The 72,089-nt window shown below is 33.9% G+C and overlaps 2 protein-coding genes and 1 long non-coding RNA gene across 4 annotated transcripts; 2 read left to right on the top strand and 1 right to left on the bottom strand.

Annotated features, from left to right (window-relative positions):
• Nucleotides 1–6,071: 6,071 nt before the first annotated feature.
• On the top strand, nt 6,072–9,197 carry LOC141714884 (uncharacterized). The gene is made up of 5 exons (XM_074518380.1): nt 6,072–6,828; nt 6,953–7,196; nt 8,067–8,351; nt 8,525–8,897; nt 8,952–9,197. Exons 1-5 carry the CDS (start codon nt 6,072–6,074, stop codon nt 9,195–9,197), a joined length of 1,905 nt encoding a protein of 634 aa, XP_074374481.1.
• A 43,220-nt stretch (nt 9,198–52,417) lies between these two features.
• LOC141711002 (uncharacterized) lies at nt 52,418–62,028 on the top strand. Of its 2 annotated transcripts, none has more exons than XR_012571179.1 (5): nt 52,418–52,520; nt 52,640–52,738; nt 52,846–52,943; nt 53,059–53,278; nt 61,715–62,028. It is a non-coding gene; the product is annotated as an uncharacterized LOC141711002 (long non-coding RNA). The 2 variants fall into 2 exon arrangements; XR_012571178.1 differs by having other exon boundaries at nt 52,435–52,525; nt 52,644–52,738.
• A 5,144-nt stretch (nt 62,029–67,172) lies between these two features.
• Nucleotides 67,173–68,680, bottom strand: LOC141711001 (uncharacterized). Its single transcript, XM_074513466.1, has 5 exons — nt 68,368–68,680; nt 68,112–68,256; nt 67,916–68,001; nt 67,715–67,809; nt 67,173–67,577 (listed from the first exon to the last, which is right to left on the bottom strand). Exons 1-5 carry the CDS (start codon nt 68,457–68,459, stop codon nt 67,279–67,281), a joined length of 717 nt encoding a protein of 238 aa, XP_074369567.1. The 5' UTR covers nt 68,460–68,680; the 3' UTR covers nt 67,173–67,278.
• Between the last annotated feature and the right edge of the window lie 3,409 nt (nt 68,681–72,089).

Raw genomic sequence — 72,089 nt, 5'->3', positions numbered from 1 at the left:
AAGGTCATCTAGTCTAGCTTGGACCAAATCACGAGCTTCTATTTCTAGTGCATTAATGGGATGTGGATTATTCAGCTTATTAAGCATCATCTAAAGATATTTGACTTTGGAGCACTTAGGAACAAGTTTAAACAACAGTGTAGATCTTTTTAACATTACAAAGATTGTTATCCTTTTAGGATGTCCTCGTACTCTTTTGGTGTCGTTGATCAATTCTTCTTCCACCATCTCATCAAGTATCTTTATGATTGGAATAAAAATAATCTTGTCCTTTTTACATGTGGAGAGTTTAACATCCATCAAGGTTTGATGTATTGCTTCTGAACCGCTTGTTCTGAAATCATTGATCTTGATCTTGCTTTATTAATCTCAAAGACTAGTTCCCCTTCACTATTAGTGCTGATGATTGGTTCACTATATTTTAGAAGATTAATCTCTGGATCCCCATTAATGAACACCATCTCATGATAAGCTCTTATAAGTTTCTTCATGTCCTTCTCTGAATCCCTGATCATTTTGTCATTGAGCCTATAAGCATATAGAACTTCAACAGCTTTAAGGTCTGCTTCTGATCTTTTAACTCCTGGTGCTTCTAGACTTTCTCTTTTCCTCCTGAGTTGACTTTCCAGGAAAGTGAGTTGTAGAAAACAAATGGGTCTTATGTGTTGATCAGACATGGTGATGTTCAGTATTCTGCCATCTGCAAATACTTTGATCATAAATGGAGAAAAGAATGCTTGAGAAGATACATCCATCATCATCTTTCAAATCTTGTCTCTGAAGTATTCATTCTCATTCAACTTCAACCAAGAGATTTTTTATGCTAAGAAAAACAGTTCCACTATATTTAGCTTCTTCAGCATACTAGTAGAGATCTTCATTTGGAGTCCATCTCTATGGTTGACAGTGATTTTCCATCCATTCTTTATAATATTCAGAGTGGTGCCAGTGATTATCCTATTGAACTGATCATAGAACTCATGGATAATTGGATAATCCACTTTGTACTTATTTACAGTGTTTAGTAGATTCCTATTGCCAGGGTCTAGTTTATGATAGCTTTCAGGTTTGTCCATTTTTCTTTTGATCTCATCCCATTCACTTCCTCTCCTGTTAGCCCGATGATATGATTCTCTTGCTTCTCTAGCTTCCCTTCTCAGTATTGCTCTCTGTACTCTAGCTCTTGTTCTTTCAATATCTCCTTGAATTTCTTGATAGGATCGATTGAGCTTTTCCGATAATCCATAGAATAAACAGTCATCCGAGAAAGCATCTTCATCTTCAAATTCTTCGTCCTCAGATTTAACCTTTCTTTCTTCCGTCATCACTTCTTCAACTCTGGGTTCAAAACCCTTTAAAACATCGCTCTCATCTATTTCTCCCTCATCGAGCTCAAACTCTGAGAATAGGGGCTTTGGAGCAAAAATCTCTGACAGAAGATCCCTTTAAGTTGTAATGACTTTGCTTAGGAGATCTTTTTTTAATGTTGATTGCTCCCCCTGAGTTGGAAACCTCTTCTCAGCAGCATTTTTGATCTTAAAAGCACTCTTTCGTCAATCCTCTCTTCTTCATCCTTTTTTTCCCGAATCTCATTTCCAAACTCATCACATTCAGAGTTAGCTGTTTGAAAAACATCCTGAATTAAGTTCACAGTTGCAGCTACATTTTCTTGCTCCACCCATTTCTCCCCCTCAGTTGTGTTATCCTTCAGAGCTGGGGTTGATTGAGCAGGCAAGATCAAGATAGGGATCTCTTGAGATGATAGTTCTGAAACGGACACTTGCTTGTTTACTGAGGTCTTTGGCCCAGTACTGGCAAGCGCTATTTTAGTGGAGACAGGGATTGGCGCTTGCTTGCTAACGGAGATCATTGGCTCAGTATTGGAAATTGCCTTTCCCTTTCCAGAATAAGAGAGATATTACTCCTCGAATTCCCTTAAACTAGCGAATGATGCCTATTGAAGTTCAAGTTGTTCGGAAAAACGTGCAATCTGATGATCCCTAACAGACAGTTCATTCTTGATATATTGATCCTTGAGAGCCAGTTTTTCTTTGAGATAGCTATCTTTAAATGCTAACTGCTCTTCAAGGTAAGATTTTATTACATACTGTGACATGTCTATAGGTGTTGTTTGGGAGGTAGGTGTCTCACGAATTTCTCGCAGTGTATCACTCAACACTCTGTCACTCGGTTTAGGGACTTGTGTTTAACTCACCCTCACGGATACACTCCGCTCATAGCTCCGACACTAGAAAATGTACATGCAAAAAACACTGGAGCCATCCTTGAGGAGCTCAGTAGTGGTGCAATGGGAATTCGTGAGTCCCGATCCTTGTTCAGGATAAGTTGCATGTCATCATGAGATGATTGGTCCAAAGTTAGAATCTCTGGGAGGATCACTGAGGTCGTCATATATGGCATCTGTTCCTCAGCTTCCTCTAGGTGTTGGTGAAGACACTTTCCTCATAGGATCACTAGTTGAATCTGGTTTATCACCAATGGGTTGCCGATCCGTACCTATGTCGGATCCCCTATCCGCGGATGCATCCAAGTTTATTAGTCCTTGGGAGGAAGTGTTGTGCTAGATGTGGCAGCAATTGCAGCACTCTCTCCTAACACCTGTGAAGGTAGTTGATCCGTTAAAGGACCTTGAAAAGGATATTCTAACAGTAATATGGTTAAATTCACTATTTCCGTCAATACTTCCACACCAAATAGTGCTCTTCTAATCGTATCATTTAAATCTTCAAGAGCTTGAATATTTGAGAGTTTGTTTGACTCATTACAGGATGCCGTGGCCGATGGGCGAATTTTAATAGACCCACCTTGTTGAGAAGATGGATCTAGTAAATGTTCATGTGCCTTTTCAGCCATTATATCCTTTTGGGAAGATACATGGGAGGTTACAGTTGTCTCAGGGGGGGTACTGCTTCGCTTCGCTGGGGATAGAGTTGTGGGTTCACTCCATGTACCTTCCTTATTTGCTACATTGTGTGCAGTTTCTCCCTCTACACTCACAGGATCACTAAGCTCCAAGGTTTGGTCTAAGAGATTTTGAGATGTGTGTATTGGCTCTAGAGGGTGGTTATTAATTTGCATTAAAAACACTCATTTCCTCCTGATAGTAATTGCTCTTGAGCAAGTTGTGTGTGAAATTCAGCAAGATTAAGTGAATCAATATCAATTAAATCATCAAAAGTAGTGCTCATTGAAGATTCATTCATACCTGTGAAGTCTGGCTTGTAAAAATTTGTTTCTGACTGATTTGGCTCAGCTTCTACTTGGTGTTTAGCAGCTTCAGGTTGGGAAAACTTTTCTCTCTGTTTAGCAACTACAAGTTCATGGTTAACATTCATTGATTGAGCATCAGAATTAGGCTGATGATCTACTTCATGTTCAGCCTCTGCTCCTGCAACATCCTCATTCACAACATCAAGGTCTTGATTCTTAGGGAATTGATCTTCTTCAGACTCAGAGACAGGTGCTTTCAACAATAGGATTCAAAGAATTATTACATGAAGTCTGTCACATAAATGGGGTTATTGTTAGAATAAGGAGTCTTTCTTATCAGGGCAGCCACCAGTTTAGAGGTCAATTCTGCATATGGTTCCATGTCTTCACTGAGAACTATTTTTTCTGAGCTTCTGTGAGCTTACCATTTAGAACAATTTGGAGAAACCTGACATAGAGAATGTGTTCTTGGTGTTGAGCCTGTTTCTCCATAATTTCTCTCATGAACATCCGCCTAAAGTTGATTCGAAGATTACTAGAAACAGCTACACCAACTACCATCATGAATTATGTTATTCCATGAAATCCAGTAGTCTTGGGAGATAGATAGAAGGATAGAATACTAAAGAATAAGTTCCAGGGGTTTGTAAGATGGCTCTTGTTGAAGTGTTTGGGAAATGTGTCATTTGACATGGTTCTGTGGATGTCTCTGAAGAAATTAATCAGTTCCCCTTCATCTGGTGACAGATCAAAATTATCTCGAGGAAGTTGTAGATGTTCATTAAGTTCATCCTCAGTGATTTGTATTATTTCATCACCAATGAGAAATGAGAATCCTACCCTGATGTCATCTAATATGTCTTATGCTATAGTAGTGAATGTGTCTGAGGAGCTCAACATTCAGTTGGACATTAGTAATCAAAGCATAATGCACAATCGAATGCTCGTTTAGAAAATGAATCCATTTCTCAAAATCACCTAACTGAGTTGGATCACGTTTTATAATCGAGATAAAATTTGTTTTTAAAATCTTAATATTATTTCCCTTTTTTAAAAAAAATGAGAGTAAAATTTTCGATTACAAAATAAATTGATCGTGCATGAAAATTAAAGCAATTAACTAATATCAATCACACAAAATAGTAGATCAATCTCTGACAACATCTTGATAGCACAGGAATTATTTCGGGGTTATGATCGAGAAACAGGGGTATCCCGTTGTGCACTCAAAATTGATCTTCATAAAGCTTTTGACTCCCTCAATTGGGACTTTATCACAACCACTTTAAAGAAGTTTGGTTTCTCTACTAAGGTGCTAGGTTGGATCCAACAGTGCATTATGACAACAAGGTTTTCTGTAAAGTTGAATGGTGTAGCACATGGTTATTTTAGAGGAAGCAAGGGTGTTCGCCAATGTGACCCTATATCCCCTATGTTTTTGCTTTATGCATGAATGTTCTCTCTAGTTTATTACTTAAAACGCCTCCTCAATTTAAACACCATTGGAAATACAAGGAACTTGGCTTGTCTCACCTATTTTTCGCAGATGATGTGCTTTTTTTGCTAGTGCGAACAAGGTCTCTATTGGTCATATTATGACAAGCATTGAGCAGTTTTCTAACACTACGTGAAAAACTGGAATAGACATCACACTTTTTACATCAATTACAAAAAAACCGATGTAAAAACAATTTTGGACAACAGTTGCTCTCAAACCGATGTGAAACAGCATTATTCACATCAGTTTCATGGCCGACCGTTGTATATAACTGCTTTTTAAAAAATTAAAAAAACACGGAACAAATTGTTCCGCCTTAACAACTAAAAAACACGGGGGAAAATTTTAGTTAAACAAAATTCATTTCCCCCCTTCTCTCTCACTACTCTCCCTCCCCGACCTCTCTCTCTCTCTCGGTACACTCTCCATCCCCGACTTCTCTCTCTCTCTCTGTCTCTATCTCCGTCTCCGTCTCTCACCTCTCAACTATCACTCTCCCCTCTCTTTCATCTCTACCCGTTACAAGCCCTAAAACAAAGTTAAACCCTCTAATTATAGATCGAGCAAGAAGGTTGACATGCAGCCCTGAGAAGTGTTCATATAACCCGAATCAAGCAAGTTTTACACAAATCGAGCTCTGTTTCACCGAAATCGAACCCTAATTTGTAAGTGTATTTTCAATTAAATTTGATTTTTTGGGACTTTTGATTGGTGTGTGTGTGTCTTATAGTCAGATTATTACTGAATTTGTGTATCTTTGTGAATTGATGTGTATGCATTGTTTTTACTTGTGTGAAATGGGCCTTTGTTGATATATTTGTGCCAATGTTATTTAAAATGATTGTAAGCCTCTTTCTTTTCTGATTGTATGTTTTGAAATGTGTATGTATTTTAGTAATCCTCTTTCTATTTTGATTGTCTGTTTATGCTGATATGGGGCTTTACAATTTTTTTTATTTATATGAACTGTGCAATTTATGGAAGGCAATTGTAACCATGATAATTTAATAACTGCCATTATCCGAATAAAATTATACGTAGTTATTATATACTCAAGAAAATGATTAGGTGTTAGTTAATTATGAATTTTTATTTAATATTTGAAATTATGGTCAGGTAGGTTATATGGATAAGTCATGGATATCTGCAGATAGGGATTCATTAGACTATGAAATTGGGGTTGAAAAGTTTTTGATATTTGCTGAAGAAAACTATAAGGATCCTAAGATGATACCCTGTCCATGTGCACGTTGCTGCAATTTTAAGAAATTCTCGGTAAAAATCATTAGGGGGCATCTATATGAAAAGGGTTTTAGTTTAGGGTACATCGATTGGATTTGGTATGGAGCTAAAGCTAGCTGTAGGTCATCGGCTGGTAGCACTAATGCCACCTCCGTGTTCGGAAAATATTGAACAGAACGTTGAAGAAAATTTTGCTGCATCACAGGTCGGTGATATCGGTGAAGCAGCATATAATAACCGGGGTAATTTGGGTGATGATTGTGATAAGGATTCAGAGGAGTTTAAGAGGTTTTTGGCCGATGCCGAGCAACCTTTGTTTGAATGCAGCGATTCTAGTAAATTAGATTCGATGCTCAAGTTACATAACTGGAAAGCAAGATTTGGTATTAGTGAAAGTGCATTTACGTATTTACTTTCTTCCGTTGGCTCCTTACTTCCTAAAGATCACGTCTTGCCAAGTAATGCATACACGGCTAAGAAAACCCTATCCGATTTAGGTCTTGAATATATTAAGATCCATGCATGTCTGAACGAATGTATTCTATATAGAGGTGTAAATTCTGATTTTGTCGAGTGTCCCAAGTGCCACATATCTCGCTGGAAGTTAGGCAAGGATGGTAAAGTGAGAGTTAATGTCCCGGCTAAAGTTATGTGGTATTTTCCAATCATTCCAAGATTTAAATGGATGTTTAAGTTGAATTCTACCGTTGAGCTTCTGACTTGGCATGCTAACCAAAGAATTCAAGAAGGGCAGATGCGTCATCCAGCCGACTCTCCTTCATGGCGGAATGTCGATTATAAATGGCCAGAATTTGGTAATGAGCCGAGAAATCTTCGATTAGCCATGGTGGCGGGTGGTATAAACCCCCATAACAATGGCATGAACAATAGGTATAGCTGTTGGCCAGTAGTGTTGACTAACATATAACCTTCCTCCGTGGTTGTGTATGAAAAGAAAGTTCTTGATGTTAACAATATTAGTGTCTGGTCCGCAAGAGCCAGGTAATAACATTGACATCTTTTTGCAACCACTTATTGATGATCTCAAAAAGTTCTGGAAAGAAGGTGAACCAGATGTGTACGACGCTCATACTAAATCTTCTTTCACTTTGAGGGCAATATTAATGTGGACAATAAATGATTTTCCCGCTTATGGGAACTTGTCTGGTTGTGTCAACAAGGATTATATGTGTTGTCCAGTTTGTGGCGATAATACCGTAGCCAAGTATTTACCTCATACCAATAAAATGTGTTTTCAAGGCCATCGTCGATATTTACCTAGGAATCATCCTTATAGGAGGAAAAATACGGCTTTTAATGGTGAGCAAGAGTTAGGAAATGCTCAACAAATCCTTTCTGGAGAAGAGGTGTTAAGGCAGTAGGAGCGGATTAAATTTGCTTTCGAGAATGCAGTAAAGAAGTCCAAAAAGGTCGACTTTCCATGGAAGAAAAAGTCAGTTTTCTTTGAGTTAGAATATTGGAAGTTTCATCATGTTCGTCACTGTCTCGATATTATGCACGTCGAGAAGAATGTGTGTGACAATCTTATTGGGACACTCCTAAATATGAAATTTAAAACTAAAAACAGCGAGGCCTCCTGACTTGATATGGTTGAAATGGGCATTATGACAGATTTGGCTCCACAAAAAGTAGGAGCACGGAGAACGTAACTGCCCCCTGCTGCTTATACTCTTTCAAAGGAAGAAAAAAGAAAACTGTTAAAGTCATTGTCATCAATGAAACTTCCCTATGGACATTCATCAAACATTAAAAATTGTGTCTCAATGCCTGATATGAAGTTATTTGGGCTAAAGTCTCACGACTATCACATACTACTTCAACAGCTGCTCCCAGTTGCAATTCATGGAATTCTCCCAAAAAATGTCCGGGTTAGCATCATTAGGCTGTGTTTCTTTTTCAATTCTTTGTGCACTAAAGTTGTCGAGGTATCAAAATTGGATAAATTACAGTCAGATATAATATTAACCTTGAGCGAGCTGGAGAAAATATTCCCTCCCTCTTTTTTCGATGTAATGATACATATTACGGTTCACTTGGTTAGAGAATTGCGTTTGTGTGGTCCAGTTTTTTACAGATGGATGTATCCATTTGAACGGTTCAATAAGGTGCTGAAAAGTTATGTGCGAAACTGTTTATATCCGGAAGGTTGTATAGCTGACAGCTATATCGGAGAAGATTCTGTAGAATTTTGCAGCAAGTTTGTTCGGCAGAGTTGCACAACTGCAGGTCTTCCGAAGGACAAAGCCAAACTTGATGGTCCGTTATCTCCTGTAATAATAAAGTCAGTCGAAGAAAAAGAGCGAGATGAGGCACACCTACATGTTCTTCAAAACAACTCGGAAGTGTATCCATACATCACGTAAGTTAAATTAATTAACCCTTGTCTCAATCTTCTTTTAGCGAGTATTTATGGTATTTCCTTATCAATACTTTTATTTCTAGGATGCACAAGGAATTATTAGAAGAAACCTATCGAGGGAAAAAAAAGACCGTGTAATGGCTAATCGGAGAGCACAATCGGTTATTTTCTAGTTGGTTTGAAAAAAAGGTCAGTGAAATGATAAGGAATGGAGAAGATGTTCCTGAAACGATAAGATGGCTTGCAGGCAAACCGTCTTTTTTTGTATTGACTTATGAAGGCTTTCTCATTGATGGGGTTCAATATTTCACAAAAGACCGAGATAATGCGCGGGTGGTCCAAAACAGTGGCGCGTCTTTAGTTGCTAAGACTGTCCAAGTGAGTAGTGCCAAGGATTTAAATCTCGTGGAGAGCGATATGACATTTTATGGCGTTATTGAAGAAATTTGGGAGTTGGATTACCGTGCATTTAAGGCTCCGTTGTTCTTGTGCAGATGGGCAGATAGCGATAGAGGTGTCAAGTTCGACGATCTCGGCTTCACACTTGTGGACCTTAGTCGATAAGGTCACAAAAATGATAAGTACGTATCGGTTGACCAGGTCAAGCAAGTTTTCTATGTCGACGATCCAGTCGATATTACCTGGTCAGTTGTATTAACTTCCACGAATCGAGATTACCATGAGGTGTATAATGACGACGATTTAGGGGACACAACACTGGAAAATCCTCCATTATGCTCTCAAATCCTTAAAGTAGATGTCCTAGTAGATGTAGATGATGATGCAGATGAGCCTAGTCTTGGAAATCAACGAGAGGATGTCGAGGGAATTTGGATTAGAAAATGATTACATTTTGAATTTGGATGTCGATGTATTTATAATTAATTTCGATATTTGTATTATTGTGAGAGACAGAAGTATGCTTTTGGGACATGTTTAAAATTGTACTTTTGCTAAACCCTGGATAATTTGTGTTTGATTTTTAGTTGTTTCATAGTTACAATGCATTTTACATTTGTTACATTCGCGTTATTTCTAAATAATTTTCTGCTCTGTATTTTATTTATTTTTTTATGTTTTACTATAATGTATTTAGAACGCTTATTCCCACTGTTGATTATTATATATAGCTAATTATGTACACCATGTATTTCAGGAATTGCAAGCACAAGAATGGGGAAGAAGAAACCCAGAACACTGATATCTAAAAAAGCAGTGACAGAGGAGGGCGGTGAGAAAAATGAAGAAAAGCAACTGGAACTGAAGCAATTGACACCTGAAAAGCAAACTGATGTGAAGCAATTGACACCAGAAAAGCAACTGGATGCCGCACAGCCTACAGATGACCCTGGAGAAAATGGAAAAAAGGCAGACTCTGATGTTCCACAAGAGACGGTTACAAGTACAAAATCTAGGAAAAGAAAAACTGGAGCAACACGTGGTGTTTGTGTTATGCACAAGGTCGTGACGAAGAAAGCTCAAGGGCAAAAGTTTAAAATCAGATACAACATAATTGGAATTCCTATTGGTGACACAAGGCACACCTTGCAGTCTTATATTGGCATGCTGGCGAGGACGATGGTGCCAATTGATCTTGAAAATTGGATAACAGTGGATGAGGAGTTAAAAGTGAAGATATGGAGGGATGTGCAGGTAAAATAAATCATGTTTATTTTACCTAAATATTGTAACTTGTTTAGTATATGAGTTTTTACCTTGTACATGGTTATTTTTTCCTCTCAGGATACTTTCGAAGTAGCTCCGGAAAGTGAGGGGTTGGTCTTAATGTCAGCGGGTACGAAGTGGAGACAATTCAAGTCTGAATTAACCAGAAAATTTGTGAAGCTTTATATTGGAAAGAAGAAGAAGCTAAGCTAGCCCCCTCCAAAATATGCGTATATTGGCAAGGACTGTTGGAGAAGATTTGTGGCTGTGAGGACCGGTAAAAGCTGGGAGGTATATCTTTCATATTTATATCTTTCACATTTATCGTGGTATATTTGAATTAGTGTTGAATTTAATATATCTTGTGAGCAGGAGATTAGTAAAGTGCAAAGCGAGCGAGTTAGCGAGCGAAAATATCCACACAGAACCTCAAGGAAAGGATATATTGGTTTGAAGGAAGATGAAGTACGGGTTTCTTGCTATCTCTGAAATTTAGTATAGTATTGCACTTATTTTTTAAACATTTTTATTTCTTCATTTTTTAACAGATCAAAGCAGGGCGGCTGGCCCCCTGAAGAATTACCTGATCGAGCAATTTTCTGGAAAAAAGCTCGTACGCCACCAGATGGAGTTATTGATGAAGAGTTGGCTAAGACATTTGAAAAAATTGTAAGTTCCATATTTAATTGAACTTCTTTTAATTTTAGTTGCACCGTTTTTCAATTTAATTGCATTTTTAAATTCATATGCAGTTTTAAATTTAATTGTACTACCTTTCAATTTAATTGCATTTTTAATTGCATCTATTTTCAATTTAATTGTATTTAAAAATTTAGTTACAAATTTCAATTTTAATTGCACTTCTTTTTAATTTTATGTGCACTTCTTTTTAATTTTAATTGCACTTCTTTTTAATTTACTTGCACTACTTTTTAATTTACTTGCTTTAATTTTAATTGTACATGTTTCCAATTTAATTGCATTTTTAAATTTAGTTTTAATTGCACTCCTGTTTAATTTGTTAAATTTTAACATGATGAACTACTTGAAAAGAAACACAAGGGTGAGTTTGTACCGTCTGGAAGCGAGGATGTGCTTTCTGTTGCACTGGAAACTCCTGAACATTCTGGTAGAGTTCGAGGAGTTGGAAGCTTTGTAAATCCATCGACATACTTTAGTTTACCGAAAGGGAAATCCAAGAAGAGCAGAGTGAGCAAAGCAGAGTTTGAACAAATAAAGAATGACTTTGAGAAAAGAAATGAGGATCTTATGTTGCAGATTGCTGAGCTGAAGAATGCGATGAAGGAAATGGCTAGTACAGCCAAACTCCACTCGCCGATGTTGTCTGATAAGGCAAGTTGTCGAGTAGAAGAAAAAGAAGGAGTTGCTGAAATGAAGCAAAAGTTTGGTCTTACTGTTGTACGTGAATTGATGGTTGAAAACAATAATGGTAATGGTGATGACTGTGTGGACATTAATCATTTTGACCCTCCGCCTGGGAAAAAGGTAAAAAAGTATTGTACGTATATCTCTCAATATTTTTACAATTGTTGGCAGACTTATTATTTGACAATGCTTATAAATATAATTTAGGATCCGCGAAAGTGCGAGCTAGCAGTGGATGTAATTGAAAACAAGGTAGCTTTTGGTATGGTATTTTCTGAGGATGGAATGTCTACGTTAGTACATGGAGTGCCTCTTGAGCCCAGATATGCTCGTGTCCAGGTAGACGGAACCATCAAGGAAGACGTCTTAGTTCCGGTACCAATAGATGGTGAAATAGAGATAGCCCGCAAGTGGTTGGCTCCCTTGTAGCATGGCCTAAAAATTTGATCATCTTCAGTCCCCCCACTGCTGAGGTAGTTTCTTAAAAATTAGAGAATTATAAATGCATTTTCTAAAAACTGTTAAGGTTTATGGAATACTTGTTTATTTGTTTATAGAAAAAGAAGGAAGTGAAGCCAAGGAAAACAAATATTGTCAATGCGTATCAGGAAACTGTCGGCTGAGATGAAGAGTGTGAAACCTACTGACAATGTTCCTCGAAGGTTTATGTTGTTGTACAAACATGCCAAGGTCATATTGAAAGAAAGTGGAGACTCGATACAAATATCGTGTGGTGCTGAGGTGTTTGGAGTCGAAAAAATCATTTTTTTATTGCACGAGAATGTTATGGCCTTGTTGGAGTTTAAAATGATTGGTCAGGGCATAATATCCACATATATGGCGTATGTATTTTTTTCCTTTTTATTTTTCCTTTTCAATTCATTAATATTGTTTTATTTTATTTTTTCGTGAGAACAAATTATGGAGAATGTTTTATTTTTATTTGTAGGTATTTGTATACCGAGGTTCGTAAGAGAAAACTATCCGACATGTATGCATTTGTTGATCTAGCGGCCACTTTTAAGTTCAATGACAATTTTGAAGCTTATATTGTCGAACGGATGAATACATGAGATTCTCGCATATTCCTCATGCCTCATAATGAGAAGTAAATTTTAGCGTTTGCAAAATTATAAAAAATTATAAACTGTCTCTATATTTTATAATTTCTTGTTGATTTATTTAACATTAAACAGTTATCACTGGATTTTGATTATGATTTGGGAATCGAAAATCTTTATTCTCAACCCCTTGGCCCATCCGACAAATTTTCCAAAATTGGAAGCAGCATTAACGCGGTAGTGTTAATTGAACTTTTTTTTATATATGTTTGTTATCTATTTTTTTTAGAATTTTTTTATTTATGTATACTGCATGTTTAGTCTGTACAGAGCGGTGAGATCTTATAATGCTCAGAAAGGATTGGTAAACAAAAACCCCAATATTAAGAACCTTAGCGTAAGTATTCATTTGTGCACATTTGATTGTAGTATGGTTTTTTTTGTAAATTCTTTCTTTTTTGGGATTGATTGATTGTTAATTTTTTGTTGGATTAGGGATCCCCGAAACAACCGGGTAGATACGAGTGTGGGTACATTGTCATGCGTTACATGAAAGACATATTCGAAGATAAAGAAATGAAATTCATTACCAAGGTAATAAATGTACATTTAGCACAATCTGCAAACACCTAGAATAAATGTACATTTATCAGGGCATATTTATATTTATAGTATAGTATGTTAATTCGCTATTTTTGCACTCTGTAAATTTCACAGTGGGCAGCTAAGACTCGAAACTGCTATACAAGGGAGGAACTTGATGAAGTGCGATTAGAGACTCTTCAATATATCCAAGAGTTTGTTTAGTTTTCATGTTACCAGGGAACAATATTTAGTTTGATCAGTACACTGTCATCTAGTTGGTCGTTCGTTCGTTTGGTTGGTCTTGTAATCTACTTAAGTAGTCTGCTACCATGCTAGTACTATGCTTTGCCGGAAATGACTTGCGTAATTAGACTAGTTATGGCAGATCATGAATTGTGGATATTCGGTCTGACTTGTTTAAATGATTGTTATAACTTTTGTTGGATGATTTGCAAGTTATTATATAACTTTTGTTGCATTTTCGTGCTTGTTGGGTGCTTGATATATAGCTAAAAACCTTTTAGTATTTCAATTTTGGTTTGCGATTAGTCAATTTCAGTTTTGATAGTTTTGGTTTGTGATTGGTTTGGTTTATGATTGGTTTGCGATTGGTAATTTTTGGCTAGTTGAATATGTGAATAATACACATCACTGAAAATGTAAAAACCGATGTCTATGCTAATCAAAAACAACAGGCATATTGTGTTTTTTGTACCCAAAACTGATGTATATACAACTCAATAACATCAGGAAAAGCAATTCCAAAATGATGTTAAATCAAATAAACAACGATTTTGAACCGATGTCTTTGATTTTAATATAAATTATATACTTTAGACAACGGTTTAAAACTGATGTCTTTGAACTTAAGAAAAATTATATACTTTTTACATCGGTTACTAACTGATGTGTAAAATGTCTTTTAACATCGGTTGAACAAACAACCACTGTAAAGTATAGACATCGGCTAAAAACCGATGTCTATGTTAATCTTTAACATCAGTTTTTAAACGGTGGTGATGTTAATAGTCTTAATAAACATCATTTTTTAGAAAAAAACTGATGTAACAGGTTATAATCACACTGTGTGTGATATCTTTAAATTGATTATAATCTCTTAGTTTGCAAAATTAAAATGATGTTAGGTACTTATATAAGATAAAGGACATCAGTTTATTGCCAAAAAACGATGTGGAAAGCTATGTTTTACATCGGCTAAAAACTGATGTCAATGGGGGGGACCTTTCTCTATACCGACGAAGACATCGGTCATGATTTTTTTTACATCGGCTAATAACCGATGTCTATTCCAGTTTTTCACGTAGTGTAAGTGGAGTGGTTTGTTGCCTAGTGTGCATAATAGTTCTAGCTTCATGTGCATCTTCTCTATCAATTTTACTCAATGGTTTGACTCGACATATTCAATTCCTAGAGGTGTTTTGCCTATCAAGTTTTTGGGGGTGCCATTGATCTCAGGTCATTTTAGTATTAATGAATGCATGCCTCTAATTGATAGGATAACTGCTAAACTCAATTCTTGGGCAAACTTACTTCTTTCTCTTGCTGGAAGAGTACAATTGATCAAGTCAGTCATCATAGCGATTGAGGTGTTTTGGTGCAATCATTTCCTTCTTCCCTCATCTGTGCACGCTCAAATTCAATCTCTTTTGACTAGGTTTCTTTGGAAAGGAAATATTAATCAGAAGGGTGGAGCTAAGGTGTCTTGGGACTCTTTGTGCTTGCCTCGTGAGGAGGGGGGCCTTGGTGGTAAAAATATGGTGGAATAGAATAAATCGCAGCTTCTACTGCACTTGTTTTGAGTAGTTTCTCGTGCACCTTCTTTGTGGGCAACCTGGGCTAATTCTACAGCCTTAAAAAGAAAGTATTTCTTGACAATGCCAATTCCTTTAGATTGCTCCTAGGTGTGGAAGAAGATCCTCCGTCTTAGGCCTGTTGCTTTATTAATCACCTCCTCTATTGCTAATGGCGCATCCATTTTGCTGTGGTTTGACCCTTGGTGGAATCATGGGTGTCTTGCTTCGTCTTCTCTGTCTCCTATTATAAGACAATGTGGTCTTCAACCTGATGCTAAGGTTAGTGAGATCTTATCTCAAGGTGTGTGGACTTTGCCTATCCCAAACCCGAGACACCATCACCTTGACCCGTTGTTACTCCATTGGTTGAATCTATTTGATTTTCCTAGCCTTTCTCCAATGACTCATGACAAAGTGCTCTGAGATGGGATAGATATTAGTAAAGTTAAGGTTTGGCATATTTCGCAATCTATTCGCACGAGGGAAGATGTAGTTCCATGGTTTAATGCAGTTTGGCAACAACTTAGCATTGCTAGATATGCTCATCATCAGTGGATGGTTTGCCTCGGGCGTCTTAACACATTCTCAAGGCTTTCTCATTTTGGTATTCAATGTTCTCAGCAGTGCTCGTTGTGCATTGGAGGGAGGGAGACCTGCAACCATCTTTTCTTACATTGCACTTATAGTCGTTGAATTTTGGTAGCCATCTCTTCTCAGCTACGTATTTTGGATTTTGGTCATATTTGGGTTGATTTTCTCTTGGGCATCCTAGCTATTGATGACAAGCCTCGTAGGCTCAGTTCTCTTTGCTATGCTCAAGTTTTTTGTTATCACATCTGGAGGGAACGCTCGCACTCATGACAAAGGGGTCTTTGGCCCAAAGATACTGCTCCAAGGCATTGTTTTGGATGTTCGAGCTCGCTTATCAGCCAATTCTTGGTTTAGTAGACTAGCTTGTAATAGACCAGATTTGATTATCTCTATTATTTAGTTGTGTAGTTTAGTTGTAAGCGGTAGTTTAGCATGTACAGCTGCCTCGCTTTTTTGCTTTCTATCTCCAATCTCTTCTAGATAGATTGTTTATAGATAGTCCTCTCTATGGCCTGTCATAGAGCTTAGTGTTGATCCCTTGTTTTTTCTTCCTCTTTCTAATACAAACAAACTTAGCAAGAAAAAAAATCTAGAGAGACAAATAAATTAGTTAATTAATTGATTAAAGTGGCACAAGCCAAACAGAGCCTTAAGCAAAGTGAGCACAACCGCGGATCTCTATTTTCAACCGGTGAAAAAGCTAGATTTTACAGTCAATGGAAAGATCCAGTTATGGGCAACACTAATTTATAATCCAAATGATATTTGGACAGAGTTTTGGTAGTATTTTAATCAAAAAAATAATAATTCTTCTATCTCTTCGAACTGTGATGTTTGTGTATATTCTTAAGTTGTAACTGAAAGCATATATATATATATACACACACATACTGAAAGAAAAAAAACAACAAAAAAAAACAAAAAGGTTAAGTGTTAACCTGCGACTAAGAGTAAATGTCACAGATTAGAAACTTAGAAAAATTCCAAGTGCTAACTTGCGACTAGTTAAATAAAGTCGTAGGTTAGAAAAAAACATTTAAAAATATAACCTTTGTATTTTAACAAATAAATATGTTTATTATTTTATTAAGATTCTTCTTTTCAGAAAAACAATAATAAAATTAAAACAAATATTGTGCTGCAATTTAAAATATCAACTAAATGAATTCTTTTAAATATTGAATTATTTAAAATCCATTTCACTGATAATTCATAATTTTATTCATAATTATACAATTGTTATTATTTACTTGATAATCTTGTATTTTATGAAATAAATAATGCTACTATTATTAAATTAATTTTAATTACCCTCTTGAAATATTAAATTACTTAGAGTTCACTAGAATTAATAAATCACAACCTTGATTTATTACTATTGAATCTTTTATCATTGAATTGATAAAGTCTCAATCAGTTAGATCAAAATTATGCTACAATATTTTACTCATAACTTAACCAATTATGATTAAATTATTTTTAAACAATTTATCAATATAAGTGTGCTAAAATATTTATCAGTTATATACAAGTACATACATATTTCAACTACGAGAAATAAACAATAACACATAAATCCACATATCCTTAAAATATTGACTTTAAATAACAAGTGGATTTATTTGAGACAAATTGCAGTTATTGGCTCCTAATTTGTTAATTAGAAAGATTTAACATCCCAAGTTCACTAACCAACTTAGAGAAAGTATTTCCATCAAGTGGTTTTATGAAGATGTCTGTAATTTGATCCTCTGTGGGTACAAATTGGGAAAGAAAGAAAAGATCCAAAACCCTTGGTGATGCACAGGGAACACATACAGTGCAAACTGGTGCTAAAGACCCAGTCACTGCACCTTCTCAAAGTCATATTGATGTGCCTCCTATAAATGTGGAGTCACAGCCAAAATTATTAATAACTGAAGCACCTGAAACACCAAATTCACCCACACACTCACTGGATGTAGACATGATTCATACATCACTTCCAAATTCTCCATCTTTAACTCTATTGGAGAAGCCAAAAATCCAAGCAAGTGAGCATCATCTTTTAGATGATTTGTTGGCTCACTTGCCAATTCTTTCTGAGTCTATTGAGACATCTGTGCCCAAATTTTCATCAATCTGCACAAAGTCTACAATAGTCTCCACTCCAAAATCAATCACTTCTTCTATCCCGGTGGATATTCTAAATTCATCGAGTAGTGATTGTATCCCGACGGATATGCCTAACAGCAGTCATCCGTCGGGTAGCCAAACTACAATCCCGATGGATATTTCTCAACCGTCGGGAGTCTCTGCACAACTTCAAATTCCTACAATTGTCACAAGTGCAGATGACTTAGTGGTAGTACAATCACTCTTAAGGCTGAGGGCAGGGAGTGAATTGAGTGAGTGGTTGGGTTGCTCCCAGGCAAAAGAAGAGAAATGAGTGAACCAATGCAGACCATTTCTTCAGGTTTTGCAAAAGTGAGTGAGAGGAGTCCCACCTTAAATGGTGAAGGTGAGGGTGTGAGGGTGGGTAGCCAAGAGGAGCGCTTGATCCAAAAATAGAGAGAACATGAGAGAAATGCAGGTACTGGAGAGATAAGGATGGACACCATTTCTAGTGAGTCAATGAATGTTAGTGATGCAGAAAGGGGGGAAACTATCTCAGCAAACATATAAAACTGTCATAGAATCTATCCCCCTGGATGCTGAGACATTTAGTCATCTTGTCCCAACTTATTAAATTCTAGCTGGACAGGGCAATGAGGAGGCTGAAAGGATGCTCAACTTAGTGCACACCATTCAATCTATGCAAAGAGAAAAGGATGCCATCACAGCCATGCCACCTAGAGCTGATGATGAGGTTAACTATGGTACTGGTGAATCTGCAGATTTCTTTGGAGATGATGGTGATGATAGTGAAGAGCTCATGGACATAGGGAGAGAAGCAGGCACCAGCTCTAGATCTGGCCTGCCATCATGGGCATTCTCTAAGGACTGTGATATTCAACACTTCAAAACCACTATCATCCATCAAATCCAAGAAACACATAATGCTCTTCAAGCCACAACAAATGCTAGCACCAAGAAGCTCTTACAGGCACATCTCAATTCTCTACAATTGCATCAAATCCAGGGTCTTCAACATAATCAGTATGTCACTTCTCTCAAAACTGAGATTGATCAAGTGAAGAAGGATCTCTCTGAAAGATTAGATGCTAAACTTCCAGATGCAACAATGTTTGACATTAAGAGATAGCTAAGGAAGAATTCTGATCTTGCCACTAAAGTGGATTCCCTGGATACAAGGCTGACTGTAATGGAAGTCTCTTTAACAGCTATCCATCTTCATCAAGCACAGCAAACTCAATTTCTCCAAAGGCTGGTGGCTGCACAATCTTCTACCTCCACTTTATTTGATGATAACAAAAAGGGGGATAAATCATTAACTCAAGTCAGTCAAGCAGAGCCAACTAGTGAGGGGGAGCATGTGGTAAATGTTCAAATCAGCCAAGTAATTGTTCCAGAAATTACTCTGCCAAAGCCATCAGTATTGGACAACATTGATCTGATCCAAATAGCAGCTGCTAAGCTTGAGTCAAAGATAATTCCCAAGATGCTTGATGTTGCAGCTGTGGAGAAGGAATTAGATGATAAATGGAGGAAAATAGCTGCAGAAATTCAACAGAAATTTGGGCCAATTCAGAAACCAGACAAAGTCTTTAATCATCACTCTCAAGTCAAGCAGATTTCTGTAAATGAGATGAGTTTGAATTGTCTTGAAAAGGGTCAAACTTCTTGTATAAAGTCTCCAAAGGAAAATCTGGTCTTGAAGCCTAAAAGAAACTACTCAAAGTTCTCAGACAAAAATCCTATGGATACTTTGTATGAGACACCTAGGCCAGATGAGAAAAAGCTATTGGCTTGGTCAATTGCATTTATCAAAGATCCAGCTGATTCAGCACTTAAAAGAAGGATTGCCAAAATCTACAGAAATGGTAAGGAAATTTGTGTGGTGACTGGACACCCTCAGTTTGTAGAATCTAAAAAGGAAGAGAAGGAAAAAATCAGGCAAGAAAAGAAGCAAGTTGCCTTAGATGCTAAGAAGCTCAAGCAAAAGAAGGAGCAAGCTGCTATCTTGGCCAAACTTCAAGTTGTGAAGACTACAACTGAGATTTCTGTACAACCATCTGTGATTGCTGAACCTCAAGATCAGAAAATGCAACAGGAACCCAAACAGATAAAGAAACCAAGGTACAAGCAAAGAATCAAGAGAAAATTGGACTTCGGTGATGAGGAAATGGAAGACTGTATTCCCAAAAAGTCTACAACTACAACTCAGACATCAAAACCCTCAGTGGTATTTGAAGAATTCAAGGTGGTGGATCCAACTAGGAATATTCATGGTGAGCCCATAATTCCAAAGGATGAGCCAGTAGACTAGGATAGCTTGTCAATTCCTGAACTAAAATTTTCTATCTTCAAAAAGACAAGGAAAACAAAGACTAGAGCAATCAAGAAAGTGAATCCTGTGACTCTTAGATCCAAGACCCTAACCAAATCTCAACCCACAGTCAACAAGGAAGATCTCTTATACATCTGTGACATCAAGGAGTTCTCTGAAATAAACCTCTACTTGGAAGAATTGGAAGAAGTAAGAGGAATTGATGCTTACAGACATCTTCCTGAAAGGCTAGTGTTCAAGTACAAGGGAGGGAAAAGAGATCACATGGCCACTTTACAGGATTCTTCAAGAAAGCCAATCTATACTGATAAAGGTCTATTCATCCTTCAAGAAGAACTTTGGATTCAATGTGACTGTAAAGAGAATAGTCCTAAAGAAAATAGAGGAGCTAAGGAGTAATAGAGCCAAAGATGCACTTCCAAAAACTCTGTATATTCCCTTCACAGGAAAGAGAGTGCATTTGAGGCCTTATTGGCTAATGGAATTCATGGATGATAAGGGAATTAGAACATTATTCAGAATGGATAACCAAATGAGTATCTCTAGCAATGAGACTCTTTTGGAAATGCAAGAAATGTTGGATTTATCTAAAGCTGATGAACTTGAATTCCACAGAAAACTCCAGAATCAGATAGAAGAGAACAATAGGAGGCTTGGGAAGAAATCCAAACAATCAAGGAAATAGATTTATTTGCTCAGACTAGAGGAGCACCTTGATATTGATTGTGAGCAACTCTTTGTACACTTTGATTTATTCAATTTTCAATAAATATAGTAGCATTTATCAGTTTTATCTACTACCTTTCAATCTGTATCTTTAGGGTGTTTTGTTATCATCAAGTTTCTCTTAATTTATGGCTACAATTCCCTGTATAGCCTATATAAATATTGAAGTAATATTGTTTACGCCTTACCATTATATATGGATTATTTATTAATTTTAATTGGTTGGATTAATTGAAACTTAGAATTTGTTTGGCAATATTTTGGATCACCGTTTTTGCAAATAAGGTAAGTTAACTCTTCACACTTTATTTTATTTTGAAATCTTTAAAATATTTTTGCACTGCTTTTATTTTAAAATGTATGGATCAAGTACCCTGTTTTAGAAATAAGAATTTCTAGTGAGCTCTGACTTATGAACTAGTTAGTAATTGCGTATAGTTCAAGAACTAGCCTTTGATACCTTACTAAGGAGTGCTACTTATGATACTTCTGGGAGCACACACTCTATGATACCTTAGTAAGGGGCGCATTATTGATAAAAATTATGAACTTTTGATACTGTGTCACCAGGTTTTGTGGCCTTAGTAAGCTGTGGAATTTTATGTCTTATGTCATATGGATTTTGGACAATGAGTTTGGTTTTATAAAATTATGATACTTGATCCACTAGTGTAGAATTGTTTTCTTGCTGGGCTTTTTGGCTCATTACTTACAAATTTTGAGGTGCTTAGCTTTTGGGACATCTTAGGCTTGATTTGAGCTCGCTTTGGAATAATATTTTAGTGATTATGTTTGTATTGGAGCTCCGTCTCCCAGGATTTGCTTTATTTTTAGCTTAGATGATTTTATTTATGTCTCAGGATTTTAGAATTTTATGGAAAACTAGAAACTTATTCTTATTATAAATTTAATTTAGAGTTTTATCTGAATATTTAAGTATAATTATTGTCTGAATAGTCGGGGTATTACAGTTGGTATCAGAGCCTAGGTTAACTTCATGTAGATGTCCTTTTAGGCTAGACATGTGAGTTATGAGTTAACTGCGTGTATTTTCAAGAAACTACTTTTATTTTTCTTTCGTTAAATATTTTTTGAATTTTTTACACTTATATGTTTTTGGTATCTTAAATATTTTTGGTATTTTTAAATTTGGGGACCAAATTTTGTTAAGGATGGTAGAATGTGATAACCCGGATTTTTGTTACAAATATATATCTGTCTTTGGAATTTTAAATTATTTGTTTAGATAAAAAAAATAATTTCTTATACGTATAGTTCACAAAATAGTATGATTTACATGCTATGTATGTAGTTTTTATTTAATATATTACAAAATAATATATTTGGTTATAAATATCTATATAATTAAGTATACTTTATCAAAAACTACTATTATAAAAAGATAACATGTACGTGAGTGAGTTCAAGAGTAGTGGGGTGATAACTACCCATAAACCTAAAACCTAGGAGTGGGATTTAACTAATTTGTAAATAAATACACCTGCATCAATTTCATTTTCGTTTGCACAGCAATCTTCTATCAAGTATCAAGGTATGTTTTATTCTACTACTTCTTTTTCAGCATACATGCATGTTTTATATATTATTCTATATTTTTACAATGCACTTGAACTATTACCACTAACTAGCATGAAAACCCGTGCGAGGCACGGGTCATGTTCTATTATAAATTTTAAATTTTCGAGAGTTTGTGGTGTGTATGATATTCATTATTTGGTGATAAATATGTTATACTTTAACTATATAATTACCTAGTTATAGATGAAAACTATCCATAATTGAAATATTTTTGTTTTGCGAAATGAGTAGTGTAGATACTTAATAGTTTACAAGATTGTGCACAATGTTTATAAACGACTTACTTGTGTTTTTGGTCTATATTTTTGTTTATAAATTTTCTTCTCTATAATTGGGTTAATGTGTCCCTGATATTCTTCATCGATTCAACATATGTGGGAATGTTGTCTGCAATTCACTAAAGGATATGCGCTACTTTATAATCTAATCTAACTTGCTTGTTTTATTTTAAATCATAAAGTAATATAATATAATTTGAATAAATAAATACAAAAAAATAATATGTTTAAATATTTTTGATAAGTTATAATAATTAAAATACCAAATATTTCTATAATACGCGACACGCACACACATGTGTCACGTGTATGAGTGGAAATATAAAATTAGGTGGGCGCGTGATCTGATTTTCATATGTAGTAGTTTATTATTATTATTTAACACTACTTTGAAATATAGTTCATCTATATATTATATATAATTTATTCATACTATAATATGAAATAATATATTATAATCCGAATTAAGATATGTAAAACTAAAATTATGATAAAAAATTGATAATAAATCATAACAATAATATCAAATATTATTTTATTCACGCGGCACACACACATACATACCATGTGTATGATTGAAAACACAAGTAACGTAATTTTCAGTGTAATTATTTATGTATAGTAAATTTACATTATTATTTTATTTTTACACTAAATCAAATAATTTAGAATTGTATAAAGAGATCTTATATGATACATAATATATTACAATCTGAATCAATAAGTATACAAATTTGATCAATATTAAAATATGTTAATAGAAACACAATAATTAAACTATCAAAAATTTCTTCATTCATGCGATATGCACTACTCTTATAATTTGTGATATAAAACACAAATGAGTGATTTCAATTGGTAAGAAAATATCTAAATTAGTGTATATACTCAATTTTGAAAGCCCTAAATATTAATTATATTTTTAAAAGTAAGCACAATGATAAGTTTGTCATTATATTTTAATTCATGTGACACTCATACACACATATAATTTGAATGATTAAAAACACATGTGACTGTTTATTCTAGTGGTAGGAGATGTGCAATCTAGTGTATAGATTCAAGTTCGAATCCATTTAAATAATTATTTTTAAAAAAATTATAAGTCTAATAAAAATTTAGACATTTTAAACTGAATAAATTATTTTAATATTTATATGGAATAATATGTCTTTCGAACAAATAGCCCCATGTTGGGCTATCACGGGTCATTATCTAATAATGTTTTAGAATACACAGCGTATAATTTAAAAAAATTTAGTTTGTGCCGATTTGTTAGAAATAAAGTATATAGCCCCTAATAATTTAAAATAAAGTGTACGGAAAATATCAGTGGAAACAACTTATTCTCAATCATTTTCTAGCCCGTTGACTAAATTCGAAAGTATAAAAATACATTTTTAGCTTGATAAAGCTCTGACATCATTTGTGAAAAACAGTCAAATTTTGGGTATTTTTTAGAAATTAAGTGACATTATGATGCTGAGTTCAGAATAAGCTCATATATATTAGTCCAAACAAAAATTTGAAATAGTTTTACCCGTAAGTACACATAATAGTACCCGGTTTATCTTATTATTATTGACTTTTATAACTTTATAGTCAATTTGATTAAATGACTAAAGTATATAATATAAAAAGAAATATATGATTAAAATTTGTAGAAAAATATCCCAAAATACGTACTTAAGAGTGTTATATGAGCACGTAATGTATTTTTAATAGTCTAATTTTTTAATCAAATTCCGTAATCATGAAAATACCCATGCATTTAGGAGCATTAAGCCCTGAAAATATTCGTTAGTCACAATATATATAATTCCAAATATATATAATTCCAAATATTAACTTCTTTGAGATAGACAATCATATCTATATGTGTATGATTAACAATATATATGGTTGCGTGACTTAGTGGTATTATGTTGTGTAGAGTATTTTTAAGACCGGGTTCGATTTCCACTAAAAGCATGACAAATGTAAAAAAAGACAGATAATTAAAAATTATTCGTTAGTCACAGTAAATATAATACTAAATATTAACTTTTTCAAGACACACAAGCATATCTAATATCTATATGATTAACAACTCATATGATTTAATACCTTAGTGGTATGCTGTTGTAATATAATACTAAATATTAATTTCTTCAAGACACACAAGCATATGTAATATGTATATGATTTACAACTCATATGATTTAGTACCTTAGTGGTATGCTCTTGTATAGAGTATTTGCAAGACCAGGGTTCGATTCCCACAAAAAGCATTTTTTTATAAATGGTAACTATAAGGGCAATTTAGATATTTTAAGCTAAATAAAATGTCTCACCATTTAAATTGAATAAATTGTCTCACAAATTCCCTATGTTGGGCTATTATATATATAATAATAATAATAATATAATAGATAATAGATGTCATGTTTACTTTTTAGCTATGGTTAAATCATCCTCCTTATTTAATAGAGCATATTACTGTTTACATTCTTTGTACAAATATGTCAACGATATCACTTTCAAATTAATTATTAAAATATTTTTTCCTAAAAGATATTTATTATTTTTATTTTTTTGACATTGGTCGTATAAATTTTCATGTGCTCCCAAAGTTATAGTTGTATTAAGTATGCATTCTTATGTCATTAAAGTTTTTGTATATTAGATAGTAAATATAATATTATGTAAATGGATCTCTCTCTCTTTATATAAATATATATACACACACACTTCAAAAGTCTTAAGATTTTGAGGCATGAGAAAATAATTTTTTTTATTAAATGATTTATACATGAAATGCAATACATTATTTATATGTGATTTCAATTATTTTGGAACAATGATGCATGATTTTACCTTTTAGTTGAATTGATATATTTTTAATTTCAAACTATTATATAATTTTGTAAATTGCATGTTACTAAAATGTAATTTTGTACTAAAGTGTATTAAGTACTTTCTTTTCTTTTTATTTTTCAGAAATATCAAAATGGTATATGTTTATTGTTAACTATCATGGTTTAGCACTGTATAGCCTATATAAACATTGAAGTAATATTGTTTACGCCTTACCATTATATATGGATTATTTATTAATTTTAATTGGTTTGATTAATTGAAATTTAGGATTTGTTTGGGAATATTTTGGATCACCGTTTTTGCAGCCAAGGTAAGTTAACTCTTCACACTTTATTTTATTTTGAAAATTTTTAGATATTTTTGCACTGCTTTTATTTTAAAATGTATGGATCAAGTACCCTGTTTTAGAAATAAGAATTCCCTAGTGAGCTCTCACTTATGAACTAGTTAGTAATTGCGTATAGTTCCAGAACTAACCTTTAATACCTTACTAGAGTGTCCTACTTATGATGCGTTCGGGAGCGCACACTCTATGATACCTTAGTAAGGGGCGCATTATTGACAAAAATTATGAACTTTTAATACTGTGTCACTGGGTATTTATGGCCTTAGCAAGCTGTGGAATTTTATGTCTTATGTCATATGGATTTTGGACAATGATTTTGGTTTTATAAAATTATGATACTTGATCCACTAGTGTAGAATTATTTTCTTGCTGGGCTTTTTGGCTCATTATTTATAAATTTTCAGGTGATTAGCTTTTGGGACATCTTAGGCTTGATTTGAGCTCGCTTTGGAATAATATTTTAGTGATTATGTTTGTATGGGAGCTGCGTCTCCCAGGATTTGCTTTATTTTCAGCTTAGATGATTTTATTTATGTCTCGGTTTTTAGAATTTTATGGAAAATTAGAAACTTATTCTTATTATAAATTTAATTTGGAGTTTTATCTGAATATTTAAGTATAATTATTGTCTGAAAATTTGGGGTATTACAGTTAGACCATGTAAATATTTAACATCAATGTACATAACTGTAAATAATATCCAAAATGTCTATTTACATTGTAAAATTTTTTAAAAACCCGATGTAAAAAGCCCCATCTCTACACCCACGGACACATCAGTTTTAAAGTAATCAAACATTAGTTTATAGCTGATGTTTATAAATGAGACATCATCTAAAACTGATGTATATGTCATATTAAACATCCGTGTTTATAAGCAGCTGATGTCTGGGGAGACTTTGACAACGGTTTTTGACCGATGGGAAAATGAAGGAACTGATGTCTGGGATGGAATTTCACATCGCTTTTGGACCGATGTTAAAAAGGAAATACTTTTCTCTACACCCGCGTAGATATCGGTTTTGAAGAAAATAGACATTAGTTCAGAACTGATGTCTATTAACCTTTTTCTAGTAGTGTAACTCCAAAAATAGATCTTCATTCTTTATTAAGCTTCTAACATTCAGTGATGGACTTGTGAATAAATTTTCTTCTATAAACCTTCATCTTCAGCAGAGAACTGGTTCTTCTCTCTCTTATTTAAAGTTACATATAGATACGTACTACAATCTTCTAAATTTCGTCTTTAATCTTCAAATCTTCCCTTAGAGCACAAAGAAAACATTTTGGAAATCAAAACCAATAATCTCTCCCCATAAGATGAAGAACCTCCCCATTAGTACAACAAAGGTGACAAATCTGCTCCTTAGTATAAGAAAGACTATTTTTCTGTATAATCTTAATCTATTCCCCTTAGCTAGGTCATCCTTCAAAATGTATCAAAGAAGAGGGATAGGACCACACCACCGATTTAAAAGCACTAAAATAAACAAGCGATCATACAACAATTTTTCACCGTTGTGACATGTATATTTTTCATTGTATCCAACACCCGTGTGATAGAACATTAGACAACAATTATATTTACCGTTGTTAGAAATAGATTCAACAACATTTTTACAACACATTTTACAATGACAACGAGACAATTGTGACTAAATATAAACCATTGTCTCAAAAATTAAAGACAACGCTTTTATGAATAAAACATTTATACTAGTTTGATAAACACAATGGTTTACTAGAATCTTGTCAAAAAATAGTTTCTAAATTTTCAAACCATTGTTACGGTCTTATTCAAACAATGGCATCTTTACTCAATTGTCTGCATAATTGTTCAACAATAGTTTTATTCAAAAGCAACAAATGTTTTTCACTAGTTAAAATACAAAAGAGACAATTGTTGATATAATATAAACAATTGTCTGAAAATTTAACAACAACAGTTTTATAAATAAAACCCTTATTCTATTATTTTATACACAACAGTTTAGTAGCAAGCTTGTCAAATAACAGTTTCTATGTTTCTTAAACTTTTGTTATAGTCTTCTTCCAACAATGGTTTCTTTATTAAAGTATTGTCTGTATATTTTTTCGACCATACCTTTATTCAAAAATATCTATCCCAGCTTATCACAGACAAATATTTATGTACTAAAATCCTTTTGTGGAATGAGACAATAATGATTTTAATCATTTTTTGAATGACTTTCACATAATTGTTTACAAGATTAACCTCATTTTATAAAATATAAACAATTAATAATTTATAAATGAAATGGTATTTTCGTAATCATATAGTTATTTTACAATTGAAACTAAGATTAAATATACAAAAGTTATCAACAAGAATTACAACTATGACTAAAAATTTATGTCGAGAGGTACAAAACTATTATGAATAAAACATTGTTCCTCGCTTTTCTCCAAAGAGTAAGAGAATCTTCATCAGTTTTGATCAAGACAGGATAAAATCTGAACCCGTTTTTGTAGCAAAGAAATTTGGAGCACCTCCTAGAGAATCAGTAGATAAAGGCACTAATCAAATTGCCATATCAATATAGATAAGCACTTTAGGCCCATTAACTTGGAAATCAGCAAGTTCTCAAATAAGATGGATCTCTTAAAAAATGATACATTAAATTCACTATACATTAGATTCACATTATCAATATTTTAGCTATTAGTAATGAGAACTGAGTGCTTACTTAGTGATGGTATGTAATGTTTATAATTTACATTATTTACACATATAACTCATCATGGGTATATGTTGAACCATAATTATATTTATAAATTGATACTTTTTGTCAGGCAAAGGGTGATACATAATCTATTTTAAAACCATACAACCCATAGCTAGTTAGTAGAGCATAAAATAATTTCTTTTTATGTTGAGAAGAAACTAATTTATTTGTTATACAATGCAAGTGCAAGGCACAATGAATACAGAGCAGGTGGAACTAAACAACTTAAAAATGGAAAAAATCTCAATACATAGCAGTGCAAAATAGTCAACACTGGACGTTGTTCTTTCTTAATTAAAGATTTTTAAAAATCTGGTCATTAAGATTTAATAAAAAATCTACAATATTATTCTACAAAATGGAATACCAGAAAATAAACAAGTAACAACCTTGTTGCAAGGCTGAGCGCTAAATAGAAAATTGGTAAAATCCTTAATACAATCACCAATACATAAAAGAAATTTATCGTGAACAACCTAAAAGCTTCACAACCAAATTAGGTTTCATCAATCCAACAACTAAATCATATGACAGTTTTTAAAGCAAGCGTAGAACCAACTAGAGATGAACACGACAACCAAATTAGAGCATATATACTAGCTAAGTTGTTTGTTGTCAATGTATATATGTCCAATGGTAACATGCTGAGTCAAAAAATGAGGGAAGAGAGGATAAACAATTAGGAGATACAAATCAAGAAACCAAAAATGAACCTGAAACCTTTAGGAAACTGTGATAAAATATTGGAAATGGCTAACTAGACTTGGGGTCAGTGTTCTCTCTTTAATATGAGAGAGTTCTTTGTACAGTGAGGATCAAGAAGAGTTGCAATAGTGAATTGGTTCTCGGAAAGAAGTGCAGCATGCTTATCGGAGTATAATGTTGTTGTTGCATATACTTGTGCAACAAAACTCAATATAAGATAGTGAGGTGAGTATTAAATTAGATGACATCAAAAGAGTACAAAACAACTCTTGAAAAAGGGAATATAGATACCTGTAGTTACTCTTATGGTGTATGTGCATCAAAACAAATTCAGTCTAAATGACAATGTCTGCCATGACCAAGAGTTCAATCCAAAATTACTCAAATCTAACCCCAACTTCACATAAACCCAACTTCACATAAACAAAATCCTTCTATACAAAAACCCATTAACCTGAAATGGAAACCATTTCCTCACAGTTCATGTGTGTGATTTTGTATAGTGATCTCACAATTTGTTTCACTCCCTTCTACACTCAAGTGTTTCTCACTTAGTGTCACAGTGTTTCACTCACCTAGAGCTCCAAACATCCAAATGTACCTGCAATAAAATTCTTCTCATAGAAAAGTTGCCATTCACCTTGAAGGATGGGAACTCTCAGTCAAGTGATTCTGAAAAGTTCCTTCTGAGAGGGGAAATTAGGATTCTTTTAAGTTGCAGAATTTCTGATATCCCTCAACTTTCATGAAGAAGTATGCCTTATAAACTTGTCAGCTAAGATATGAGTCCTTATTCACAAGTTACAATTTTTACTAAAGTGAAAATCATTTCCATATTTAAATTCTGGGAAGATAATCAATTAACAATGACATGCCATTAGAGATCGGAGATTTATTCAAAAGTATGTAAAGACTTATCAAATTTGATGAACCACTAAGATCCAGATGCTTAATCCAATCCAGAGATCAGAGTATAAGGCTTTAAAAGCCCGGATCAATAGATTAAAATCCAATTATTCTTAGTGACCTTGATATGGTTTAACAACAATTGCATCGTCAATACCTTCCTTGTGTGTGAATCTCATGTGTGCATAGGAAATATTTAGAACAAAGGCTAGTGACTCTCATCGGATGCCTTGGTTGACAGGAGAATTTCAATAGATTACATTTTTTTGGAAGAATCCACCTAGTAACTGTTTATATGCATTTTTCATCTCCATATTTTTTGAGAGAATACAAATGGGCTTACATTTGTCTCGAGATTGAGATACTCCACTACTTTGCAAGAGAAAGAGCTGTAGGGTTAACCAACCCTTCTTTAAGTGGTGTTGCTTGACACTATCTCCCTCATTCTCAACACAACTTTAATACCAAGTGGTAATTTGTCTAACAGTAAGTTGATATCTCAAGAATAATCAGGCGTATCGGAGCAAAATATGTTGAATATATCATAGCAGGGTAATATGTGCTGTTTGAGAAGTGTTTCGGGTCTTTTACTTGGGTCGGAACCTATGGGGTTTGATAGGCTCATAGTAAGTTCCTAAAACCACTGAGGGTTGAAGATAAAAAAATTTCAAAGTAAAAAATTAGAGAATTTAGAGATTAATATCAGAGTGATTCAGATGATTATTCCTTCTGTTGGGTATAATTCTAACTACACAGCAACAATGGGCAGTTATATATATAATAACAAGAACAAGGCAAATAATCAAATAACCAACTAAAGAAACAAAACACGAAGGCAATAACAAACTATAATCAGAGAGTGTAATTGACAATGAAAGTAAAGAAAACTTATCTCTTATGGCTTTCCAAATTATGATAAGAAGAAGAACACAACAGCTGAGTCATCAAACCCTTCAAGAGGACTTGATTGTTCTTGAAGAGATCATTTCCCCCACTTATGATGTGATGGAATGCAGCAATATCGCTTCAAGGATAAAAAACAATAGATCAATCTGGATACAGAACCAGCAGTGATCAACCGCGACTTGTACCTCAGTTTTCCCATAAAAAACCTATGCAACTCATATATGTTTGCGAGGTAGGAATCGGGACTTGTGTTATGTTTATCTCAAGTATACCTCTCAATATATAGGCATCTCAAGTTGCTCTTCTTCTATTTACTCGATGTGGTATCTCAAGTAACAAAACAGAAAAAGTAAACAAAATGGGTTTTCCTTATTATTTACAATATCAATGTGGGACAAAGTCCCCATAACCCATTTCAAACAAGCAACTTTGTCTCCATATATTCATGAATTCCAATAAGAAAATGTCTTAGATCCAAATATGAAAGTTTAAGTCCTCATGTTAAGGAACAACCTTCAGGTGTTAGCTTCAGGAAATCATATCAAGAACATATATAAAATATGCCTCAAAATTCCCATTTTCTAATAATCCCCCAGAAATCCATACTTAAATTGCATACCAGATTTTATACATGACATGTTTTTCAGAGTCGGTACCCTTCCGGGTTTGAACCCTCATAAGTCCTCTACTTCGATGGCTACCGGATACAGATGGAATATTTCACCTTGAATCTTTATCTGTTGGGTGGAACAACACTCCATAGACGACGACACGTCAAAGGTTATGGTGCCAATCTACGGCTTTGAGACGTTAATGGTCATGTCTCGATCACGTTCGTCTAATGTTTCGAGGAATAACCCTTTCCTCTAATTACGACCACACAATTACATTCGCTTAGCTGGGCATCTCTTAAGATGTACTGTTAACATCTCATCTTTCGATTTGACTCCATTCATAGTTTACAAATTCTGTCACAGTATTTGCTCCATCAGAATTTATCAAATCCTGATCCAAAACTGTAACAATTAGAGTTTTTAAAACTCTTGCTCACTAGCAGTTCAAGTACATCTTAAGGTTTACAGGGGATAGTCTCAGATACATAATTATCTAAATGTATTTGGTAGAGGTACTACTAATTCATCCTTACAACTAGTTATTACCACATTGAATACACTTTGAGGGATCTCCTCTCAGGTGTATTGGGTTCCCATTGTTGATGAATTATGATGGGTTATCAGGCTCATCCCCAACCTCGACTTAAGGACTACAGCATGCTCAAGCCCTTTAGTCGGCGGATCAGCTATATTATCCTGAGTTCCTATGAACTCTATAGAAATAATCCTATCAGACACAAGACCCCTTATAGACTTTAGTCTAACTTGGATGTGTCTCTTTGTTTTAGTATTATACTTTACACTTATGACTTTGTCGATAGTTGTATGTTATCATAATGAACAGAAATGGCAGGAAGCGTCTTGCTTACTACAGATAACATTGACATGAGTCCATGCAACCATTCAGCCTCCGTCCCCGTGGCATCAAGTGCACACAACTCAGCCTCAAAAGTAGACTGAGTAATCAAAGTTTGTGTAGAAGACTTCTAGGACACAGCTCCACCCGCAAGGGTAAACACATATCCATTCACTCCATTGGAACCAGATTTCTTAGCTATCCAACTTGCATCACTATACCCCTCGAGTACCCCCGGAAATCTCCAGTAATCCAAACCAAGGGAAATAGTTCCCTTCAGATATCTAAGAACTCTATCCAATGCCTCCCAATGAGTCTTGTTTGGACAACTTGTATAACTAGCTGACTTAGGCACGCAAAAAGAAATATCTGGCCTAGTCACATTAACAAGATATTTGTAATAGCCGGGAAAAATTATGTGAATATTATATGTTAAATAAATAAATATTATGTGTTTTATAAATTTAGAGTAATTATTGTCATGATATTAGATGTTACTGTTGTTATGCATGTTTCTGTGCGGGCCAGAAAATTTTTCGATTGGATAATATGTGTTAAACTGCAATTATATGAATTTATCTACAATCGGGACGCGTGTTTATTAGTGTCTTTATTAAGGCACTCGTTTTATTTCATTTTATGCGCATTCGAATGTATTCTACGTGTTTTCGGGATTTTCTGGTAATTTAGGAGTCGTTCCTATTTTTTTAAAAATCAACGGACCAGGACCCCACCGGGACGTCAAACCCCACAAAATCCGTATTTTTATTTTTATAAAATTATTCGTACTTCGAATACCCTTTATTTTTGTATTTTTGAATTATTCGTAATTTTTGGGAAATTTTGACATTAATTTTATATTTTATTATTTTTAAAATTATTCCCCGTAACTATTATTTTGGGGCTTAATTATTGTAATTAAGGGATAAAAATACCCTTAATTTATTTTGGGGTATTAAATTCCTGTATATATAAATACCTGAACTGTTTTATTTATTTATTTTTATTTTATTAAAAATTTTAAAAAATTCATAAGAACCAAGAACAGTTTGGGGGTAAAATCTTATCAAGAACGCAAATCTAATGATATTGGGAGATTCAGGAATCCTCTGTTGATGCTATTGTAACCAAAATAATCCTTGTTTCAAGCCCTTCCTGTTGATATCAAACTCACGAATCGAGGGTGAGTATTTTGTAAAATCGATTATGGGTTCATGTTCTTGAATTTCGTTTTGATTTTTAAGTGATTGTTGGTTGTTCTTGTTGATTGAATAAGCTTCATGATATTGTTTAGAGCAGATTCATATATTTATTCGAATTATTTGAGTTCGGAATCGATGTGACCGAGTTCTTGGGTTTTTACGTTTTTGTTTTCGATTTCTGGATTTATTGTTGATTTTCTGATGTTTATAAGATTATGAATAGTTTGAGTGTGAATTTAGCGTCGTTTTGATACCAAAATCATCGATTTTGGTTTAGTTTTGAAGAAGTTGGGATTTTGGGTGGTGGTCGTCGGAATTTAACCGGTTTTTGGCCGGGGAATGATTTTCCGGGATCGTTTCGGGTTAGGGACGGTTGAATCATACTCCTGGAGAAATCACGGATGTTTTGCTGTTAAAAATGGAAGAAAACGTCGCCGTTTTGATGGCTGTAGGACTCGCCGGAGTTGGCCGGACGTTTGACCGAAATCTGGAATTTTTCAGAAACCGGCGAAACGCTGGTCACCTTCTTCGACCTCCGGCGAAAGTCCGTTCTTCAGGGCTGTCGTTCGATCCAACGAAGAAGAAGCCTGTCTTCTAAAATCTGTTTTTATTACTTTCTTTTTCCTTTTAGTTTAAAATGCATTTTCTTGTTTTTTTAAAAAATCATTTATTTAATTTCAAAAATCAATTACTTATTATTAATAATTCTAAAAAAATTATTTTCTTAATTATTTGAATTTCCTAAAATTATTTCTTTTATTATTTTCAAAAATCCAGTTTGATTTAATTATTTATAATTCATTTTAGATAATTATTTATGAATTTAATTAATAAATAAATAAATCAATTAATCAATTAATTTTATTTATAAATAGTTAAATAAATGTAAATTATTTATAATTAATTCAAATAATTCCTAAAAATTATTTTTAAATTTCAAAATTAATTTTGGTATTTAACAATAAATTAATATTATTATTAATAGATTTATTTCCATTTATTTCTTATTTTATTCATAATAATTAAACCGTTCGTCCGTTTAATACGAAACGAACGCGTATAGACTCAGAAAATTATTACGCTTTCAATAAAATACTTTTTAAGTCCTAATTTCTTTTGTATTGCAATGACATTTGATTTGTGTATCAGTTTGAGTCGATATCTGATCGGTAAATATTATTAATGATCCGATTTTAATTCTGAACGCACGGAGATATATCTTTTAATGATCTGACTTATATGTTACATGAAATATGTGATTACGTGTTATAAGAATACCATGATTACGTGCTATGTGATATGCATGCTATCTATTTACAGTTTAAAATGCCATGCTTAGTTACAAACGATCGGGTAGATGTCAAGACGTATAGTTACGTCGATTGAGTTTGGTTCCGTCCATTTAAGTTAGTCCTTTTGTTTCTAGAGCAAGGAGTGCGGTCAAGTGTTAGACGGAGATAGTCGCCAACAGCTATAAGCCAGAATAATAGTAAGAAGTTGTTGAGCATACCAGGCAAGTACCCCTAACTTCACTTATCGTTCCAGTGATGTTTATTTCGAATTATATAATGCAAATATACCTACCTTCACTTATCATTCAAGTGATACTACTATGAATCTTATTCTGTAAATATTTATATCTTCACTTATCGTTCAAGTGATGATTATTCTGACTTTATTATTTAATTTCTATACTATTCTAAGTTCAGAATAGTTAAAAGTTTTGACATTTCGCTACAATTTACTCTATACAGTAAAACTTTGATTTGAGATTAGCGAATAACTAATTGTTCTTGTTATTTCACCATCAGTTGTTGAGATAACTCGGGACCATGAGAAGTGGGAAGTTATATGGTTAAGGATGTCATTTGATTCGACTCCTTTGACGGAAAATTGTTTTTATGGATTGGATTGTAGCGTAAGAGGCCACGGCGGCGGTCCAGTGTGAGCCATGTATTATACTTGATTATAATACCTCGCTAGGCCAATATGTGCCTTGGGTGCCCCGTTTGTTTAGTTGGATATGCTTCGGCATACCGGTGTTGCTCCGCTGCTGATCACCGGCGGCAACATACCATCATCCGAGGATTCTGATCCAAAATAAAAGGATTTACAAAAATATTATTTATTATCAAAACTTATATCAGTTTTTGATACTGTTCAGGTATTGTTGTTTGGTTTTGCTCCTCAGATATATTGTTGTTTTGTTCTAAATCATAAGTTATATACTGCTTGCAGAGCATTTCTTTCGCTCATACTTGTTTCACATCCTAATTATTTCAGCTAGACCATGACAAGCTTGAGTTCCAGGTCTGACCAGAGGTTGTGTGCTTGTAAATAGTTTGGTGTGGTTTCCAGGTAGACAGTTTGGGACACTTAACTAGTCTAGGGGTTTGTAATAAAAATTGAATAAATTGTAAAACTAATTTGACTTATGGTTTGTAATAACAGTTGGTTTGTATTAGTGCATATTTCATACTATAACCTGTGATCGATCCAGTGCATGCAAGGGGTCATAGTTTTTATATTATTCCACTGTGATAATTTTTATTATGGTTTATTGGCTAGTGACCCCCAAATCTAGACCCCAGGTTTGGAGGGCGTCACAGGTTGGTATCAGAGCTACAGGTTATGGTCACTGAAATAGGCTTAGGGTTGTCATAAGTGAGTCATAGGAAGATCACATAAGATAGGCGCGTGTAGTTTAGCTCTTAAGGGTTAAATTTAGGTTATTAGGTTGGGTTGTAGTTAAGTTATTTAGGTTTCCTGTTCTGCATTTAGCTTTAGGACTTGTGTTATTGCCTAGCTACTTTGTTGGTTTTGAGGATGGTAAGAAATGTTGGAAAAGAGGTTGGAAGGTTGTGTTGCAACCCTATACACTGTTTGTTGGTTTAATTGAGATTTTGAGCAACGGTTTAAAAGGTTTGGATAATTTTTTGTCAATTTTCTTTGTGTTATTATTCTTTGAGATAATAGGCAGGTTATGTGATAATCATGTTGCATGTGTTAATATGGTAGCAAGTTTATGATATTTTAAAAAGAGATAATGCTTGAGAATTTTGATATGCTAAAAGATTGCTACATATTTGACACCATGCTTGACAGATTATTATATAAGTTGCTTGTTTTCTTACCAGAATAATGGGTTCAAAAAGGAAGAGTAAGCTAGCAGAAGGTCAATTTCAGGATCCCAATCAGCAGAATTCTAACTATCCACCGCAACCATATTGCAGAACTTGTAGAAGAAGGCACTTTGGGGTTTGTAAGGCTAATATATCATGTTTTAAGTGCAATCAGAAAGGACACTATGTGATTAAATGTAAAAATTGAATGTCTGTTGAAAAGTCGAGGATTACATGTTACAAGTGTGGGAAGGTTGGACATCTTTACAGGAACTTCCGTGTATCACCACGAATTAAATGACTAGCAGCTGGAAAGAAAGGTCAAGGTAATCAGTCTCAGAACCCAAATCAATCAAAGACGAATTGTCCATCAATTCCAGATTGTAGAGTGTGCGGTAAGAAGCATTATGGACCTTGCAAGGATAACGCTATTTGTTGCCAGTGTAACATGAAAGGACATCATGCTTATGAGTGTCGTAATCAGATGCCAGACGTTATATGTTTCCGATGTAGGAAGATAGGGCATTATGTTAAAAACTGTAAGAAGCAAGCTCCAGGAATAGATGTGCTAACAACTGCAGGGCCATCATCTCAGATGATGCTAAGGAGTGAAGAACCATCAGCTCAACCCAAAACCGGGACATCCAATATGACCATGCCTGATGCTGTTCAAAGTTCCGACGTGGTTGCAGGTACGCTTCTAGTCAACTCCGTAGGTGCTAAAGTTTAATTGAGTCTAGAGCTACAAGGTCATTTATTTCTTAAAATTTTGTCGATAAATTGTATTACGAAGTTGAACTATTAGAATAACCATTAATGATAGAACTAGCTAATAAGAATCAAGTTTTCGTCGACCGAGTGTGCCGAGGTGGGATATCGAGATATGGAGACATCATTTTATGCCAACTTAATTCCTTTTAAGTTGGGAGAATTTGATGTTATCTTAGGAATGGATTGGTTGTCAGAGAACAACGCTCAGAGTGATTGTAAGAATAGGAAAGTAAGACTGCAGACTTTGGATAGTAAGAAGAAGGTAATATTTTGAGGGAGTAAGTAAGAGAAGAAGTTCTTAACGAGAGTTCAAGTGAAGAAGTTATTGCATCAGAATTGCGATGCGTATTGGCCCATGTGATAGACACCAGCAAGAAAGTTCCAGCATTAGAGGCAATTCCAGATGTCTTTCCAGACGATCATCCAGGATTACCTCCCGACAGAGAAATTGAATTCGCGATTGATTTGGCACCCAGAACAGATTCAGTTTTCAAAGCTCCGTACCGGATGGCACCAGTGGAAATGAAGGAATTGGCAACGCAGCTGCAAGATCTTTTGGAGAAAGGAGTTATAAGACCCAGTGTATTCCCGTGGGGTGCACCAGTGCTGTTTGTCAAGAAGAAGGACGGGAGTATGTGACTGTGTATTGACTATCGAGAACTGAATAAGCTGACTATTAAGAACAAGTACTCGTTGCCAAAGATCGATGATTTGTTTAACCAATTGAGAGGCGCTGTATGGTTTTCTAAGATAGATTTAAGATCCGGATATCATCAACTGAAGATCAAGCCAGAAGATATTCCGAAGACCGCATTCAGAACCAGATATGGGCATTATGAGTTTCTAGTGATGGCATTTGGATTAACCAACGCACCAGCAGCTTTCATGGATCTGATGAATCAGGTATTCAAGAAGTATTTGGATAAATTTGTGATCGTGTTTATAGACAACATTCTGATCTATTCCAAAATAGAAGAGGAGCACACAGAGCACTTGAGGATAGTTCTGCAGATACTGTGACAGGAGAAATTGTACGCAAAGTTTTCCAAGTATGAATTTTGGTTAAAAGAAGTACGATTTCTTAGGCATGTGATTAGCAATAAAGGAGTGGAAGTGGATCCAGCAAAGATTGAAGCCATAATCAACTGGGAGAGACCAAAGACACCAATGGAAGTACGAAGTTTCATGGGATTGGCAGGCTACTACAGAAGATTCATGCAAGATTTTGCGAAGATAGCTATGCCATTGAAAAAGCTCACCAGGAAGAACCAGAAATTTGAATGGAACAATTTGACAGGAGAAGAAATATGGACTAAAAAGGATGATAAGGAATATTAAGATTTTCTTCTAGAATATGGATACCCAACATAGTCGAGCTGAAAAGATGAAATTCTTCGAGACACTCACAACTCCAGATATTCAATTCATCCCAGGGAGTACGAAGATGTACAGAGACTTAGGAGAAAACTTTTGGTGGCCAAGTATGAAAAAGGAAATTGCGGAATGGGTAAGTAAGTGTTACACTTGCCAGCGAGTCAAAGCGGAACATCAAAGATCCAGTGGACTGATACGACCATTGGACATTCCAGAATGGAAGTGGGAACATATTGCGATGGATTTCGTAGTTGGATTACCGAGGACCAGGGCAAATAATGATGCTATTTGGGTTATTATTGACAGATTGACGAAGTTAGCGCATTTTCTTCCTATCAACGAGAGATTTTCAATGGATAAATTGGTTCGGTAATATCTTAAGGAAATTGTGACCCGACATGTAGTTCCAGTATCCATAGTTTCAGACAGAGATCCTTGATTTAATTCAAGATTTTGGAAAAGTTTTCAAGATTGTCTCGGAATGAAGCTGAACATGAGTACCGCGTATCATCCACAGACAGGCGGTCAAAGTGGAAAGACGATTCATATTATTGAAGATATGCTAAGGGTATGTGCACTAGATTTTGAAGGAAGTTGGGACGAACATTTGCCATTGGTTGAATTTTCCTACAACAACAGTTATCATGCTAGTATTGGAATGCCACCTTACGAAATGCAGATCTCCAATATGTTGGGAAGAAGTCGGTGAAAGAAAGATTTTGGGTCCAGAATTGATCCAGCAGACAAAAGAGAAAATAGAACTCATTCAGAAAAGATTAGTGGCAGCTCAAGATCGTCAACACAGATATGCTGATCCTACCAAAAATGATATGGAATTTGAAGTTGGTGAAGCAGTGTTATTGAAGGTTTCACCTTGGAAGGGTTTATCAAGATTTGGGAAGAAAGGAAAGCTAAGTCCGCATTATGTTGGCCCTTTTGAGATTTTAAAGTGTGTGGGAAAAGTAGCTTACGAGTTGGCGTTACCACCTCACATGCAGCATATTCACAACGTGTTCCATGTGTCAATGTTGAAGCGTTATTTTCCTGATTCCAACCATGTGATAGAATATGAGCCAATCAATATTCAGCCAGATTTATCTTTTGTAGAGCAACTAGTGCAGATTTTAGATAAGAAAGAAAGAGTGCTTAGGAATAAGTCTATGTCGTTAGTACGAGTCTTGTGGAGGAATCCCAAGGTTGAAGAGTCGACCTGGGAGTTGGAAAGCGAAATGCGATCTAAGTATCCTCATTTATTTTCCTAGGCTGATTTTGAGGACAGAATCCTGTTAAGGGGGGAAGGATGTAATATCCAGGAAAAATTATGTGAATATTATATATTAAATAAATAAATATTATGTGTTTTATAAATTTAGAGTAATTATTGTCATGATATTAGATGTTACAGTTGTTATGCATGTTTCTGTGTGGGCCAGAAAATTTTTCGATTGGATAATATGTCTTAAACTGCAATTATATGAATTTATCTGCAATCGGGACGCGTGTTTATTAGCTTCTTTATTAAGGCACTCGTTTTATTTCATTTTATGTGCGTTCGAATGTATTCTACGTAGTTTTCGGGATTTTCTGGTAATTTAGGAGTCGTTCTTATTTTTTTAAAAATCAACGGACCGGGACCCCACCGGGACGTCAAACCCCACAAAATCCGTATTTTTATTGTTATAAAATTATTCGTACTTCGAATACCCTTTATTTTTGTAATTTTGAATTATTCGCAATTTTTGGGAAATTTTGACATTAATTTTATATTTTATTATTTTTAAAATTATTCCCCGTAATTATTATTTTGGGGCTTAATTATTGTAATTAAGGGATAAAAACACACTTAATTTATTTTGGGGTATTAAATTCATGTATATATAAATACCTGAACTGTTTTATTTATTTATATTTATTTTATTAAAAATTTAGAAAAATTGATAAGAACCAAGAACAGTTTGGGGGTAAAATCTTATCAAGAACACAAATCTAATGATATTGGGAGATAAAGAATCCTCTGTTGATGCTATTGTAACCAAAATAATCCTTGTTTCAAGCCCTTCCTGTTGATATCAAACTCACGAATCGAGGGTGAGTATTCTGTAAAATCGATTCTGGGTTCATGTTCTTGAATTTCGTTTTGATTTTTAAGTGATTGTTGGTTGTTCTTGTTGATTGAATAAGCTTCCTGATATTGTTTAGAGCATATTCATATATTTATTCGAATTATTTGAGTTCGGAATCGATGTGACCGAGTTATTGGGTTTTTACGTTTTTGTTTTCGATTTCTGGATTTATTGTTGATTTTCTGATGTTTATAAGATTATGAATAGTTTGAGTGTGAATTTAGCGTCATTTTGATACCAAAATCATCGATTTTGGTTTAGTTCTGAAGAAGTTGGGATTTTGGGTGGTGGTCGCCGGAATTTAATTGGTTTTTGGCCGGGGAATGATTTTCCGGGATCGTTTGGGGTTGGGGACGGTTGAATCATACTCCTGGAGAAATCACGGATGTTTTGGTATTAAAAACGGAAGAAAACGTCGCTGTTTTAATGGCTGTAGGACTCGCCGGAGTTGGCCGGACGTTTGACCGGAATCTGGAATTTTCCAGTAACCGGCGAAACGCTGGTCACCTTCTTCGACCTCCGGTGAAAGTCCGTTCTTCAAGGGCTGCCATTCGATCTAGCGAAGAAGAAGCATGTCTTCTAAAATCTGTTTTTATTACTTTCTTTTTTTCCTTTTATTTTAAAATGCATTTTCTTGTTTTTTTAAAAAAATTATTTATTTAATTTCAAAAATCAATTACTTATTATTTATAATTCTAAAAAAATTATTTTCTTAATTATTTTAATTTCCTAAAATTATTTCTTTTATTATTTTTAAAAATCCAATTTCATTTAATTATTTATAATTCATTTTAGTTAATTATTTATGAATTTAATTAATTGATAAAAAAATCAATTAATCAATTAATTTTATTTATAAATAGTTAAATAAATGTAAATTATTTATATTTAATTTAAATTATTCCTAAAAATTATTTTTAAATTTTAAAAATTATATTTTGGTATTTAAAAATCAATTAATATTATTATTAATTGATTTATTTCCATTTATTTCTTATTTTATTCATAACAATTAAACCGTTCGTCCGTTTAATACAAAACGAACGCGTATAGACTTAGAAAATTATTACGCTTTCAATAAAAATACTTTTAAGTCCTAATTTCTTTTGTATTGTAATGACATTTGATTTGTGTATTTGAGTCGATATATGATCGGTAAATATTATTAATGATCCGATTTTAATTCTGAATGCACTGAGACATATCTTTTAATGATCTGACTTATATATTACATGAAATATGTAATACAAAAGAAAATTTTGTATTGCAATGACATTTGATTTGTGTATTTGAGTCGATATATGATCGGTAAATATTATTAATGATCCGATTTTAATTCTGAACGCACTGAGACATATCTTTTAATGATCTGACTTATATATTACATGAAATATGTGATTACGTGTTATACGAATACCATGATTATGTGCTATGTGATATGCATGCTATCTGTTTACAGTTTAAAATGCCATGCTTAGTTATAAACGATCGGGTAGATGTCAAGACATATAGTTACGTCGATTGAGTTTGGTTATGTCCATTTAAGTTAGTCCTTTTGTTTCTAGAATCAAGTAGCAAGGAGTGCAGTCAAGTGTTAGACGGAGATAGTAACCAGCAGCTATAAGCCAGAATAATAGTAAGAAGTTGTTGAGCATACCAGGCAAGTACCCCTAACTTCACTTATCATTCAAGTGATGTTTATTTCGAATTATATAATGCAAATATACCTACCTTCACTTATCATTCAAGTGATACTACTATGAATCTTATTCTGCAAATATTTATATCTTCACTTATCATTCAAGTGATGATTATTGTGACTTTATTATTCAATTTCTATATTATTCTAAGTTTAGAATAGTTAAACATTTTGACATTTCGCTACAATTTACTCTATACAGTAAAACTTTGATATGAGATTAGCGAATAACTAATTGTTCTAGTCATTTCGCCATCGGTTGTTGATATAACTCGGGACCATGAGAAGTGTGGCGCCCTCCAAACCCGGGTCAGAAGTTTGGGATCCACACACACACACACATTATTAATACCCTGCTTATAACAATGGGAAAGATAATAATAATGATATGCAGTGACCCTACTTACCAACTACGATGGACCGCAACAGGTTAAAGTATGCACACAAGCCAAGCACACTTACTTATATTTTAAACCGTTCAAATCCCAACTATCCAACTCAGAATTGAGTATTAAATATTATTACAAACTTTTACAAACTCAAATTATCCCAAAAGAAGCGTACTAGCTTAGCTTGATCAACCTGAACCCCTAGCTCTCGCGCTGGACTGGGGATCCTCGGTACCAACCGGTTCCTTCTTAACTGGAAAAGAACATAAATAACATCGCACAAGTGAGCTAACTAGCTCAGTAAGTCACAATGACAAAACTGAGAATAATGATCATCAGGTAAATATGGTTATGATATCAAGTGAACAATGGATTATGATTTAGAATTGGATATTATATTTTCATTTTAAAAACCAAGGTTAGGCTGCTGACCAGTCACGCACTAGCCCCGAGCAAAGCACACAGCACTGCTTTAACTACTGGATCCAAGGCACACATTGGCCTAACTTGACCATTATATGGTCTGACCACGAATCTGGTCCACAATTTTATAAAAACAATCCAATTCTACCATAATAACAGAATAAGCAGTAATAAACAATAAACAAGATCATTAATAACATTGGACGTTCAATAATGAAAATGGTTTCAATCTGTATAAAGATCAATATGGCATTTTCAAAGCTTGGTTGTTAGGTAATGAAAGAATTGGATAACAAAGGAATCAACATTTCAGGGTTCCAAGGATTTGGTCTTTCAAAGCATAAGATACAATGGTTTGAATATGTAAGCAATCTGGTTCAGTGTTTAATACTTAGTTTGTATGTATTTGTGGAGTAGTATCGTATATTTGAGGTTCGTATTTGGGTATATAACAATCAATGGTCTGGAAAGAATCAGGTTTACGGCTCAAAATCAATAACTGGAATCAAGGTTTAGGGTTCAGTTCTTCAAAGCACTTGCAACATAAAACATGATTATCAATCACTACAATATCTCGAGAAAGTTCAGAACACTTGCCTGGTACTAGCTTACTACACTGCATTTGCTCTCAATCACCATTATCTTACTCCTTGACTATTTGTTTCCCTTTACTATGCCTTGCCTCTTCTGCTCACATATCATAAGCATCTATCAATATTTAACTCAAACGATTCTATTCGACACATACTTCTATCTACCCTTCGTTTTACCCAAATCCGATTAACGGATTGAAAGTTATGCAATAAACAAGTAAACATCGAATATATAGACCGACAGTTAACCAACAAGTCACATATAACACATAACACGTCACATAATCATTGGTATATCATTTATAAAGAAGTCTCGGGTCATAAATAGGCTTTCGGATATTTAAAATAATTTTTAAAACATATTTCGGAATTAAAATAGATCGTTAAATCAATTTCGAAGTAGTAAACAGGGTTCGGTTGGCCAATTCTGGCTTCACAACAATTTCATAATAATTATCGAACCTTGAAAACAATTTAAAATAATATTTTAAAGCTCGAAACTATTATTTAGAATTTTTAAATCATTTTTAAATAATTAAATCTAATTAAATAATTAATTAAAATCAATTAATAATTAATTAAATCAATTAATCAATTAATTTTAGAATTAATTGACTAATTAATCAATTAAAAATTAACTGAAATTAATTAACTAATTAATTCAGATTTATTTTTGGAATTAAAAATAATTTTTGGAATTAAAATAATAATTTTTGGAATTTTCAGAAATTAAAATCGAATTTTTATAATTAAAATAAATAGGAAATATGATTTTTAAATAATTTTAAAACAGGAATCCTAAATTTGCAAACTCTGGAAACTTCAGGGACTGAACTGTTTCTTCCCCGAAAGTTCAGGTACCAAACTGCAATTTTACAACCCCCGTCGCCGGAAAATACAGGTGTGGCCGGAGAACACGATTCTGGCACCCTCACTTCACCACAAGCTCCAGATCACATCTACATACAACCAGGAACTTATTCGTGCAATCAAATCATTCAAATAACCCCAGACTTGGCCGGAAATCGGCCAAGAACATCGCCGGTTTCCGGCGAAACGTCGAAAACTTAAAAAGACAACTCCCTACGATTCAAGCATCCTCTGTTAACGATCTATATATCAATCGATTGCAAATTTCATAAGGAACATAACCCACTATAAATCAACAGCTAATAACCCCTAAATCAAAAAGCCCCAAATTTCAATTGAAAACATTCATACGGGTTATAAACCCTAATTTTAAAATTCGAGAATTAAACCCACTTTTGAGCATGTTATTGAACTCCAAATCAGACGTATGACATATAAAAATCATCAGGATAAGAAGCTCTACAACATGCAATCATCAAATCATACAAACAATCATCCGAACAAAAATAATATTTTCAATAAAAATAATTCGAAATTAAATAAAAATATAGAAAAATAACCTTGATTTCTGCAGTTCTAAAACTTGAAGAAACTGAAAGAACACCTTAAAACCTCTGTTTTGGTTACTCGAGCGTTCCAAACGGAGATCAATAACACCTTCAATTTGTGGTTTGATTTTCAGAAGGGTTTATGAATATAAGGATTTTCTCCTGAAAATTTATATAATTACTTACTGCAAGTGATTTTGATACGAAATAAAATACGGTAAAAGGCTATTTATAATTACGGAAAATTAGTATCCTGTTGGATCATTCCGGATATAAAATGGTACGTTTATTTGTAAAAACTGATCCAAACAGTATCAGTTTTCGGGACAATTATCCAAATCAGTACAATTTGTACTGCGGTCTTGGTCTCAGAGCCTGGTTACACGTACTACGAGGTGATAATTGGGATAGTTTAATAAAAAGCTCCCGTTTATCGAAAATACGAGTTTTATTGATTTACCGAAACGAATATTGTATCGAAAATATTACGCCGGGACCCGCGCAGGACAAACCGTACGCCGGATCGGAAAAGTCGAAATATGGAATATGCTCGGAATATTACAATTAGGTTAGGAAGGAGTTCTCGGAAGAGTTTCGGGTTCCAATAACGTAACAACGGATGACGTCGGTTGGTTCCCATTTTTATAAAATAGATTTTAAATACCCAGAAAAAGATTTTATAAATTCATAAATCAACATAAAAATAATTAGGAAGATATGACAATTATCTATATTTTATTTTGGACATATAAAAATTAAAATACTCAATTAATAATATTTTTAAACATCCAAACACATTTAACACTTAACAAATAATTCACAGAATAGATACTGAACACATATAATAATTATTTATTAGTAAAAATAATTACACGATATATCCCGGATATTACAAGAAGTGGGGAGTTATATGGTTAAGGATGTCATTTGATTCGACTCCTTTGACGGAAAATTGTTTTTATGGATTGGATGGTAGCGTAAGAGGCTGTGGCGGTGGTCCAGTGTGAGCCATGTATTATACTTGATTATAAGACCTCGCTAGGCCAATATGTGCCTTGGGTGCCCCGTTTGTTTAGTTGGATATGCTTGGCATACCGGTGTTACTCCGCGGCTGATCACTGGCGGCAACATACCGTCGTCCGAGGATTCTGATCTAAAATAAAAGGATTTATAAAAATATTATTTATTATCAAAACATATATCAGTTTTTGATACTGTTCAGGTATTGTTGTTTGGTTTTGCTCCTTATTGTTGTTTTGTTCTAAATCATAAGCTATATACTGCTTGCTGAGCATTTCTTTCGCTCATACTTGTTTCATATCCTAATTCTTTCAGCTAGACCATGACAAGCTTGAGTTCCAGGTCTGGCCAGAGGTTGTGTGCTTGTAAAAAGTTTGGTGTGGTTTCCAGGTAGACAGTTTGGGACGCTTAACTAGTCTAGGGGTTTGTAATAAAATTTGAATAAGTTGTAAACTAATTAGACTTATGGTTTGTAATAACATTTGGTTTGTATTAGTGCCTGTTCCATACTATAAACTGTGATCGATCCAGTGCATGCAAGGGGTTATAGTTTTTTATATTATTCCGCTGTGATTATTTTTATTATGGTTTATTGGCTAGTGACCCCCAAATCTAGACCCCGGGTTTGGAGGGCGTCACAATATTGAAAACTCCCAATAATCTGAGAATACCTTAACTGAGACACAGGAACTCTTGGACTATTCTTGACTAAGACAACTTTTGAATCATATGGTGTACTAGCGATTCTACAATTTGAATAACTGTACTTCTCAAGTATAGATTTCTCTATATATGGAGACTGTGACAAAGTTATTCCATCAGTTGACTGGGTCAACTTGATCCCAAGAATCACACTAGCCTCACCCATATCCTTCATCTCAAAGTGCCTCTTTAAGAAACTCTTTATCTCGTTAATAATCTTAATTTTGGTTCCAAACAACAAGATATCATCTACACACAAGCACACGATCACACAATCATTACCTCTAACCTTATAGTAGACACACTTTTCACTTTCATTAACTAAAAACTTGAAGTCTAAAACAGTTTCATCAAACTTTTTATGCTAGTCTATAGGTTCTTATATAAGGTCATAGATGGACTTGACTAGTCTACATACTTTCCTCTCATTACCAGAAGCAACAAATCCCTCAGGATGATCCATATAAATCTCTTCTTCAAGGTCAACATGAAGAAAAGCTATCTTTATATCCATTTGATGGATGATAAGACCATGAACAGAAGCCAATACAATAAGCATTCTGATTGTTGTCATTCAGGGAACTGGAGAATATATATCAAAATAATCAATGTCTTCCCTTTGCCTAAAGCCCTTAGCAACTAGCCTAGCCTTGTACTTATCTATTGAGCCATCAGGGTTTAGCTTCCTCTTGAAGATCCATTTACATCCAATTGAAGAACACCCGGGAGGGAGATCAACTAAATCCCATGTTGCATTTGAAACAATTGAGTCAATTTCACTCTTTACAGCGCCTTTCCAATGCCTTGACTCCGAAGAATCCATGGCTTGACGGAAAGTTAAAGGCTCATCCTCGACATTGTAAGTGATAAAGTCACTTTCAAAGTCCTTGACTTTCCTCTACTTCGTTAGGAGTAGAGCTACTACCAGGATCCACCCCCACATTCGACATCCTTTCCACATGATCGGGAATGGAACTCGATGTGCGAGTGATATCATCATTTGAAGTACCTTGAGGTATACCCGTCTTCATAGGGAATACTTCCTCAAAGAAAGTTGCATCATGAAACTCAACTATCGTATTCACCACAATACCATCTATGTCAGATTTTAATACTAAAAATCTCAAAGCAGTTGTGGTTTCAAGATATCCCAGAAAGATACAATCAACAGTTTTCGAACCCAGTTTCTTTCTCTTGTGTTCAGGGACAAGCACCTTAGCAAGTCACCCCCATATACGAAGATAACTGACACTTGTCCTACGCTTTCTCCATAATTCATATAGTCTTGTCCATATGTTTTAGAGGGACTCTATTCAGAATATGGCAAGCCGTATTCAGAGTCTCTCTCCACATGTACTTAGGTAACCCATAATTAATCAGCAAACTATTAATCATGTCTTTAAAAGTTCTATTATTTCGCTCTGCCACCTCATTAGACTTAGGTGTGTATGGTGGAGTAACCTCATGAACTATACCATTGCTTGCACACAATTCATTAAACAAGGTACTCGTATACTCACCACCTCTATCAGACCTCAACCGTTTAAGTACTTTTCCGGTTTGTGTTTTAGCTTCATTTTTATACATATTGAATTTATTTAGTGCTTCATCCTTATGTTTAAGCAAATAAACATAACAATATATATTACAATCATCTATAAAGGTAATGAAATATCTCAGTGATCTTTAGTCAACACCAAATTCACATATGTCTAAGTGCACTAAATCTACCAAGTCTGAATCTCTAACAACATTATGAAAAGGTTTCCTTGTTTGTTTAGCAGTTACACACACTTGACACTTAGATTTCTTATCAATGGCGTACTTTGGAATCAACTCTAAATTCATCATATTCTTTAGAGCACCAAAATTTAAATGACCAAGTTGTAAGTGCCACAAATCAGATGATTCTATACAATTAACAGAAGGTGCAACTCTATCATTAATAAAACCACCCAAAACGGGTTCAACATTTATTAAAAACAAACCATCGGACAAGTAACCCTTGCCAAAGAATGTACCAGTATGAGTAATAACTACTTTATTACACTTCAAAGAAAGTTCAAAGCCATATTTAACTAAATAACTTCCACTTATAATATTTCTACGAATAGAGGGAACATGAAGCACTCTAGTGAGAGATAGAATCCGCCTAGAAGCAAACTTCAGGTCCACGTTTCCTATTCCAAGCACTTGTGCAGCACTAGCATTCCCCATCGTTACTATCACTCCATGACTCTGTTGATAAGATACAAACAAGCTAATATCAGCACAATTATGTACATTAGCTCCAGTATCAATTAACCACTCATGTGACAGATAAGTAGAAAGTAGTACAGGGTTGTAAGTAACATACCCGTCATTGGTTCCAGAGGCAGCAACCACACCAATGACCATGTTAGCTACTGGCCCACTCGTAGTTCCAAGTCCAAGCACAGTATTTTCTTGAGCTACCACTCTAACTATCTTAGCTTTCTTACTTGGACAATCCTTACTCCAATGACCAACCTGTCCATAAGACCAACATGGTTTGTTCGTATTTGCTTTCTTAGCCTTGTTCTTGTCAGGTTTAGTGTTAGCCTTTTTAGTGACTACCTTTTTTTGTCCTACAGTCACTACATTCACCTTCGAGCTCCCATGTTCCACAAGCAACACATGTCCCTGTTTGGACTTGTGCTGCTCTTGTACAGATATGTCCAACATGAAGTTAGTCCATGTAATCTCTCCTTTGTGTCTTTTCAGGGAGAGAGAAAACTCTTCCCAAGACTTAGGGAGCTTTTCAATCACAGACATCACTCGAAACTTCTCAGGAAAGACCATATCAGACTCACCCAAAGCATGAACCAACATCTCAAACTCATGAACCTGTTCAATCATGGATTTCCCATCCACCAACTTGAAATCAAGAAACCCAACCACAAAATACTTCTCAAGACCTTGAAAATCAGTATTATTGGTTTGGTTCAGCTTATCCCATAAGACTTTAACAGTATAGGCATCTGATGAATAAACATCGAACAAGGTGTTCTCCAAGGCTGGCATAATGGCTGCCCTACCCACCCCATCCTTCTCAGCCCATAAAGCATAAGCCTTAATAGATTCATCCTTCTCTTGATCCAACACCGGAGGATCATACTGTACCACTGGCTATAGACCCTTAACCGTAAACAGAGCTTCATCTTTTTCTAAAAATGAGAAAAAGAAACTCCACCACTGAATTTATCAGGCATGCCTGATAAATCAATTGGCTGGGGAAAACGGTACGTAGTCCAATCAATGGAAACAGTACCACCAAAACTAGAACCAGCCTCAATAGTATTAGGAACATCACCAGTTTCGTTAACCATCTTGCTAATTAACTATATATAACTATAATCTCTTCAAGATTATTGGGTATAATTCTAACTACACGGCAACAATGGGAAGTTATATATATATAATAACAAGAACAAGGCAAATAATCAAATAACCAACTAACGAAATAAAATACGAAGGCAATAACAAACTATAATCAGATATTGTAATTGACAAAGAAAGTAAAAAAAAACTTATCTCTTATCGCTTTCCAAATTCTGATAAGAACACAACAGCTGGGCCGCCAAACCCTTGAAGAGAACTTGACTGTCCTTGAAGAGATTATTGCCCCCCAACTACGCTGTGATGGAATGCAGCAATATCGCTTTCAGGATAAAACATCAACAAATCAATCTGGCCACGGAACCAGGAGTGATCAACGATGACTCGCACCTCAGTTTGTCCATAAAAAACTTATGCAACTCATATAAGTTTGCGAGGTAGGCACCGAGACTTGTGTTATGTTTATCTCAAGTATACCTCTCAATATATAGGCATCTCAAGTTGCTCTTCTTCTATTTTAACTCGATGTGGTATCTAAAGTAACAAAACAGAAAAAGTAAACAAAATGGGTTTTCCTTATTATTTATATTATATCCTGATTAATTAATATTAATATTATATAATATATTCAGAGTTTGATTAAAATAATCCTTACTCAATATATTTAATATTAATAATTAAATAATCAATATCAATAATTAAGCTTGTAATAGAAAAGAAAAATATAAGAGTTCCCACTAGCACTAGGCCACACAAGCATTCCACTTATGCTAGTAGTTGCAAACAACACTAACACAAGATGCTATATAAACTCAATATCTTTCTTTTACAATATCAATGTGGGACAAAATCCCCCTAACCCATTTCAAACAAGCAACTTTGTCTCCATATATTCATGGATTCCACTAAGAAAATGTTTTAGATCCAAATATGAAAGTTTAAGTCCTCATGTCAAGAAACAACCTCCAAGTGTTAGCTTCAGGAAATCATATTAAGAACATATATAAATTATGCCTCAAACTTTCCATTTTCTAACACCTTCTGATTTTTTTGACAATTCTATCCATTTAAATCTCATTAGCTAAAACTAGTCCAACACAAAGAGTAGATAAGAACTAATCTAAACTAGCAAGATTAGCATAAAGTAACACTACGTCATTGATGACCTATTGCACGTTTTTATCTGGCGTTGCCTTAGAAAACGTTGTAATATATATATATATATATGAAATTATGGAGCTATCACAACATCCAGATTTTGGTGTTACTATAGGCACCGAGATTGCTATAGCTCAATATAGTTATGGTGTTGACATAGATGTCTTCCCTATTGCAACCTACGGGTCGTGCTAGCGTAGACGACTGAATAATTTTTTTAAAAATTTAACTCAAAATAAAATTTATCTTTAAAAATTAAGTGATTTGAATAAAATTGTTTATGGACTTTTGTAGAAAGTAAATGCATGTAAAATTAATAAATTATTCATATTTTATAAATGTCAATATATTTTATTTGAATATAAAACTAAATGAATACGCTTTATTAGTTTATAAATATTTATTAAAATTACTAAAATAATTTTTTACTTGAAAAATAAAAGCCTATAATAATTTTGAATATTTAAAAACAAATCATAATAAATTAATTATAATAAATTTAATATGTGCAATTTAAATATAATATTATATATGATAATATTTATAAAATATTTTTTTATATTCAACTAAATTAAAGTATATGAATTGGACTTGTGAAATTGGGGTAGGGGCGGCTAAGTTTTGGAAAAGCGGGAAACTTAATTTTGGACTACAGAAAGGGGGAAATCAATTACAGCATCTAATCTCCTGTGAAATTAGAAAGGTTCTTACTCTGCCTCCTCTCGTAAGGTCCCCTTTCTCTCTTTCTATTTATTTCTCTCACTTAGTCTCTCTCTCCTTGTCTCATTTTATTATTATTATTATTACAAATGGTATATGTTTTTGTTTGATATATATTCTAAGAAAGATAGCTTGCAATCGACTTCAAAAGTTATTGATGAAGTGGCAGCTGAGTCCTCCTTTTGGATTTAAACATAAACTCACCGGCGATAATCTTCAAAGGTCAAAGGAATTTATATTTTTATGTTTCCTCATAACTTTTTTCAAATAGATCATGGGTGTTTTACTTTGTCAACATATATATATAAGTTTGTTTGTTTAATGTACAGGTGGGTGATTGAAGTTGGTGGTGCTTCCGGTATGCTCTATGCCGATGAATCTTACCAGCTTCAAGTTGACTTTCCTGAGCATTAGTTTTGCTATTAGGGTCGATGTTCTATTTCTTACATTTTTTAGTTTTGCTATTAGTTTTCATTTTTTCTATTTTTTCTTGTTCTTTGCAAGCACCTAGGTTATTTAATTATTGTTGGGCAATTTTGCAGGAGATTATATTTTCGAACTAGCTTGCCGAGTAGATGCCATAGGCATTTGATCTCAATCCAAATTTTATCAAGTTGCAATAAAATAAGGTGTTGAAAGCCATGACTTTAATCTAAGGTTATTTTTGATGTTGGTCTACTCCAGTATCTTGGTTTTTTCTCATCCTTTGAAGTTAGTGAACATGCATCAAGCGCTTTCCTCGCTGCCTCTACCCTTTTTAAGGTTATGTTTCCACATTTCTATTACTAAATTTTTTATATAAATGTTTATGTATTATTGTTTTTATATTTTTAATGGGCTTGGGTGATTATAATTGTGTACTAGCTGGATTATTTTCATTGGAGACTTGCAGGTAAGAAAAGCTTCATGTTTGGTTATATGAAACTAAACACTGGTAATTGATAGGTAATATTACATATAACATGCATGACTATGTTGTTATGCCAAATATGCCAATGGCAATGGGGTCATACATTCTGATTTTCTTCATAACTCTGACTTAGCATGAACTAGACAACTTGACTCCCAAGTCTTGATCTGAAGGTTACATATGTATGCATTCATAAGATCTTTAATTAGCTACATCATTTTGGCCAAAAATCAAATAGATGTAGTTGGGATGACCTGATAATTAAGATGTTGTGTGTTGAACAAGTGACAGGTTATACAATTTTATTATATTTACTACTGGACTGCAAAGAATTTGATTCTCCCATAATAAATAGCCTAGAGAAGAGGTTTGAAGTTATGGATATAGGTTACTAGTTAAACAGAACTGTAATCTCAACTAAGATTCTGAAGAAGATAATTTGTACTCTTATTTAGAAGTCTATGATTTTATTCTGGGCCTGGAAATTTAAATAGAAGAGAACATTAAGGAACTTCGACTGTGAGTATAAGTTGCATCTTTTATTTAGCATGACAAGTTGGAAACCCAATGGACTCAAAGTTTTAACCATTGTTGTGTTATGGATCAACATTTATGATTTTTTTGCAATGATTCTGATATATTTTCCTATGCAATAATTATCATAATTTAACCTTACTAATATGATTAGTTTACTTCAAGAATGATGAATAAGGGGAACAAGAGTTCCAAGTTGGAACATTAGTGGGAGGGCTTGTCTGGGTTTTTTATATTATTGTTTATGTATTTTTAGATAATCTGTAGTTACTTAATTTTAAACAATCAGTTTATATCTACCAAAAAGAACAATCAGTATTCCGGATTTCGGATATGCATAAGTTATTTGTGTTGCATTATATTACTTGATAATTTTAGAGGCATCTGATATGTTTTTATTTAACAATTTTTAATCAGGATATATAACCATTATATTGCTTGTTTCGGTGTTGTATGTGTTAGAATTCAAACTCTCCAGAAGAATAACTAGTGAATAAAATAAAAACATTAAATAAATACATCCTTGAATTATGGTGGGCAGAAGCTAGCAGTATGCAAAGTACAGTGGTGGTCAAATATGTATCTAGAAGAGTACTTAAAGTCCAAAGTTCACACAGCCCACTTTGTGTTAAAATATAGAAGTAAGGAGAACATTAATAGTAATACAGCTATAGTGTTGAACTTGCATGCATGAACCAGCTGGAGGAAGTATATAAAAACAAGATATTGCTGTGGTCAAGAGGAGAAGCTAATATGCAGAAGCTTATCTCTAGATAGAAATAAATGAATACCATGAAATATGGTAGGCTGCATGAGTTAGAAAGAAGGAAGGTGGTTATATTCCCTGCATATATGAAAGTTATAGGAGCTGTACATGGTTAGTAATGATCAAACTGATTAGTGTCAGTCAAAATAGTAGGCTATAATAATAAATATAGTATAGGTAAGAAATGATGTAAGTTTATGTAGCTTGGGTCTATAAAAGGAGCTAAAGTGCATGAAACATAAATACACATCGAAATAAAAAAATAGAGTGATTATAAATAGAGAGCAGAAGCTCCTTGAGTCATAAAAGAAGAGTTGTATCCTAGTTTACAAAATAAGTTGTAGCTTATATTTGTGAAATAAAAAGTTTGTTATGTGCTTTAATTATATATACATAGATTGCTGAGTGTGTGTTTTATAATCTAAATAATATTAAAAATACATCATGTGTTTTGAGTTCGCGAAATAGAAAAGCCCATACATATTTCCAACAAGTGGTATCTGAGCCAAGGTTACGTTTCTAAAAATGGCGAATAGGGTGCAACCCAATATTCCAAGGTTGACGGTCACAAATTATGGGAACTTGAGTATTCAAATAAAGGTGTTACTTAATTCATACGACAATTGGGAAATTGTTGAAAGTGGTTATGACGAGCCCCTAGATGAAGTGGCCCTTACAAATACAGAAAAAGATGATTTTGAAAGAGACCCGGAAAAAAGATAATAAGGCGTTATATACAATTATTCAAGGTGTTGATAATTCAACCTTTGAAAAAATTTTGGAGGCAAAAACATCGAAGAGTGCGTGGGAGATTTTTCAAAAATCTTTTCAAGGAGTCGAAAAAGTTAAAAAGGTGTGGCTCCAAGTGCTATGCGGGGAAATTCGAAAATTTAAAGATGAAGAATTAGAAAATATTGGTGAATTTGTTATGCATTTGAAAGCCGTGACAAATGAGATGAAAAAAATAGAGAAAGTCTCGAAGATGTTTGGGTCATGGAAAAACTCCTCTGTTCGCTGACCAGATTATTTGATTACGTGGTTACTTCTATTGAGGAGTCAAAAGATTTGTCAACAATTTTGATTGACGAGCTGGTTGGTTCAGTTTAAGCGCATGAGTAGCGAATGAACCAGTATGATGATGCTAGCCACTTGGAAAAGGCGTTGCAAAGTAAGGTATCCATTGGTGACAGTTCTGCCAGTAGCAGTTCTGTACGTGGCAGAGGTGGCTTTAAAGGTGGCTACTGAGGTGGACGAGGACGTGGAAAACAGTCTTTCAACAGAGGCCATAATTATTAAGGTTATCAACCATCTGGTCGTGGTTAGAATTTTAGAGGCTGGGGAAGAGGTGTATTTCAACGAGGTGACAAATCTCAATTTCAATGTTACAATTGTAATAAATTTGGTCACTTCAGTTATGAGTGTAGAGCACCAAAGGTGGAACAAAGGAGCCATTTTGCAGCAGCAAAAGAAGACAAAAATGTTGGTTCTGTTTCCTCACCTACAAAGGAGATGAGGAAGGCAAGAAGAATATTTGGTATCTTGATTCCGGTGTGAGCAATCACATGTCCGGCCACAAACATTTATTTACGGAGATAGACAAGACTGTCACAGGAGAAGAAACTTTCGGTGATTCTTCAAATATTCCAGTCAAAGGGAAAGGTACAATAACGTTATGATAAAGAATGGTGATAAAAAAGTATATAAATGATGTTTATTATATACCTGCTTAGAAAAATAATATCATCATTCTTGGTCAACTTGTGGAGAAAGGATATAATATACAGATGCAGGATAATTCTCTTACCATCTGAATTCAGGTTCGAGAACTAATTGCAGATGTGGAGATGTCAAAGAATCTCTTGCTCACACTTGATATGTAGATGAAAGTACATAAGTGCTTGAAATCAGTCATTAAAAATGATTCGTGGCTGTGGCACTTGAGATATGGTCATCTTGGATTTTCTGGCTTAAAATTATTATCAAAGACAAAGATGGTGGACGGTTTGCCAGAAATCAACGAACCAGAAAATTTGTGTGAAGCATGTGTCAAGCGGAACCAACACAGACAAACTTTTCCCGTTGGAAAATCATGGAGAGCCAGGAGACAGTTGGAGATATTTCACACAGATATAGCTGGTCCATTTAATATCCCATCACTTGAAGGTAATAGGTATAACCTAACATTTATTGATGATTTCATCAGGAAAAGTTGAGTGTATATCATAAAAGAAAAGTCGGAGGCTCTTGATAAATTCAAGGAGTTCAAAGCATTGGCTGAAAAACAAAGTGGCCAGTATTCGAAGACACTCAGATCAGATAGAGAAGGCGAGTACACTTCAAACTTGTTCAGATTTTTCTGTCGAGCACATGGTATAAATCATCAATTGACAATAGCATACACTCCACAACAAAATGGTGTTGCAGAAAGGAGGGAACTTTTTGGGCTGAAGCCATTTTATGTGCAGTTTATTTGTTGAATCGTTGTCTGATGAAAAGTGTCAGAAATAAAACTCCAAGTGAAGCATGGAGTGGGAGCAAACCATCAGTTGGACATCTCAGAATTTTCGGATGTATTACTTATGCCCATGTTCCCGATCAGACAAGAAATAAGCTAGATGATAAAGGCGAGAAATGTATCTTTACCGGATATGATAAAAGAAGCAAGGCATACTGACTCTATAATACTCTGACGAAGAAATTAATCATTTCTCAAGATGTTGAGTATGATGAATCTGATTATTGGAGATGGAGCGAGGATAAAAGAAAAGTTGCTTGTTTATTTATCAACGGTGATGACGATGACGGTGATAACTGTTAGGCGCTAAACATACGCTAATAATACACGCAAGTATACTGAGTTCGCAAGTAGTATAGAATTTTTTCTAGTTCGTTCCCACAGAGACTGTATTGGTTAACTATCTAATTTATGCACCTAAGCAATAATGTATTGTTATTATCCAATGCTAAGACGATAACAAATTGAGATTGTTTATAACTAAGAATTACGCTAACAATTATAACTACGAGAATAAGATTAACTGTATTGATATATATGACAAACATGGGATTCTAACTTCATTAAATACTTCATTCAATAGCCTTAATATTCTTAACCTTAGCATGCAATGGTGATGACACTAATCAGACAACACGAAACTGACAAACGCCAACTTTCATTGCACGAGTACCATTCTACCAGACATCCACAAAAGAGATAGAAGATGAATAGGCACCAATTATATTGAGACCCTATATGTCTATAGAATTTGACAACATAACAGTTTAAGCACAAGTTATCTATCTTGATTACATAGGGCAAGTAAGAGGTTAAAATTACCTACGAATTATGCATAACAAATACATGAACCTATGCTAGCATGGCAAGTTCTAAATCCTTAAATTCACTTTCGCCTCATTAAGAATTAACACACTATCTTATAAGTTCGCGATGCTCATAAGACGAATACGCACAACCAATACTAGGATATCATACAATCACCACTAACTAAGGCATCAAACAATTTAACTAAAATAAATCCGCTAGAACCCCACGATAACGATTAGCCCATAATCAGACTCATCATCAACGTGGGTTCCGGTGAAAACATGATATAGCAAACGTAGTCTTTATACGAATAAATAAAACCAAGTACAAACAAGAGTATAGGTTCAACAAAATAAGAAACAAGAATCCAAGTTACAACTCAAAACAAAGATTCACAAGAATAAACTAGATCGTCTTCGTCTTTGTCGAATTATGCTAAAGGTCTCTTTCCGTCTTCTCCTTGCGCTCTGGTCCGTCTCTCTTACTTCATATCTATTAAAAACGACCTAATATGAATATATAAAGCAGCCCTCAACAATCTGGAAGCTTTCCCTTTTAGAATTGTAGTAGAAACAGGATTCTGAAATTCGACCACGGCGCGGGCGCGCACTATCACAACGCGGGCGCGCGCTATCACAGCGCAGGCGCGCGCTATCACAGCGCGGGCGTGCTACATTTCTGGAACCCTGGCGCGGCCGCGCGCTATCACAGTGCGGGCGCGCCGCCCTTCTGGGAAAAACTCAGATTTCTTCTTAAATCTTGCTGCTTCGAGCCGGCTTTCCACGAGCTTTTATTCCAACACCACCTGGACACCAAATTAGCACCAAAACCATGCTAATTCACCTGATTGCCTGAGTAATGCCTGAAATGCAAAAACACTAGAAAACACATTAAAAAACTTAACAACTTGAGTACAAATACACCAATTCAAAGCTTATTAGAGCATAATAAAGTGTCATAAATGTCACTCAACAATAAATTGAACATTGAAGCTGACGGAAATGATGATCAAACTCCTACACCAAGTCCAAATCAAGAAACTCCTGGATCGACACCATCCACGGGAGGAAGCACCAGTTCAGGGGGAGCACCGAGAAAGATGCAGAGTCTGAATAATATCTATGAAGCAACAAGTCTGATATAAATATCCTTTGATTATTCTCTATTTTGTTTAATGGCTGAATGTGATCCAGTTATATTTGAAGAGGCTTTTGAAGAAAGAAAATGGAATAAAGCCATGGATGAGGAAATTGGTGCAATAAAGAAAATTGATACTTGGGAGCTGACAGATCTTCCAGAAGGACACAAAGCTATCGGTGTCAAGTGGGTCTATAAGACCAAGACGAATCAAGATGGAGAAGTGGAGAAATACAAGGCGAGGCTGGTGGCTAAAGGCTACAAACAGAGACATGGCATTGACTATGATGAGATATTCACTCCAGTTATAAGAGTTGATACCATACGACTTCTGACATCAATTGCAGCTCAAAACCAGTGGAAGATATTTCAGATGAATGTCAAGTCAGTATTCCTGAATGGAAATCTGGAAGAAAAAATCTATATTGAGCAGCCTCCAGGATATGTTCAGAAATGTCAGGAAAATAAGGTCTACAGGCTGAAGAAAACCTTATACGGTTTGAAGCAAGCTCCACGAGCATGGAACACAAGGGTTGATGAATATTTCCAGAAAAATGGTTTCGTGAAGAGTCTATACGAGCATGCTCTCTACACGAAAACAAATTCAGGGGGAGATATTATGATCGTTTGCTTATACGTGGACGATATGTCTTTACCGGAAATAACCCTTGTATGTTTGATCATTTTAAGAAAGTTATGACTAATGAATTTGAGATGATAGATATCAGCCAAATGTCGTACTTTCTTGGAGTCAAGGTGAAGCAAAACAAAGACGGAAATTTTATGTCACGGAAAAAATATGCGGAGCAGATTTTAAAGAAGTTCAGAATGGAAGAATGCAAGCCAGTGAGCACGCTAGCAGAAGCAAGCATAAAGCTCAGAGTTTATTCAACGAGGGAGTCGGTAAATCTGATGTTGTTCAAAATTTTGGTCGGAAGTCTGCGATACCTAATTTTCACTCGTTCGGATATTATGTATGCAGTCGGATTGGTTAGTAGGTACATAAAGAAAAAGAAGCAAGATCACTTCATGGCAGCTAAAAGAATTTTGAGATACATAAAAGGTACGCTTGATCATGGCTTATTTTATACGCATTCTCAAGATTCAAAATTAGTTGGCTACTCAAACCGTGATTATGGTGGTGACTTGGATGATGGGAAAAAGCACTTCGGGTTATGCTTTTCACATTGGTTCTGCAATATTTTCATGGTCATTAAAGAAGCAATAGATAGTCGCTCTCTCAACATGTGAGGCGGAATACATAACAGCAGCAGCATGCACATGTCAGGCTATGTGGCTAGGCTACATACTAAGTGAGTTAAACCTCGCAGAGGAAAGTCCGATTAAAATTTACAGGGATAACAAATCCGCAATTTCAGTTGCGAAAAATCCAGTGTCACATAGTCGGAGCAAGCACATCAATATCAAATATCACTTCATTCGAGAACAGGTGAACGAGAAAATTATGGAATTGGTGCACTGCGGGATAGAAGAAAATTTAGCGAATATATTTACAAAGACGTTGAAGTCGGATGTGTTTGGAAAAATAAAAGTGAAAATCGATATGCAAAGTTGAGTTTGAGGGGGAGTGCTAGAATTCAAACTCTCCGGAAGAATAACTAATGAATAAAATAAAAACATTAAATGAATAAATCCTTGAATTATGGTGGGAAGAAGGTAGCAGTTTGCAAAATACAGTGGCGGTCAAATATGTATCTAGAAGAGTACTTGCATTCCAAAGTTCACACAGCACACTTGGTTTTAAAACATAAAAGGAGAACATTAATAGTAATATAGCTACAGTGTTGAACTTGCATGCATGAACCAGCTGGAGGAAGTATATAAAAAAAAGACTTTGCGGTGGTTAAGAGGAAAAACTAATATGCAGAAGCTTATATCTAGATAGAAATAAATGAATACCATAAAATATGGTAGGCTGCATGAGTTAGAAAGAAGGAAGGTGGTTATTTTACTTGCATACATGAATGTGATAGGAGTTATACATGGTTTGTAATAATCAAGCTGATTAGTGTCAGTCAATATAGTAGACTATAATAATAAATATAATATAGGTGAGCAATGATGTAAGTTAGTGTAGCTTGAGTCTATAAAAGGATCTACATTGCATGAAACATAAATACATATTGAAGTGAAAAAATAGTTTGATTATAAATACAGTGCAGAAGCTCCTTGAGTCATAAAAGAAGAGTTGTATCCTAGTTTATAAAATAAGTTGTAGCTTATATTTGTGAAATAAAAATTTGTTGTGTGCTTTAGTTATATATATACATAGTTTGCTGAGTGTGTGTTTTATTATCCAAATAATATTAAACATATATCATGTGTTTCGATTTCGCGAAATAGAAAAGCCCATACATGTTTCCAACAGTATGTGTCCCTTTTAAATTTTATAGTGACGTCTGTATACTTCTCAACGTCCTTAGACCTTTCTCTTGAGTGTGACATATCGAGTCTGTTTCTTATATTATCTTTGTTTTAGAACTGATTGAATTCATCTCCATGCAGGTTCACGAAACAGATTATAAGACCGTAGATGGCACTTGCATAAGAGACTACATTGACATAACCGATTTGGTTGATGCTCATGTGAAAGCCCTTGAGAAGGCAAAGCCGGGAAATGTAGGAATCTATTATATTGGAACTAGATTTAGTTTTTTAATTATACCAGAATGTAACTTTTATAGAACTTGATTCATGTAATGATTCTACTGATGTGGGGCTTACTTGTGGGACCCACTTTTTTGTCAGTTAGTACCTCTACTGCAACACAAGATTTGTGTTGCTATACTCTAAAAATCTTGTTGCAATTGATATTTATAGCAACATATTTTAATGTGTTACCATAGATTGACACTGATGTAATGTTAAATACCTATGGTGACTGCCTTATACCCAACACCGAAAATGTGTTGCAATAGACCTCTTTTTGCCTATGGAAACATTTTTTGGGTCTATAGCAACACAGTCTTGGTGTTTCTAAAAGCCATCTATGGCATAGTGTAATCAGAGTTCAAATCACAACATCAAATATTCATGCCAAGAGTATAATTAACAACATTGTCCCAAATTTGATTTATCATGTCAAGACTGAACTAATTACTATTCACCTGACATGAAGATATCATAACTATCTCTAGTTATGCTGCACATTTATTCTAGCACAAGTATTAACAATCAAAAAATAAGTGTAACCTAAGAGTCTACTATTAAAGTGACTCATGGTCTAGTACGCAAATATCATACAGAGTCTTTAATCAGAGCATGAGTCATATGTGTGTGCTTAAATAAATATTAATATAATAAGTATTTGCATTAGGGAAAATCATATAGCATAAAGGCATTCAAACAACTTATATATTGTTTCAATAACTCTAACTTATTTACCAACTAGCATATAACATGTAAACCATGGTAATCAGTTAGCTTCGAAAGTTTACGAACATGGAAAAATATAATGATATTAGATATGTAAACTTACATTCCCTTCATAGCATCATCATATGGGTTGCAAAGTTTATCCTCATCAAATTGCATTTGTTGATTTCCAATTAATTGGAAAAATTTAACATGCCAAGTTCACTAACCAACTTGTTGAAAGTAGCTTCATCAAGTGGCTTCATGAAAATGTAAAAATTGAATACTGCTTCATTTAAACCAAGAAACCAATCTACTTCCAAGAAACTGATAGCTTCCTAAAGTAATTTTTTGATCAATCTTACAACCAACATAATCAGAATTTGTGTAGCCGGTGAAATCAAAACATGTATCTATAGGATACCAAATACTATATTTATGTGCACCCTGCAGATATTTGAAAATTCTTTTGACGGCTATCGGATATGATTATTTTGGATCAGTTTGGAATTGTGCACACAACCATGTTGAAAATATAATATCTGGATGACTCGCAGTCAAGTAAAGCAGTGATCCAATTATGCCTCGGTAGTTAGTGATATCCACATTCTTCCAAGACTTTTATTGATCAAGTTTTGTGGCAGTTGCCATCGGAGTCTTTGCAGGTGCTGAATCTTTCAACTTATATTTCTTCAGATGATCTCTGATGTGCTTCATTTGATGAATAAAAATACCATTTGGCTTCTTGCTCACTTGAAGTCCGAGGAATAAATTCAACTCACCGATCATACCCTTCTCATACCTACTTTACATAAGCTTAGCAAACCTTGCACAAAATACATCATTTGTAGACCCAAATATAATGTCATCAATATAGACTTGCACAAGTATGATATTATTTTTATTTTTTTATAAAACAGAGTCTCATCTATGACACCTCAAGTGAAACCATTTTCAATAAGAAATTCCAAGAGAGTGGCATACCATGTTTTTCGCGCTTGCTTGATACCATTAAGAGCCTTGAAGTGTAAATACACAAAATCTTCAAGCTCAGGATCTATGAGGCAATGGGGTTTCTCCACGTAGACCTCTTCTCCAAGCTCATCATTCAGGAAAATACTTTTCACATCCATTTCATATACCTTGAAATTTGAATATGCTGCAAATGCTAAAAACATCCCGATGGCTTCAAGTCTAGCAACGGGTAAAAAGGTTTCATCGTAGTCAATCCCTTCTTCTTGAGAATATCCCTTAGCAACAAATCTCGCCTTATTTTTTGTAACAATTCCATGTTCATCAAACTTATTTCTGAAAACCAACTTTATGCCAATTATAGATTTATCTTAAGGCTTGGGTACAAAGTTCGAAAATTTCGATCTTTTGAACTGATTGAGCTCCTCTTGCATAGAAATCATCTTAATCTGGATCCCCGAGAGCTTCATCTACTTTCTTTGGTTTCATTTGAGAGAGAAACCCAGAATATAGAAATTCATTTGCAGTAGTTCTTCTGGTCTGAACTTTTGCCTCTACATTACCAATGATTTGATCAATAGGTTGAGGTTTACTCCATTTTACAGACTTGGACAAGTTGGTTCTAGATGACTCTGCATTTTTAGCATTATGATGAGTCTGACTAGTGGATTCTTGTTCTGCTTCTTGATATGCTCCCAATGAGTTGTTTCCATCTTTATCTTCAAAATCTGAAACTTATGGACTTGTCCCAAAGATAATATGATACTGTTATCCTGTATTTCTATTGTCACCACTGTCATCTAGATCAATAGAATCTGAATCTAAATTATGATCATTATCAGGATCATTTCCATTAGAACAATATTAGGTTCATCTTTGCTATCAGAAAAATCTTCAACATCAAGATTATCATAACTATCTTCCTTCTGAATACTTGGGTTCTTGGCATCATCAAAAGTTACATTCAGAATCTCCATAACCTTTTGATCACTAATCACATATTTCCTATACGCATTTAACTCCAGAGTATAGCCTAGAAAGATACCTTCTTCCGCTTCAGCATCAAATTTTCCAAGATGCTCATCGTTCTTAAGCACAAAGCACTTTTTTCCAAACAGGTGAAAGTAATTCACTCATGGTTTCTTGTTGGCCATTAACTTATAAGGGGTTTTCTTATACAATTTGTTGATCAGGGTTCTGTTTTGAGTATAGTATGCAGTATTAACTGCTTCAGCCCAGAAATAGGTAGGAAAAGTGGCTTCAATAAGCATAGTCTTGGAACTTCAATCAGTGTTCGATTCTTCCTCCCAACCCCTCAATTATGTTGTGGTGTTTTTGTTGCTGAAAATTGTCTTGAAATGCCCTTCTCGGCACAGAAATCATTCAACTTTGCATTTCTGAATTTCGTTCTATTATATGATCTAATACCACGAACAAGCATTCCATCTTCTAACTAAATTTTCTTAATATGATCAATAATCTTATATGTTGCTTCAACCTTTGAATGTATGAATAACACCCAAGTGTATCTGGAATAGTTATCAACAATTACTAAGCCATATTTCTTTCTTGACATTGACATGATATTGACTGGGCTGAACAAGTCCATGTGAAGGAGTTGTCGTCGTTTCAGTGATTTCAGTCAGTTTCTTCTTATTTTGTGATGCTCGTTTTGACTTTCTTTTCTCACATACTTCATAGAATCCATCAGGACTGAATTCCATCTCAGACAGACCTCTCACCAATTTCATCTTAACCAAAGAATTTATGATCTTGAAGTTTAAGTGGGAGAGCTTCTTATGCCATAACCAACTTTCATTTGGAGAAGTTTTACTATGAAAACACATTACATGACCATCTTTAGCAGAATTTCAATTAGCTACAAAAATCACCATTTCTCACTCCAATGAGAGTAAACTTCTCATTTGTCTGATTAGAGATCAAACAGTTCACCTTCGTAAATAAAACTTCACATCCTTTGTCATAGAATTGACTGATACTACGAAGATTGTGCATAAATTCTTCAACCAAAGAGATTTCATTAATGATGACATTACCAATTTCGAAACAGCCATATCCCGTTGTATAACCTTTGTTGTCATCTTTAAAAGTAACAACTAAACCAACTTTCTCAACCACCTTTGCTAGAAGGGCTCTATCTTCACTCATATTCCTTGAACATCTACTGTCTAGAATCCACATGACCTTTTTCTTTTTAATGCTATAAAAATAAAGGGGATTAAGTTTTCTTTGGTACCCAAACTACGTTGGGTCCAACGGACTTAGAAGCAGTTAAATATTTAGCATTTTTTTTAAATAGAATTAAGAGCCAATGAAGAACATATTAAATCATATAAAAATGAATTATATTAAATTCACCAAGCTATATAACAATGAATGACATATTAAATCATTTAATCAGATCATACAATATCATTTATATAATGATCTAATAAAAAAATAAAATAAGGCATGAATAAAAAAATTCAATATCAAATCTTATCATATTTAATGTGTAAAATAATAATAACTACAAGCGCACAGTGTGTAGTTGTAGCAATCACAGGTCGATCCACAGAGACTACGAACTTTCAAATAACGAGACAAGCATATACTATGAAACTTGTTATTTAATAATAACTTATCAAAATTTCATGGAGTAAACACAGGCTCTGAAAAATAAATCAAGTAATAATAATATATTAGAATCACTTTGTCAATTGAAAAATTAAGCACTAGGAAAAATCGCGAGAATCAAATAATAAAAAATGAGAAGATATCAAAGTAATTAAATTAACTACATCTTCATCCTAGAGAACAAATTTAGCTACACTTAATAAAAAGATGATTAAAACAATTAACAAACCAAATTCTATCTCTACATTGGTATTGTAGATGTTGCGAATATTGGACACCATACACGAATTTTAGCAAATCTGCAGCGGCCACTATTTTAGAATTCGTACCAAATTCGATCAGATAATATGAACAAGAATAAATCATGTTTATAACAGTATATTTATAAATTATATGATAATCACATAAACATCTTATATAAGCAGGAAAACATGACAAATCACATACATGTTTATATATCGAAAACTGTTGAATACATAACGAAATTAAAGTGTTTTGCCGCTCTAATACCAATATTGTAGTGTTGCGTGCATACATAATAGCGGAAAAATAAGGGAAAAAAACATAATAGCCCGCGGTGCCTCTATATCTCAAAACTAAAAGATAAAAATTGATTACCTGTTGAAAGTATATTTTGTATTTGTATTGTATTCAATAACATATATAAAAGAATTTTTAAATTTATATTGAATTACAAATTAAAGGCTAAAATTTTAAAATTTGCACTTCTCTAGAAATTTTTAATCACAACGAGTTTAATATTTAGTGGTATCCACCTTCACATGTGTCCCACCCTTATATGAGTTTATCATTTTCTGCCATGAGCTGAATTCAAACATATTTTACATCATTAATTTTCAGCAATGATATATTATTGCGTCACCTAATTTTTAATTGTCTGCCAATAATATTGTTGCATCATTGTAATGACAGTAGTTGATTTTAAACATGTAATGAAAGTTTTCTTCTAAAATTGGTGTTTTGAGCACCTAATTCAAAATACCAAAAGGAAATTGAATTAAAAATCCAGGAAGATCGATGAGGCAGTAGCACGTACTTTGCCTTTAAGTTTCTTACAACATGAATGTAGGTCAATTAAGTGCCATCTAAAAGCTGTTACAAAAGAATGGATCAGGTCCTGGCAAGAGACCACTGCCATTGCCAAAAGAGTAACAAAACGGCTGCTCAGTATAGGCTACAGGTTGGTCACTTTGCATACTGAAGAATTCAAAATCATGGTGCTCGAAACCAAGCTGTTTTATCCAGGAATCAGCAGCATGATGGAGATTACACAATCTCAGATAGTCTGACTGCCCATGATTCAACCAGATGTCCCCTTGCAACTTATAAGCAGCGCATCCAAATGGTTGTAGAGAAATCGACTGAGAATCTTCCACTAAAGTTTCTGAATAGTACAGGGTGTATATCAAAATCTATATAAATTAATAAAGATGTTCATGGGGAAGACATGACCAAAAATTATACATTCAAGTAAAAGACACTGCAGGATATAGATAGAAGCACAAATATATCTATTATTACCTTGATAGAAAGACGATAGGGAATGAAAGGTCAGAAAAGCAGCATCAAAGTCCTTGATAGGTATCCCAATATTCGGAATTTGGCAGGTTGGATACCTAATAAACACACAAAAACAAAGCGTAAATTATAATTTTCCAAAGCATATGATCTTACAAAATTATAATTCTATAACAGTACTCATTTAGTACTTGAAAAACTAACCAGGCCACACACATCCAGCTTGCAGGGGCCAAATCAATACTTGTCAAAGTCTGGAGGGCAGGATTAGACAATGAGAACTTCTCTATCTGCATCAAATTCATTGGTACATATATAGTATTCATTATAAATAAGATAGCACTTAAGAAACATGGTCATGTAAACACCGTAGAATGTGAAACTGGGTAAGATTCCTTACTGTTTCAAAGAGGGGTGGCCTGTTGTAGGGAGAAACTTTCTCATGAAACTCAAAATATGGTCTAGAATAAAAGTCACCACTTTGGGGATATAAATCATTAGGGTTTAAGTACAAAGCTTGGAAAGACATCTTCTTTCTTGTATGTCTGGTAAAGCAAAACAATCAGTTATAAATTTAATCTGCTACATATCCTCATCTATCTGTTAACAACTGAAAATTATATGATACAACTGAAAATACAGATAATGTAAAATACCTAACAGTTTTATGTGGCTTGTTGGTGAAAATTTGAATAGCTGACAATGAAGGAACAAAGAACTGATCAACATGCCCCCTGCCGTTGACCATTACCTTAGTTTTGGCACCATACGCACTCCATTGCTCAAAGGATCGCCAAAGATCACTGAGCCTGTAGTAGGAGGTAAGGGGCCTTGGACTAGGGTTCCACCTCCTGTTGAACTCCTGGATGCAGCTCTATTTGGCAGAAGACATAAAAAGAAATTTTACTCGATCCCAATGCATAAGTAGTCTCAGAATATAATATCTTCTTTCCACTCTCTTATGCCTAGTTTCTCTCCATATATGTAACTCAATTATATAAAAATCAGATTCTTGTATAAATTATATATATGCATGGGTCACTGTGTATAGTTTGAAGAATTTAAAAGTAAAAAAAAAAGTAATTTTTTATTGTAGGGAAGTGCCTAAAGTAACTGAGTTACTTAGCTCTCCCATATTTACTGCCACAACTAGAACTGATAAAATGGGTCTCGATCCGAAGAACTGAACCGAAATTTATATATCCGAGATCCGAATTATATAAACTGATAATTATCCGAAAACCAAATTAAACTGATTCGAATATTACCCGAACCGAAAATTTAACCGAAAATGATCCGAAATACTAGATTAGATTATAAATTAGAACCGAACAAAATCGATTCAAATAATTTCTGAACCGAATATGATCCGAAATAAGCAAAATTCATACTTAAATGTATCTTATATTCGTTATAATTTAATTATTTAATTATAAATTAATGTAAAAGTATATTGAGTAAATTGCACTTTGCACCCATTATAAATATTCACTTTTTCGGTTGATCTTAAACTTTTAATTTTGGCAGAATGCATCCGTCAACTTTTAATTTCGTTTCATATCGCACCTCTTTTAACAATTTTCAAGGGTAAAATCGGAATAATTTTTTTATGTTTATATTATTACAATGTGAATCCCGTATTTTTAATATTGTAACAGATTACACCCCCATTTTAACTTCGACTCGTTTCAAAAAATATATAAATTTGTATGATAATATTTTATAATATTTTTTTCTTAAAAAATAATTCAAATGTAAATATGAATTGAAATCACAAATAAGTCTTTTATCCAAATTAATTTAATTTAGATACTATGCAGATAATTTTAAATCATATATATTTTTAAATAATAATATCAAAAGATATCTATTTTATCAAATACATGTGTATAGGTTTTGATATCACTTTTTGACACAATCTTTATAATTTATAATTTTTTATTTTTTTTAATATTTTTATAATAAATCCCTATTAAAACTATTAAAACTATAAGTTTCCTTTTTTCAAATTTTTTAGTGTTACTAAATACTTCATTTGATTCATGTTCTTACGTTAATTATTGAAATAAATTAGCTACAAAATATGTACCAAATTAAAAACTCATAAAACGCATGCAATGTTACTGGACATTCTTTTTTCTCGGAATCCACTGAACTAAACTACACAAACCAAAATTTTCTATTTTATTCGGTTTGGTTTGGATTTCATAACATAGTAATCTACTAAAAACCATCGAATTTTATGTTTATGTTTGAGCTCAAGATTTCGTTAATTTTATACAATTTGGTTTTGATTTGGATCGTTTTTATAACATTAATTTTGGATTTCTGTTTATTTATAAAAAATGATATCACACTCGACCCTAGTTTGTCTATTATATGTTTTATTTTTTAATTTAATTTTATAATAAATATTCTTATGGATTTCAAAAGTTATGAAAATTTAAAATAAAATATAAACTATAAAACTATATAGGGTGCATATCATCAAAATATTAAACTATGGGCTGTATATCGTCATTATATAAATTTTTGAAAAAAATTCCGACTTTACCTCTGACAATAACGGTTATTTTGAACAAAAATTATTAAAAGGGTGCAATATGAAGTTAAATTTAAAATTAAGGGATGCATTTTGCCAAAATTAAAAGTTTAAGATCAAACCGAAAAAGTAAATATTTATAATGGGTGCAAAGTCTCATTTACTCAAGTATATTATATTATATTAAAAGTACTACATTTAATAAAAAAGATATTTTTTTAAGTCTCAAAACATGAGAAAGTAAATAAGTTATGATCCGAAATATTCGAACCAAATTTAATCTGAACCCAATTTTGTCCGATTTTTATCTGAATTTCATCCGTTTTTGATCTGATTTAGACCCGAACTGAATCACATCCGATCCGATTGGAATGGGCTCGAGTTATATCATAATCCGAAAGTGAATCTGATCCGAAATAGATCCGATCTGAAACCGATCTAATTATCTGATTTGCAGGTCTAACCCCAACTTCCATCAAATATAGAACATATGTTCAAAAATAACAAATGAGTAATCTTACTTTTTAAAACAACAAAAGTTACTTATATGAATATATGAAAACATAAATTATTAACATAAAAAATAAGTAATAGGCTAAAATATAATTTAAATGTCCTGAACTCAAAAAGTTAATTTTAACTAATATCAACTTACCTTTCAATCACTAAAAAAAGTAACAATAGTAAAAACTTTCAAAAAATGAGTTATGATATATGACAAAAAAATTGTTCAAATAATCCTATCAACTTGCCTCCTAACAAATTCCTATAAAACTAATAAAATTATTGAATTTGAGGATATAAAGTGAAAAATCCTATGAAACAAAAAGAATGTGCTAATTAAGGCATATAAGGGGAAAAAATTGTTCACGTCATAACAAATTCCTATAAAACAAAAAAAGTTATTAAATATTTTGAGGATTGCAAGATAAAAGGAATAAAACAGGAAAAGGAGATATACCGGCGGAATTGGAGTCGCTGGAATTTTTGGTGTGAGGGAACCAAGTAAAAGCTCCATATTAGAATCAGTTTCTCTTTGGTAAAAAATTGGAAATGGAGGACCAACCATTTTTTACTGTAAGCAAAATATAAGATAATTTACTTCTTCTTTATTATTTGAAACTAGTTTTTGCACAGGCTCACTTGTTTCGCTGACCACCTCTATTTATATGCATATTGTTGATATATTATCTAGAAATAATATCTTAAAAAAAATATAAATATGATATTATTCAATTTGAAAATATATACCAGAAAAATAAATGCTGTTATATGACTTTTCACAACCTATAGATAAGGATGAATAAAATTGTTATCTGATTAGAAATATTCTTTTATTATCAAAAATTCAAAATGTTGTTACAAAGAAAAACGTCCAAAAAGATTATAAGGTGGTGAAAATCTTTGAAAGCACTTCACAATTATGGTAATTAATTTGACTTTGTTATTGATTGTTGAAATTAAAAATACCCTCAAGAATCCTACATAAATTTTGTATCCCATGCACAAGAAGGAAATTTCTACAAAATATTTAAATGTGAAAAAAAGGTAAAATCAATATTAAATATGGAGTTAAACCGGTAATTATCTTCTACTACAAGAAAACAGATTCAGAAAACACTAATTAGACAACAGTTGACAAACAAATATTATCCCACAATAATACACAACCGGTTTTTGTTTCCCACAAATAACCATTGTCTCAGGAAGCGTTTATACATTAATTTTTTGAACAGTTGTTAAAAAAACACAAAACTTTGGATTTAGCATAACGGTTTGTGTGAAATATTGTCTTTGTGTGTATCATTTTACAATTTAGCAAACTGTTGTATATAT

This window comes from Apium graveolens, chromosome 3, assembly GCF_009905375.1.
Source record: "Apium graveolens cultivar Ventura chromosome 3, ASM990537v1, whole genome shotgun sequence".
NCBI lineage: Eukaryota > Viridiplantae > Streptophyta > Magnoliopsida > Apiales > Apiaceae > Apium > Apium graveolens.
This window is presented reverse-complemented; position numbering and strand designations above follow the sequence as displayed.

Coding starts and splice junctions, on each gene's coding strand:
- LOC141714884 (XM_074518380.1), top strand. CDS start 6,072: ATGGAGCTAAAGCTAGCTGTAGGTCATCGGCTGGTAGCACTAATGCCA. Junction 6,829..6,952: donor ATTAGCCATGGTGGCGGGTG/GTATAAACCCCC, acceptor TAACAATATTAG/TGTCTGGTCCGCAAGAGCCA. Junction 8,898..8,951: donor ACGATCTCGGCTTCACACTT/GTGGACCTTAGT, acceptor TCGGTTGACCAG/GTCAAGCAAGTTTTCTATGT.
- LOC141711001 (XM_074513466.1), bottom strand. CDS start 68,459: ATGGTCAACGGCAGGGGGCATGTTGATCAGTTCTTTGTTCCTTCATTG. Junction 67,810..67,915: donor AGCTGGATGTGTGTGGCCTG/GTTAGTTTTTCA, acceptor TGTGTTTATTAG/GTATCCAACCTGCCAAATTC. Junction 67,578..67,714: donor CCTATCGTCTTTCTATCAAG/GTAATAATAGAT, acceptor TGTACTATTCAG/AAACTTTAGTGGAAGATTCT.